Genomic DNA, 72,089 nt, shown 5'->3' with positions numbered 1-72,089 from the left:
AGAAGTCCTTCTGCTGAAGTCCCTCTAATGAACTGGGTCTGGGGTGTCATTTCATCTCCTTGCTCTGGAAGCCTGGAGAGGACATCGGCGTTGATGTTGTGGGCTCCTGGACGCTACTTGATGTTGAACTGTTAGTTTGCCAACTGTGCGGCCCAGCACTGCTTGACTGCCCCTAGGTTGGCTGTATGCAGATGGACAAGCGGGTTATTGTCAGTGTACACAGTGAAATTGGAGCCCCACAGGTATGGTTTAAACATCTCTGTTACCGCCCATTTCAGTCCCAGCAGTTCCAACTTGAAGGAGCTGAAGTTTTGGTAATTTCACTCAGTTGGGATCAGGCTTCGGCTGCCGTACGTGATGACCCTTTCCAGTCCATCCTGCACTTTAGACAACACAACCGCCAGCCCCCGGTAGCTTGCATCTACATAGAGCCGGAAAGGGAGAGAAAAGTCAGCATATTGCCATAACAAGGTGTCGCAAAAGGTTACTTTCAAGGTAACAAAAGCAGTCTGACACTCTAGTGACCACTGTACTGGGACCCTGGTTTTTCGTGAGCTGGACCCCTGGTCCTCCAATAGCCTATTGAGAGGTGCAGCAATCATTGAGAACTTCGGAATAAATCACTGATTATACCCCACAAAGACCAGAAACGTTTTTACTTGAGTCACTATGGTAGGGGTAACCCATTCCTTTACTGTACCCACAATGTGCCCAAGGTAAGTGACCTGCCTCTGGAACAGGTGACACTTCAATGGGTTGTAGTTTCAATCCATGGCCCCAGAGGTACTCAAACACTTCTTCCAAGTGGGTTTTTGAAGTCTGGGAAAGAGACAATAACATTGTCAAAGGTAGAAAAGGTAGCAATGGTAGCAATGATTCTCCTACCTGGTACCCCAGACACCTTTCCATCAGTCTCTGCAATGTGGGTGGCACATTACACAGCCCGAACGGCATCCACTCAATATTCAAACGGTGGTGAACGCAGTCCTTTCCAAGTCTCCGGGTTCCACCTCCACTTGCCAGTAGCAACTGGTGATGTCAAGAGTGAAGTACCAGGTAGCTTTTTTCAGGGTGGTTAAGGACTCCTCCTTAACACCTGGGCCAATTCTGCAGGTCTGAGAGTTGTTCAGCTTGAGCTGGGGTCAAGTCCTTCCCTTCCATGACATCTGCTGGCATGTCTGCTAACACAGCTACTTCTGGGGTAGCACTGGTCACTTCCACCTCTATGGTGTGGGGCCCTTTTGGGTTAAGGTTGATGTCCTTTTCCCCTCTGATATCCTCTGGATTGATGGTATGGATGATCTGCCATCCTCCATCCCTTCCACTAGGCCACAAAATGGTTGTATCACAGAGGGGCCACACACCTCAGTCCATACCACCATCTTGAGGACTAGTGATTGCGGCCAGTGGCGGACAGTGCGGCATACTCCCTCCCCTCGTTCTGCCACTTGGACTTTGTTGCAGAGAGTGAAGGCTTTGTCTCATAACGGTTTAAAACTGAACATGTTGAATGGGAGGCGCTCCAAAGAGCTCTCGCCAGCAGGCGGTTATCGCATTCATTCCTAGCACATTCATTCTTAGTCATCTTGTACCAGGATCACTCCCCGTTTGAGTATCTCCACCCCTCCTACCTCAAAATTCAAGACTGCATACCCCACATATGGTCAGCCCATTAGCAGCCTTCTAAGTCAACCAGTCGATGCCCTCGGTAATACCATTTCTGGTTTTGGATCCACTTCTGATTGAAAGATTCACTGAACAGTGGTACTTGAGATCCCGTGTCTGCTCATACTTTCTTCTCCCATTGGCCCATGTTAGTGGGCACGGGGGTTGCCCTTCTCTGGGTGGTATCCAACCGCAGCACACAGAGCCTCCCCATGGATGTCTGGCCACCTCCTTCCAAGGAATGGCCCTCCTGGGTGGCATCTGAAAATGACATATATGGTTATGACAAAGTTGGTTGTGAAGTTCTTGACTAACCGGATGTCTAAGGATCTAAGGTTTCCCTTGTCTTTTGCTCCACTCTTAATGCCAGCTCACTCAGGCGAAAGGTGTAGCCTCCATTTCTCCCAAAAACGTTCTACAGGTGAACCTGGTGTACGAGGAATGTAAAAACTAGTGACACATTATGCCTGTCAACAGCGGGCAAGATAAGTAAATTCTCTTTTTGCATCCCTTTTCAATGCACGCGTTAGACACTCCAGCTGTTGTTGTGGAGTCAGCATTAGTGTTTGGATCATAAACTGAATTTGGCCTTGCCATTCTTCATAAGAATCTTCATTATCTGACCCTTAGGAACCCATGGCGCTTCCATCATCGATGGCATTAACAGAGTGCTTGTTTGGGGGGCTGCATTATTTTGTTCACCTCGGTCGTTCATCCAAAAGGTATTGAGCATCCTGCCAACTACGCCACATGTCAGATATGGGAAAACTTTTTGTGCCTCAGTGCCATTCTGGAGAGGGTGAACAACAACCAGGCAAGAATAATTTTGGAAAATGTATCCGAGTCAGGTAGGTATCACAGTTTCCCCATACGAATTCCCTTTTACTTCTGTATCTTCATCACATTGTTAGCTCATATCCTGCATAATCATTACACCGGTGACTTTGATACGCAAATGATAACTCCGAGAGTGAGAGGAAAAGAGTACCTACACTTTGGTTTGATTTATTTGTGTTTGGAGCGAAGAGTGTTCAGAGACCGGAGTGAATGCGGTCTCTGTGGGGGTCCTAACCCGACAGCTGTATGTCCACACCGTTGGATACAGGGAGAGAGGCTCACTGGCTACACACTTTCGTCTTTTAGGGAGTCCTGTTCATTTCGTTCACCTGTGCACAATCGAGAGTAGAAAGAGAGGCACGGAGTAATGTCACCTCTCAATTTGGGTTAGAGTATATCATTGGTCGACGAGCTTAATAGATAGTACGTGTGAGAATTTAGCACATGCTTTATTGGTAGCATATGTGTCATGTTGGTATGAGTGATTCGGGAGACAGATGCAGGAATGCGTAATATGGGTTTTTATTTCACCCGAATTACGACGTACCGTGTAAAGGCACAGGGACGAAGAGCAAACAGACATGTAACAAAAACAGAGGGTAGTAACCCAAAACAAAAGAGTGAGCCGTACCTCAAATAAATAACACACGCGCACAATGATTAATGACACACGGGACGAGACCCGGAATCATCTGCGCAATCCACAATGACGTGAAAGCCAGAACACACAGCACAGGCACTCACACGCACCAACGGACATAGTAACAATAATCGACCGCACCATGGTGAACAAATGGCACATACAGTGGGGCAAAAAAGTATTTAGTCAGCCACCAATTGTGCAAGTTCTCCCACTTAAAAAGATGAGAGGCCTGTCATTTTCATCATAGCCACATTTCAACTATGACAGACAAAATGAGGGAAAAAAATCCAGAAAATCACATTGTAGGATTTTTAATGAATTTATTTGCGAATTATGGTGGAAAATAAGTATTTGGTCAATAACAAAAGTTTATCTCAATACTTTGTTATATACCCTTTGTTGGCAATGAGGTCAAACATTTTCTGTAAGTCTTCACACAAATACAATCAGTGGGAATAGGGGCCAGGTGTGCGTAACGAAAGTTCCCGAGGGATCTGTGACAATACGTGCGATTTCACACTCCAATTAGTTAAATAAAGGTTATATTTAAAAATATCTATTATTGAACACACGACTCTTGTGAATAGGTTGGCACAGCAGACGTATTTCAAAACGTGAACACGGCACATGCGGAAAGGGAAAAGGAAGCTGTTCATCCCTCGATGACATACAGTCTGTCTGCCTGGGTATGCTGGATCCATTTGCAGTGAGTCACTGTGAGGTTGGAAATCATTCTAATGTTAGCCCTGGTAGCTACTCTAGATATTGCGGAACTTATTTGCATTCCCGGCGACAGTGATAGCATAGTTTCCATTCTGTGATAAGAACAATCCAAAGTAGAAATCTTGGTCTGTGACGCTCAAAAGTCACAGTGCATTAAATATCCTGTTGATGTCATCATCTATCACAGCAGCCTATTAGCATCTGAATTTGAGAAGGGAAACAGGCAGGGACTGCCAACTACGCCACAGAAACGGCATCAACCAACCTCAGAATTGATTTTGCTCGGGAAGATCATTTGAATCTTCTTTTTCTCACTCTGTGCCTGCAGAATTTTGTTTGTTCTCTGAAAAACCATTTCCCTGCAACACCAGAAACACTGGGTCTCTCCCGATGTGAAGCGCAGGACATATATAAATCACAGATGATGAAAGTGTGCAGCATGTTATTGTGTTTGGTGTGATCATTGACTACGGTGCCTAAAGATACAATCTGTAGCCTACATACTGTTTGGCCTATGGGCCTGTAGAAGGGTTCAAGGGTATGTTCTGATCAATCAACAACCGAGCAGCCGACAGTGTCCAAGTCATTCACTTTACCCGCATTGATTTATGGTAATGATGCTTCAGCATTCAGTATCACTATAGATGCATCTTTTTCCTCAGATCGTTGTTATGCATCCAAACATCAGTGCAGATGATCAGTGAAACAAGGGGAGGAAGGACTTGAGCTATTCACCATGTTGCTGGCTCTGGGAACATTGAGTATGCTGACCTGGTCTTCGTCACTGTAGCTGTCCTAGATTGGGCAAATATTGTATTGGAATACCTTTTGGTGAATCTCATCTTTCAAGTTCTGCTTCTGTTTTATGGTCACTTGTCGTGATGCAAAACTAATGCATTAGCCTACACCAGGGGTCTCCAACTGGCGGGCCGATTCTGTTGGTGTTAGACCTAAAAACACAAGCAAATCATCTACAATAGATTTTAATTTTGGAAATGTGTTCCAAGGTATTCCCACGCATAATAGAGAGGTATATGTGATCGTATACAAATGTAAACATGGATTGAAGCGATTTATGTTTTAGTCAAATATTATTATGTCTGTTTGGGTTTCTTGCTGTCCCATTTTTGCAAATCTCCAAATTATTTATAATTATGTTCTACCCATTGACCATCCACTCAAGAACAAATTGTCCCATGGGCTGAATCTAGTTGATGATCCCTGGCCTGCACTAATGCATGCTGTTGTAACTTACATTATAGAAGCCGCAGGTACGATGAAGTTGTCTAAAGGTTGCTACATGCTTCACTCCGTTGATCGGCGTGCATGTGCAAGGGCTGAGTCCGTTTTTTGGGGGGCAGTGCGCACTTTTGTCCATATCGTTGTTGTATTTCCACCCAGAGAGGAAGTCCGCCTAGTGTAGTGTAAATCTTCTAGGGGCTCGGGCAGCCAGAGTAGCTGATCAAGCAAGATAGGCCTTGTGTAGTGGATATCCACTAGGGGCAGCCAGAGTAGCTGATCAAGCAAGATAGGCCTTGTGTAGTGGATATCCACTAGGGGCAGCCAGAGTAGCTGATCAAGCAAGATAGGCCTTGTGTAGTGGATATCCACTAGGGGCAGCCAGAGTAGCTGATCAAGCGAGATAGGCCTTGTGTAGTGGATATCCACTAGGGGCAGCCAGAGTAGCTGATCAAGCAAGATAGGCCTTGTGTAGTTGATATCCACTAGGGGCAGCCAGAGTAGCTGATCAAGCAAGATAGGCCTTGTGTAGTGGATATCCACTAGGGGCAGCCAGAGTAGCTGATCAAGCAAGATAGGCCTTGTGTAGTGGATATCCACTAGGGGGAGCTCTTACTACTCAGGAGGTGAAAAATAAATAAAACTGAGAAAATTCGCCCACAGAACACTGCAAGAGAGGACGATGGAGAATACATATGTAATCTCCATTATAAACACCAGCTCTGGGCTCCCCCCCATATTCACACCAATTGGTTTTTACTTTACTTTTCGCGTAATTTGCAGGCCATTTAATAGCACACCAATTACCATCCTCAATACATTTTCTGACTTCCAACTTGTCTACTTTCATAATGCTAGACAAATATCAGGCACTACTTTTCTGTTATCATTTGCTGCATTGTGAACGCAAACGTTTCGAGAAACTTCAATGAACAAAAGCAAACTCAGAAGCTACACGTGTTAATTTTGTACAGATAAGTCTTGTAGCATTACAATTTATGGCATATACCGTACAACTTCACATATAACCCAACGGTTACCACGAACGTTACCACAGGAATGTCCCTGTTGGGGATATGACTTACACATGAATGTCTGATACACTTTCTCTTGTCTGTTTGATGATTTCACTTGAAAGAGCATAGACTTTCTTGACTGGTATAAAGAGCGAGGCCCTAATGTGTGCAGAAGGGAGATGCGTGTATCTTCTCGCGAAACAAGTTCGACTCCCAACTCATTGCAGGCCAGCTGCCTCTACCAAGGCGAGTGCTTGCCGGGTACCCAAACATCGAGCCCACATGTCTTTGTGGGTAAACCTGATGCGACCATATCCAGGTAAGATAGCTAAATATTGTACATGTGACTATATCCACATGGTGTAAAAAGTATACCAATATAGATGTTGTAATTATATGCCTGACATAAAAGTGATCTGGCAGGATGGGGGCCTATGTCCAAAGCATAGGCTACACAAGTTGTTACAGTACACATTCGATAGCCTTCATGTTCCTGTTCAATACTAATGGAAACGCTTCTTTCATTCAAAAGTTTATTCTGGCCTTGAAGCCGCCAAGAAGATTTACAACTACCGCCATTCACGAGCCAGAATACTTTCAGAGAACTGCTTTGGGATCCTTGCTGCAAGATGGAGGAACCTGAGATGAGACCCAGAGGTTTCCCCCAGAGAAAGCTGAGACCACGGTGAAGGCCTGCGTGGCCCTCCAAAAATACCTTTGCATCACAGACACTGACAACACAGAGTCATCAACACGGTACATCCGCCCCACTATTTTTTGACCACTCCACATCCACTAGGGACCTGCGTCCAGGAGAGTGGAGACAGGTGGTACAATGGGACCGCCCTTTTGTGACAAGAAACAAAATTGTTACACGCTCCCGGAGGGTCCTTTTCTATAGAGTATAATTGGCCTTTGCTAGTCTGCGGAAATCATTTTTTGTGTGCTGATATTGGCGCTGGAAAATTCAGGACCATGGACAGCGATCAGCACGAAGTGAACCAAAGGACTGCTAGCCGATATCAGCGCCACAAGATTTTAATCAATCAACGACAACCTTTTGCCATATGCGAACTCCAGTGGAGGCTGCTGAGGGGAGGACGACTCGTAATAATGGCTGAAATGGAATCAATGGAATGGTATCAAACACCATTCCATTCACTCCATTCCAGCCATTATTATCAAGCATCCTCCTCTCAGCAGCCTCCACTGGACAACACCCCCCAGTGGCATGTGGGATGTTACCAGGACAAGGGCACAGGCAGACCAAAACAAGAGATTAAGACCTGGCATCACTGATCAATCTTCTCCGCTCTCACATGGCCAAAGTCATCCTGGGCCTAAGACTGTAATTGAAACGTTTGTTTTCCCGCTGATGATCTCAGAAAGCTCTCGGTGGTTTAGGTAGTGCCTGTGCAGAGGGACCGTCAGAGTGAGACTGCTGCTGCTGTCCGATGGCTGCTGTCCACAGCTGAGTGTGTAATGGCTTTATTGATCTCTGGGGCCTGTGTCGCTGCCTTACCTCTGTCATTCCAGGCCCACATTGCCTGGGTATCCTTCCGTACTCCCAGGGTCCTATCTGATCAGTGCACACTCACGCATCCCTGAGTCTCTCTCTCTCTCTCCCCCTCTCTCTCTCTCTCTCTCTCTCTCTCTCTCTCTCTCTATAATCTCTTGTTTTTATTTGCACGGAAGTTGCAGCCATTTGGGTTGTATTGGCTGTGTAATTGTGTGTGAAACCTGGTGTGATAACCAGTGCACGTTCCAGGTCAAATGCCATTTCAAGACACTTCCCACAAAGTCTATTGGACTTTGACCTGAAGTAGAACCAGAAGCAGCACTATGGTATTTCATGTTGTTGCCGGGTCATTTACGTGGAGATATAATAGAGAGTACAAGTGACATCATGTTGAATAAATGATAGGACGTACTGTATCATGGCACTAAAAGTGCTACGGCGGAGAGTAAGGTGTAACTGAATAGCACCATCGTTGTCCATTTGCTCTACACGTTATCGTGGCCGTTAGGTGGTGCAGAGCACAATTACGTTTACATCATTGCCACCATTCGGTTTAGATTTATTCTCTCCATTACACTCACCCTCTCCCCCAACACCCAAATGCTCCATCACTCCTCAATTTCCTTTGTAATATCAGCAGGCTCTCAAAGAGACATGTAATCTGTTGATTATAAATCAACAAGATGGAGGGTTTGGTGGAATTTTCTCACATATATTGAGCCAGGGGCAGCGTTATGACCTACCTAGCAGGTTTATATACAGTGCCTTGCAAAAGTATTCATCCCCCTTGGTGATTTTCCTATTTTGTTGCATTACAACCTGTAATTGAAATAGATTTTTATTTGGATTTCATGTAATGGACATACACAAAATAGTCAAAGTTGGTGAAGTGAAGCTTATAGAGACATACCCCAAGAGACTTGCATCTGTAATTGCTGCAAAAGGTGGCTCTACAAAGTCTTGACTTTAGGGGGGTGAGTAGTTATTCACGCTCAAATTTTCTGTGTTTTTGTCTTATTTCTTGTTTGTTTCACAATAAAAAATATTTTGCATCTTCAAAGTGGTAGGCATGTTGTGTAAATCAAATGACACAAACCCCCCCCCAAAAAATCCATTTTAATTCCAGGTTGTAAGGCAACAAAATAGGAAAAATGCCAAGGGGGGGTGAATACTTTCGCAAGCCACTGTAGTTACATCACACTGCTGATGTCATATATATGCTATTCTCTCTTGTGATATAGTTCATTGTACAATGGTTTGGAATGGTTATCTAAAAGTCTGTCATTGCATGCTCACGCGTGGATACAGAACACAAACCTAATACTTTCTAATCAGACTTAGCCATGATTGCTCACAATCACCATAGACATTTGTCCGGCATAAGAAGATAATTGATCAATCAAAACAGTGACTGGGGGGGGGGGGTTGGGATAGAGCTCTCATCTCATCCTCCTAAAATCCGTGTGTGTGTGCTTTGCTCTCTGCCAGAAGCTGCTTAACATTTTCAGATACTCGTGTACAAACCACTCTAAACCAGCGTAGACTAGAGAGAATGCAGGAAAGCTTCTGTGTACCCATGACAGCATAGCCATTTGTCGCAGTATGCCACACTGTGTTAGCATCTCGTGTCTCCACCCTCTTACAATTGAGAAGAGCTCGGTCTCTATTCCTTTTTCTCTCTTCACTCTTTTTGTCCTCCTCCCTAGATACCTGTCTTTAAAAAAAAAAACCAGTCAAACTAATAATCTAATAATAAGTCGGAGTTGACAGCATTGAAGAAGCAAAAGAGACCAGGGTTATTGATGTTAATGCGTCTGTCGTTGAAATCTCTTTGTTTACCGAAACTAGTCTTTCCTGCGTCAGACAAACAACGAGAGCCATGGAAAAGCCAAATCATGCGGGATTTATTTCTACAGGAATAAATTAGAGAACAGACCCATACATTATGAATGTCCAGACCCACAAGCCGTCGAGACGCAGAGATATTAATGAGGAAACGGCACCATGGGGAAGACAACTTAGCCACAGGCCAGGCTGAATCTTGTTTTGAGGACTAAAACCCACATCTCCCATTTCTAATTACAGGATTGTCTAATTCATCAAGTAATTCAATGAATCACTCTTGACTGGGTGTGGTTGGCTGGATTGCAGATGAACCAGAGATATGTATTTATGCTACTGAATAATCCCCAAGTGTGATGGATATTCGATGATAATTGTTAATATGGGTAATCAATCAGGGGTTTAGGATGGAGTCCTTCAAAGAGCGACAAAATGATTACTTTTTGTTGAACGGCAGCAATGCAATCTTTTCATGTTGAAGAATCCCCGCTGGCAGCACATTTGCATTCTTATTAAAGACAGATAATGTATTTAAACAGCAGAAACTGATAATGGTATGTCAGTGAGATACTGAATCTAAATTGGCCTGTTATTGTTTCTAGTGTGTGTGTGTGTGTGCGTGTGTGTGTGTGCACGTGTGCTTGAGTGTGCGTTTCAAAGCATTTCTAGAGCCCCTTGTTGCCTGTGTGCTTCATCTGCAGTGCCACAAGACAGCCATCCCTGTACAGGTAACGCCATCTGACTGGGGAAAATGAACACCACAGTGAATCAATGCTAACCCCCGCTCCCCGCACGTCACTCTTGTTTCCCATGAGGCTGAGCACATTGCTGGCACATATCCTCTCTCCTGTTGTCATTCGAAGGGTGCTCCATTCACCCCCGCAATGGGACTGGATCCATGTGGAGAGTCACCAGAACACGTGGGGCCTCCTTTCAATTAACATGATTCGGGTAGCAAAATGTGGTTAGTTGCAACTCAAGGTACACTACAACCCCAGACAGGTTCGTGTATTGATTATGCATGAGAACGGGAGACTGCAGCAGTGTAACTCTGCAGGGTTGGTGATAACGGGTGGGGAGGGGTAGGCCATGTCAAATCCCTTGATCCTTGATTAGCCTCGGATGACAAAATTGCACCTGCAATTTGGGGAGCAGGGGAGGAAGGGCTGACATCAACAGCGACGAAACAGGTAGATACTTGAGAAGAATGGGTGCATGGGGAGAGAAGGCTGGTGCTGGAGATAAATGAGGGGAGATTGGGAGGAGGGTGGGAGGGAGAGAGGGAGGGAGGGTGCAGAAAGGAGAGAGAGAGAGAGAGAGAGAGAGCAAAGAGCCAAAGAAGAGAGTGTGATGTGAAGAGCAGAGGAGCTGGCAGTGTTGACAACGCAGCGAGAGACAGAGAGGGGTTGGAGAAGGGCACCCGCCGCCGCCACCGTGACTACACTCCGTTCGACACCATGACAACCATAGCAAATGCACGGCGAGCCCCCGGCCCTGCTGCCCCACCAATCAGAGGGGAGAGAGTGGCGCGCGGCAAGCTGTGAGGGGAGAGACGCAGCACAGGATAGCAGAGCAGAGGTAGAACACCCCAGACCCTCCTACTTACACAGAGCGAAGATACCCAGTCATTTCTCTGCCTCTTACCTGAACACTGGATGCCAGAGAGAACCTCTTGGATAATCAGCTTTGCTCTTGTTCTTTTCCCCCACAGTGGGGAGGAGTGTAAGGATGGATATACTGATTCTAACAGGACCACACTACAACCTAGGAGTTACCAGACTAGTGGGGGGGAAAACGCAAAGAAAAAGACCATGTCAAAAATCTGCATCAGGTAAGTTTGCCATTATCTTTTCAACGTAAACATTGCATCTCCATAGTCAAACTAAGTAGGAGCCAGACTCCAGGGTGGACGGTGGGATTTGTGTGTGCCGTTCTCTCTCTGACACACTGGAGACGATGGCACAGTTGTACATATTTAGTCTGCAGGAGATAAGTCAGCTGTGTTTGAACTAAATGCACAATTCATGCAGAAAACACTCAAATGCAACGAGGGGGGGGGGTGCAATTGTAGTTGAAATGGAGTGTGTATCTCTGTGGAAATCATCAGCCCCTGTTTTACTGGAACATCGCATAATTGCTGAGATATACAGTAAAGGGGCGTCATCTATACTCATTTACCAGTAAGCCTTTCCTACCACAGACAAGAATCCTACTCACTGTAAAAACAGCACAATGTGTTGAGGGGTTTTGAAGCAAGCGTTCAGCCAGGCTTCGGCACATTGTGCTTATTTCAACAGGGACACGGTCCCTCCCAAGAACTTTAACATGGCTTGTCCTCCACCTTTTAAATGGACAGAAACACAATTCAACAGAGTGCTGGCCTGTGACACAGCGATTGGACCTGCTTGTTATGATTTGTTCAAGGCCACCGAGACACCGCGTAGATTTATGGACAGATGGAAGATATACACAGAGGGACAGACAGAAGAGCTGTGTTCCTAATTTCTAATGCACATAACCAAACTAGGAGGTGTGGTAGTGTGCCCTTAGCGAGCCCTAATCTAATATCGCTGCGCAGCACTGAAAAAACAAACAATCCCACATCATGTATTTTTCTTCCCCTCATCTCTTCCAGGATATTCAAAGTTCTCAGAACAGATGTAGAATTGTGAATGTATGAATCATTGCTGTTTATTTTAGGGCGGCTAGTAGCCTAGCAATTAGAGTGTTGGGACGGTCACCGAATGGTTGCTGGTTTGAATACCCGAGGAAACAAAGGGGCAAATCTGCCGACGTGCTCTTGAGCAAGGCACTTAACCCTCATTTTCTCCAGGGGTGCGGTACTACTTTGGCTGACCAGGTAAAACAACACATTTGACAGTACCTAGCTGATGTGACAATAAAACATAATTCATCACTATGTGTAAAATATAATATATATATATATATATCTTCATATGGTTTATTTTCTCAGATTTTTGTGTACCCAATTCCTTCCTGTGTATTTTTAGGACGATGTCTAAATTCGGCTTTAATGATCGCAATGCACGTATGCCATGGTATCTTCTGGATGATTCCACAGGAAATGCAGTCATGCACGCACGCCCTCACACCCAGCACGGAGAACAGGTCAGAAAGAGGAGCAGACTAAAAGTAAAATATCCACGTCTGTTACCCGTCAAAAGAGACATAACAGCAATGTGCTTCAGGGTTGTATCACGCAAATTGTACGATCCAATGCTGCAGTCTCCCTCCATCCATCTTTTTTTAAATTTTACCTTTATTTAACTAGGCAAGTCAGTTAAGAACAAATTATTATTTTCAATGACGTCCTAGGAACAGTGGGTTGAACTGCCTGTTAAGGGGCAGAACGACAGATTTGTACCTTGTCGGCTCGGGGGTTTGAACTTGCAACCTTCCGGTTACTAGACCAATGCGCTAACCACTAGGCTACCCTGCAGCCCCATCTGTGTGCCTTGGCTGCGCTTTGAAGTCACACATGTGGTTCCGCACCTGAGACCCACTTTGAATCCTACCCTCAAAACAAGACGCGTGTTAAAAACCAATGATTATGCCGCGTACTATAATTAGTTCCTCATTGTGTATACGGTAGGTGGTGCGGGAGGAATCAAATGTTCAGGCGTTAGTGTTTCAAAGAAACAATCCTCTGTCATAATTCGCTGTCGGGGTTGGATGCACCACACAGAGTTCTGGGTTTGTGGATGGCAAATGAACCCAACGGTGGGTGACTATTAGAGAAAGGAGTGTTTAGAATAACTCATGTCTGTCTGAGGAGGTGTATTAGCATTGTGGTAATAATAATTTGAGTCATTGTTGACAGCACAGAGGATATAATCTGGCTAAATAGCAGCTTTGTGTCTCTCACACAGTTGATGGGCTGGGAGACACAACATCCCAGGTGTAGGGAGTGTGGACGAGTCACATGTAGTCAAGTGGGAGATTACAATTTCTCACAGTGCTGCTGGTGGATTCCATCTTTCTCTCTCTCTCTCTCTCTCTCTCTCTCTCCCTTTCTCTCTCTCTCTCTCTCTCTCTGGGTTGTAGTAAACAATCACCTTCCCTCCAATTAGCATTTCCTCTAAGTGGATGTGTTTTCTGTGTCTGCTTCAGTATTAACAGCACAGTCAGTGTTGGTGCACATCTGCCTGCGAGACACAAACACACACACACAGAGAACTGATTGCTAGACTTCTGCACTGGCTCCCTATTGTGGAGGTTTACATGCTGTTGTCTAGTGTTGTTGCCTCTCTGACTCCGAGTCAAAGTACAAACACGCCTGTCTTTTGCTCAGCTTTCCAACTAATGGCCATTGAAGCTGCACATTCTGATGTATATGATAGGTCCGTATACCACTAGTGTTTTTTCTCATATTATTACTGATTTGATCATTTTATGAATGACATTAGGCTAACATCATGAGGATATTTTCATCGTATTGACTTGCTGAATTTAAAAGGAATGTCGTTTGGAGAGTAGTTGTCAACCTCACTGCCACTCGGGGCACAGACAACAGATCTCCTTCACTCCCAGATGTGTAGTTCTCACCATGGCGATATAGCCACAAGTCTCACTCTCCAACTGTCCAGTTGACCATCGATTGACAAACTTGAACACAATCGAAGGCAGTACCTGGAAAACAGGTTCACATTTTTTTTAACTGTTGTGATGTTCACGTCTTTGATTGGCTCGGCTCCCGTGACACATCCTGAATTGTATTTATAGTACTGAGGTTAGTGTTGCCGCACCAGACCTGTCCACACCCCCTGTGGACTTGCTTTTCTCACCAGCCTCTCCTCTTCAGGCTTCGGTCACCGTTTAAAATGACAGCTTGTGAAGAAATCCTTACATGCAAATAGAGTTGTAGGTGCGTTCTTTGAACAGAAAACTAAACCTCCCTAATTCTGTCACACTCTGCTGGATTTCCAATCAGCCTGAGCCTCCCTACAGCTCAACCGTACTGGTGCAGTGGAGGATGCTCCAGCCTTCAGCAGCTCCAAGGCCTTTGCTGTACGGCAACAGGTTGATGAAGCGCCAGGTATCCAGCCCCCCCGACGGAACGAGCTGAACCGGAGTATCTCTGCATTATTCATCCTGTGTGTGTGCACGGCCAGCGGGCTCCCTCCCTTCCTGCTCCCCCTCACCTTGCCTCGCAGAGGAAGACCAAGAGGAGACAGAGAAATAAAGAACTACCGTGGGGTCCAAGTGTTCATCTTAAGTATGGATGTTAGTTTGAATGTCAGGAGAAGGCTCTTATGCAAGCTAATCAATGAGTGCGAAGCTGCTTTTATCACTGGGCATAGCAATGAAGCATCGGCACGAAATATCCATGTCCTCTCCATGGGTTCCCTTCACCCCCCCCCTCATAGCAGTGGAAGTTTCATCGCTCCTCCATCTTCAAATGACTCCATGTTTAGTTCTTATATCACACAACACGAGTGCACTACCCACATACAGAGCCCCGAGCCGGAGCAGTGAGTGTACGGGCAGGCAGGGCCACTCTAGCAGCTCACAAGACTTCAGAAGCGCACTGAATCCGTGGTGTTAACCATTACATTACAGAGCACCCACAGGTTTGGACGCCCACAGCTTGTTCCATTACACTCCACCATCTCTTTCATCTCCCCCTGCTTCACACATCCTGCACAGCTAATATAATATCCTTTTGTTTTTTTAAACAATCAAGTCATTTTCATATGGAACTGCGGTGTATAGGTATATAGAGCTCTTAGTGATTAAATATATAGTTGACATGTTTGAAGCAGCATTCCCCTCAGTCTTGTTGTTGGTTGAAAAGCACGAGAGAGTTAAAAAACAAACAATACAAAACCAATACATTGTAGGCCTTTTGTCTTGCGGTGAATAGAATTTCTTGTGGTGCAGATGTGTGCAACAGTCAGCAGAGCAATGAGAAGCTGTGCAAATCAGTGACATGAGGTGAGGTCGTTGACTGGATAAGCACCGGCTATTATCAAAGCTCACAAATAAACGTTCACCAAATGTAAACACCAATGTAGCCAAGATAAACAAGTGATAACCTCTGATAGCGGCATATCTCATATCATCTGACAAAATGACACACTGCTAAACTCAGCTCAGCCATAGAACCAATGGTGCATCCATAGTTACGACTGATGTGGCACTAATTTAATCTAAATCATTCGCAATGCAAACGCCATAGCCTTTCACAACGGATTTACAATTCTTCCAAAGGGTGGCGCACAAACACACACACACACACACACATAATATTATTATGTGTAATATTATTACACACACATATACAATAAGGTTCTAACAGAATGTTCACGTTACAGAATTTCGTCTTTTTTTCATCCAACTTTTAACCTAAATCCAATGTCATGGTAACGTCTTTTGTTGATTTTCACGTTGCATTCGTGTTAGTTGACAACTCAACTCAACCAAATGTAAATCAAAAATAGACTTGTGCCCCAAGTCTGAGTAGAGAGTGTTGATTGGTGGTGACATTTTGGACGGGCGGACAGTCCAGTGCTGGCTGTTTGCCTGCCTGACGGCTGGCAGTGAGGGAGATGGTGGTTGCCTTGCCTGTCATGAATAAAGTCACATCTTGTATGCTGTGTGATGCCGCTGTCTGGTCTGGACTTTCATTGTGGTTGACCTTCCATTCTTCGAGCCCTCCAAACAGCTCCTTGCATGATAGTTCCAAGTTCCAGTTGTTTTCGTTTGGAGTATAGTGGTGTCCATTTCTCGGGTTGTTTTTGCTGGCTTGCTGCCTTTGTTCGGTCCAAGGGATGCGAGCCCCAATTTAGGAGGATACACCTTAATCATGTGGACCTTCCCCCAGGCGGTAGCCACACAACATGTTTAGTCAATACGCATGTACAAAATGTGAAATCGGCTCAGGCTACTTCAAGATAGGCAAAGCAGCGACGCCTATTCCGACCCTGCCGTTGACAGTGACTGGAGTCAGGAAAGGCTACATGCGGCAAGGATTTGAATGCATTCGAATGGATGGAAAGAAAGGAATGAGTACCCTTTATTTCATTTTTTGGGGGGTTACAGGTCCAATATCAATTTCAATTCAAATATGCAGTTATATAACATGTACACATGGGCTGCACTTCAAAAAGGAAAATAAAATATAAGAAATACATACAGAGAACTGATCATACTGATCAAAAAGGATTTTGTAAGAGTAAACTTGGTATGCAAAAGAAAAATAGATACTTGTGTACCTGTTTCCTCCAGCATCTTCACAAGGTCCTTTGCTGTTGTACTGGGATTGACTTGCACTTTTCGCTCCAAAGTTCTGCCAAAGTTCTGCCCACAACACCCTTCTCACCACTTATCCCCTATCCCCTTGTTCCTTGACTAGCACCATTCATTCTCGCTGTCGATAATTCTAATGTTACAACTTCTAATAGTAACTGTATCCCCTGGCGAATTGGGAGAGAGTTGGGCCACCTAAGAGCCAACGATTTCATCATAACATTTTTACTTTGTGTTAAATACAGTCTGTGAACAAACTTAAAATGGATCAATTGATTGCTCAGATTACAGGATGCCAAAGTAATAGCTAGCTCAGGATATGAGCTTTCCAAACGTTGTGTATATATTATAGAGCTCAGTCCTTTCCGGAGATAAAGCAGGGTCCAAGATGGCGTAGCAGTGAAGACGTGTTTGTTTTGTCCTCTCGTGTACTTTTGTATTTTTTGTATATATATATTTCAATTTATTTTCAATCTCTTCTCATTTTTTTATGCGATTATACCTTCCAGTAACCTGCCTCACCCAATGTGATAGGGAATCACTATTATTTTCAATTTTAGAACACATTCAAGAATCTCCAGAAGCTAACCAGCTAATTAGCTACAAGCTATTTAGTCATTGTTAGCCACTGCTAGCGGCTCTTAACTTCTGCACAGATACCAGCCCTGTTTTTAGCCTGGAAAATACTCGCCTGTCTACCAATATCGCTTGTCTATCAATATCGGACTGTCTCTCCACAACAACGCCGGATTCCTGCCATAATCCCTGGACCACTACTTCTGATCTTCACAGCTAGCTTTCACTCACCGTGGCACCTAGTACCGAAGCTATTCCCTGAGGCCCACCTCCCGGCCTACTCAGCTGTTCACCCGAACCCCACTCATACACGGCTAGAGCCCAAAACTCCACCGGATCCTTGCTGTAAACTCTGGACCTTGGCACCGGATCACCGCTGCTACCGATTGGATATAGTGGCTAACACCACTGCCACGAAGCTAGCACCAGTTAGCCGTAAGCCAGGCACATCTCCCGGCTTGCAAACTAAATTCCACAATACCTCTTTCGCCATCTGGCTTGGATCCTCTGTCGACACGGCTTCTCACTGCTTTAGCACACTCTGCCAACCCTGATGTCCTTGCTGTGTCTGAATCCTGGCTTAGGAAGGCCACCAAAAATTCTGAGATTTCCATACCCAACTATAACATTTTCCATCAAGATAGAACTGCGAAAGGGGGAGGAGTTGCAGTCTACTGCAGAGATAGCATGTCATACTTTTCAGGTCCATACCCAAACAGTTCGAACTTCTAATTTTAAAAATGAATCTCTCCAGAAATAAGTCTCTCACTGTTGCCGCCTGCTACCGACCCCCCTCAGCTCCCAGCTGTGCCCTGGACACCATTTGTGAATTGATCGCCCCCCATCTAGCTTCAGAGTTTGTTCTGTTAGGTGACCTAAACTGGGATATGCTTAACACCCCGGTAGTCCTACAATCTAAACTCGATGCCCTCAATCTCACACAAATCATCAAGGAACCCACCAGGTACAACCCTACATCTGTTAACAAGGGCACCCTCATAGACGTTATCCTGACCAACTGGCCCTCCAAATACACCTCCGCTGTCTTCAATCAGGATCTCAATGATCACCTCCTCATTGCCTGTATCCACTACGGGTACGCAGTCAAACGACCACCCCTAATCACTGTCAAACGCTCCCTGAAACACTTTTGTGAGCAGGCCTTTCTAATCGACCTGGCCCGGGTATCCTGGAAGGATATTGACCTCATCCTGTCAGTTGAGGATGCCTGGTCATTCTTTAAAAGTAACTTCCTCACCATCTTAGATAAACATGCTCCGTTCAAAAAATGCAGAACTAAGAACAGTTATAGCCCCTGGTTCACTCCAGACCTGACTGCCCTCGACCAGCACAAAAACATTCTGTGGCGGACTGCAATAGCATTGAATAGTCCCCGCGATATGCAAATGTTCAGGGAAGTCAGGAACCAATACACGCAGTCAGTCAGGAAAGCTTTTTCAAGCAGAAATTTGCCTCCTGTCCATGGAGAAGAAGAGCACCTCCTCCCAGCTGCCCACTGCACTGAGGCTAGGTAGCACGGTCACCACCACCACAGCATTTCTCAACGGCTGGCCATGCCTTCCTCCTGGCTACTCCAACCTCGGCCAACAGCTCCACCCACACTCTCCTTTACCCAAATCCAGATAGCAGATGTTCTGAAAGAGCTGCAAAACCTGGACCCGTACAAATCAGCTGGGCTTGACAATCTGGACCCTCTATTTCTGAAACTATCCGCCGCCTTTGTTGCAACCCCTATTACCAGCCTGTTCAACCTCTCTTTCATATCGTCTGAGATCCCCAAGGACTGGAAAGCCGCCGCGGTCATTCCCCTCTTCAAAGGGGGAGACACCCTGGACCCAAACTGTTACAGACCTATATCCATCCTGCCCTGCCTATCTAAGGTCTTCGAAAGCCAAGTCAACAAACAGATCACTGACCATCTCGAATCCCACTGTACCTTCTCTGCTGTGCAATCTGGTTTCCGAGCCGGTCACGGGTGCACCTCAGCCACGCTAAAGGTACTAAACGATATCATAACCGCCATCGATAAAAGACAGTACTGTGCAGCCGTCTTCATCAACCTGGCCAAGGCTTTCGACTCTGTCAATCACCATATTCTTATCGGCAGACTCAGTAGCCTCGGTTTTTCTAGTGACTGCCTTGCCTGGTTCTCCAACTACTTTGCAGACAGAGTTCAGTGTGTCAAATCGGAGCGCATGTTGTCTGGTCCTCTGGCAGTCTCTATGGGGGTGCCACAGGGTTCAATTCTCAGGCCGACTCTTTTCTCTGTATATATCAATGATGTTGCTCTTGCTGTGGGCGATTCTCTGAACCACCTCTACGCAGACGACACCATTCTGTATACTTCTGGCCCTTCCTTGGTCACTGTGCTATCTAACCTCCAAACAAGCTTCAATGCCATACAACACTCCTTCCGTGGCCTCCAACTGCTCTTAAACGCTAGTAAAACCAAATGCATGCTTTTCAACCGTTTGCTGCCTGCACCCGCACGCCCGACTAGCATCACCACCCTGGATAGTTCCGACCTAGAATATGTGGACATCTATAAGTACCTAGGTGTCTGGCTGGACCATAAACTCTCCTTCCATACTCATATCAAACATCTCCAATCCAAAATCAAATCTAGAATCGGCTTTCTATTTCGCAACAAAGCCTCCTTCACTCACGCCGCCAAACTTACCCTAGTAAAACTGACTATCCTACCGATCCTTGACTTCAGCGATGTCATCTACAAAATGGCTTCCAATACTCTACTCATCAAACTGGATGCAGTTTATCACAGTGCCATCCGCTTTGTTACTAAAGCACCTTATACCACTGCGACCTGTATGCTCTAGCCGGCTGGCCCTCGCTACATATTCGTCGCCAGACCCACTGGTTCAAGGTCATCTGCGCTCCAGCAGGTGTATCTCACTGATCATCCCTAAAGCCAAAACCTCATTTGGCCGCCTTTCCTTCCAGTTCTCTGCTGCCTCTGACTGGAACAAATTGCAAAAATCGATGAAGTTGGAGACTTTTATCTCCCTCACCAACTTTAAACATCTGCTATCTGAGCAGCTAACCGATCGCTGCAGCTGTACATAGTAAATAGCCCACCCAATTTACCTACCTCATCCCCAAACTGTTTTTATTCATTTACTTTTCTGCTCTTTTGCACACCAGTATCTCTACCTGCACATGACCATCTGATCATTTATCACTCCAGTGTTAATCTGCTAAATTGTAATTATTCGCCTACCTCCTCATGCCTTTTTTTCTACTGTGTTATTGACTTGTTTATTGTTTACTCCATGTCTAACTCTGTGTTGCTGTCTGTTCACACTGCTATGGTTTATCTTGGCCAGGTCGCAGTTGTAAATGAGAACTTGTTCTCAACTAGCCTACCTGGTTAAATAAAGGTGAAATATATATATATATATATATTTGTTAAGAAGATCATCTATTTTGAAATCCCATCGTTGGATTTGTTCGGCGGTTGGGTTTCCCAAGGGACTCCATAGGCCATCACATCTGAAACGAAGTACTAAATATAGAAGTATTTTAGATTTTAAACACGAAAAGCGCAAGAATCCTTGATTTAAAAAAACCCATTAGATAACAGAAACTTTTCTATATAATAACGTTTTTTATTTGGCTTTTCATAACAGCTTTAAAAAAAATCTGATTATTGCTGGATAAGCACTGCATACCCTGCCAACCCTGACTTGCATGTCACTGGTGCACATGGACAGGGAGGATCAATAACATACCTCAGTCTGTAGCCTAATATCACCCATTACTTTACCACCCTGGTCACAACACTAACCGCAGAGTTGAACATTTACTGTGGACACAATCATCCTTCAAGATGAATGTGGCAGAGTTATGCAAGGTCCACTATGCTATAAGATGACACACAATAGATGATGAGGAGTCATTTGCTTTCGTTTTTTTACGATGTCTAACACTTTTCTTTTGCCTTCAACACTACAATTGATGTAGAGGATAGATTATATAATGCAGACATCATCTAGATTCTTCCCAGGGACGAAAGCATCATGGGCTAAACACAAGGATGCTCACAGCGATGCTCAAGAGGCTCTAAACCAAAGACGATACCTGTATGGGCAACTTGAAAAGGTCCAAATCGTTTGTGTTTTTGTCAGCATGTTAACACAGAGCATGGTTTGGTCTCTCCTGGTTGATCTCGAGTGTACAGTGCCTTCGGAAATTATTCACACCCCTTGACTTTTCCCACATTTTGTTGTGTTACAGCCTGAGTCTTAAATGGTTTAAATTTAGATTTGTGTGTCACTGGCCTACACACCATAATCTCCAAGTGGAATTATGTTTTTGAACTCTTTACAAATGAATAAAAATTGAAAAGCTGAAATGTCTTGAGACAGTAAGCATTCAACTCCTTTGTTATGTCAAGTTTAAATAAGATCAGGAGTAAAAATGTTCCTAAATGTGCAGTCGATGTGCAATAATAGTGTTTAACATGATTGTCAAATGATTGCCTCATGTCTGTACCCCACACATACAATTATCTGTAAGGTCCCTCAGTGAATTTCAAACAGATTCAACCACAAAGCACAGGGAGGTTGCCTCGAAAAGGACACCTATTGGTAGGTGGGTACAAACAAATAAAGCAGCACTTGAATATCCCTTTGAGCATGGTGAAGTTATTAATTACACTTTGGATGGTGTTTGAATACACCCAGTCACTACAAATATATAGGTGTCCTTCCTAACTCAGCTGCCAGAGAGGAAGGAAACCACTCAGGGATTTCACGATAATGGCTGTGATAGGTAAAAGATGAGGATGGATCAACAGCATTGTAGTTACTCCACAATACTAACCTAAATGACAGAGTGGAAAGAATTAAGCATGAACAAAATAAAAATATTCCAAAACATGCATTCTGTTTGCAATAAGGCACTAAAGTAAAACTGCAAAACGTGGCATGGTGGTGGCTGCATCATGTTATCGGTACACTTGTCATCGGTAAGGACTAAGAAGTTTTTTATGATAAAAAGAAAAGGAATATAGCTAAGCACAAGTAAACATTTTTTAATCCCACCTTGTAACACAAGAAAATCTGGAAAAAGTCCAGGGTTGTGAATACCTTATGAAGGCACTGTATCTGTGTTTGAGTGTGTGCATGTGTGTGTGTGATTGTGTATTCTCTCTCCGACTCCTTCACTCACCATCACGGTAGTGGTGCGTGGGCAAAATCACTGTGGAAGCCCCCATGTTGGACTCATCATGGACCTGGGAACCCAGAAGTCCTTTCCAAGGCATAACTCTGTTAGTTATTCCAGAGCTTGCTGTTACAAATAAACATCTGTCAATGGGGGGGGGGGGGGGCAATAGACATCATGGACTAAGCAGTTCATATTTTATATGGGATGTTAACTGACATTGTAAAGGGGGCGATTGATGTAATTGTTTCGAGAGGCTTCAGTCCTCTCCGTTGGGACAGATTGGGGATATGTGCTAAAGATGGGCAGAAGGTTGTCTTTGGCTTGGTTTACTCGCATTTAATGCCAATTAGTACTCACATTGGAAAACTGTGCGGTCTGTGCACTGCAGCTGCCAGCTTGGTCCGATGAAGAGATGGAGACCAGCATGGGCGTTTCAGCACAGTAAACAGCCATGCTGGAATGGTGATATCAATTATTATCATGAAAGAACAGTGCTTTAGCATTATATTTGATAGCTGTTTTTATTACAATCTCCAGTTTGTGTAAATGGAGGTTGATGTCGGTATTCTGCGGCTTGTCTTTGCTAGGTGACACTATACACGTCCCTCCCCATTGACCGGTGACACAGGAACGCATTTCCAAGGTTCGCGAACAAGATCAAACTCTTGCGTGCCTCCTCAAGATGCCTTGACCAAGAACGTCTCTGTCCATGTGGAGTGGTCCGGTCCAATATGCTGGGAATGTAGTACTGGTGTAACGAGGACAGAGTCAACACCAGCAGGTCAAACACAGTTGTATTGATTAAGTCAATGGTTGGTACGATTACCACTTGAAGTGATCAGGGGGCTAACAAGCTTGGCTTCTGTGTGGACATATCCACCCTCTCTGGCTGACCAATCCCTTTGCTGCATTTGTCAAATCTAAGTGATTTGAGAAGGTCCCCAGGTATCAGAGGTAGTGACCATCTTGCCAAGGCCATCCCCAGGAGATTAAGCTCCCACCAGCAGCACTTAAACCCAGCCATCCACACACTGCAGAAAATACAGTGGGAGAGTGTTTTATCACCCGTGACTCAGCTTGGAGTGGACCCATATCTCCTGCAGAGCCCCTGAAGCAGAGGGCTCACTCGTTCAAGACAGGCTGAGGGAAAAGCAAGCACAGTCCTCATGTGCTCTAAATTCCCTTCCATCCATGGTGTTTCAGCGCAGTGCCTCCATTCCCTCCCCATGGTGCCATGAATATGGATGTGTCTCAGAAATGGCAGGCCCTGCAGGGCCGTGTGGGACCACAGCAATGGCTCTGGCTGGGTGGGTGGTTAATGAGAACCAGGGTGATGAGGTTTGGCAGAGGGGCTAAACTAGATCCACTAGATCCGCTACTTCCCCCTCGGCTGTCCGTTTCCTGAAGGGGAAGAAAAACACTGCTTGCAATGATCAAACAGAGAACCCCGTACAATGTTTATCATACTAATACATTCAGCTGTGTGGAGTGACATCAAAGGAGGAGGCTGAAGAAATGACAGAATTACTATGGGTCCAATAGCCTGCTTGGAACAGGAGTGGAACCCTCTATTGTCATGTTAATAGAATAGAAGTTCAACACAGGAATAAAAACATTGCTCACTGTGCTGTTAATTTGGCAATTCAACACCATTAGGCTATCAACACTAGATTCAGGTGTAATTTGTGGAGAACGAAACTATGCTGTTTTTCTTTCGCCCCAGATTCCAATTCCCCAGTAGGCCGTGAGTGACGCCGACCGTGTGCACATGATGAATCCCATGGCCCAGCTGTACTACAAGAAGGCGAGCTACTCGCCGTACCGCGACCGCATCCCGTTGCAGATCGTGCGGGCGGAAGCGGAGCTGTCAGCGGAGGAGCGGGCGTACCTGACGGCGGTGGAGAAGGGCGACTATGCCGGGGTGAAGCTGGCCCTGCAGGAGGCGGAGATCTACTATAACATCAACGTGAACTGCCTGGACCCGCTGGGGCGCAGCGCGCTGCTCATCGCCATCGAGAACGAGAACCTGGAGGTGATGGAGCTGCTGCTCAACCACGGCGTACACGTGGGCGACGCACTGCTCTACGCCATCCGCAAGGAGGTGGTGGGTGCCGTGGAGCTGCTGCTGTCCCATCGCAGGTCCAGCAGAGAGAAACAGGTATGTAAAGACATTAGGTATAGCACAGGCATATTTCAGCTAGTGGGCCTACACGGTCCTTATTGTAGCTCAATAAGCATGATTTGACAGACAGGCTATGGACATGTTATGTATAGGTTAGACCGGTTATGTACAGTGCCTTGCGAAAGTATTCGGCCCCCTTGAACTTTGCGACCTTTTGCCACATTTCAGGCTTCAAACATAAAGATATAAAACTGCATTTTTCTGTGAAGAATCAACAACAAGTGGGACACAATCATGAAGTGGAACGACATTTATTGGATATTTCAAACTTTTTTAATAAGTCAAAAACTGAAAATTGGGCGTGCAAAATTATTCAGCCCCTTTACTTTCAGTGCAGCAAACTCTCTCCAGAAGTTCAGTGAGGATCTCTGAATGATCCAATGTTGACCTAAATGACTAATGATGATAAATACAATCCACCTGTGTGTAATCAAGTCTCCGTATAAATGCACCTGCACTGTGATAGTCTCAGAGGTCCGTTAAAAGCGCAGAGAGCATCATGAAGAACAAGGCAGGTCCGAGAAACTGTTGTGAAGAAGTTTAAAGCCGGATTTGGATACAAAAAGATTTCCCAAGCTTTAAACATCCCAAGGAGCACTGTGCAAGCGATAATATTGAAATGGAAGGAGTATCAGACCACTGCAAAACTACCAAGACCTGGCCGTCCCTCTAAACTTTCAGCTCATACAAGGAGAAGACTGATCAGAGATGCAGCCAAGAGGCCCATGATCACTCTGGATGAACTGCAGATATCTAAAGCTGAGGTGGGAGACTCTTTCCATAGGATAACAATCAGTCGTATATTGCACAAATCTGGCCTTTATGGAAGAGTGGCAAGAAGAAAGCCATTTCTTAAAGATATCCATAAAAAGTGTCATTTAAAGTTTGCCACAAGCCACCTGGGAGACACACTAAACATGTGGAAGAAGGTGCTCTGGTCAGGCAACAATGCAAAACGTTATGTTTGGCGTAAAAGCAACACAGCTCATAACCCTGAACACACCATCCCCACTGTCAAACATGATGGTGGCAGCATCATGGTTTGGGCCTGCTTTTCTTCAGCAGGGGCAGGGAAGATGATTAAAATTGATGTGAAGATGGATGGAGCCAAATACAGGACCATTCTGGAAGAAAACCTGATGGAGTCTGCAAAAGACCTGAGACTGGGACGGAGATTTGTCTTCCAACAAGACAATGATCCAAAACATAAAGCAAAATCTACAATGGAATGGTTCAAAAATAAACATATCCAGGTGTTAGAATGGCCAAGTCAAAGTCCAGACCTGAATCCAATCGAGAATCTGTGGAAAGAACTGAAAACTGCTGTTCACAAATGCTCTCCATCCAACCTCACTGAGCTCGAGCTGTTTTGCAAGGAGGAATGGGAAAAAAATTCAGTCTCTCGATGTGCAAAACTGATACCCCAAGCGACTTACAGCTGTAATCGCAGCAAAAGGTGGCGCTAAAAAGTATTAACTTAAGGGGGCTGAATAATTTTGCACGCCCAATTTTTCAGTTTTTGATTTGTTAAAAAAGTTTGAAATATCCAATAAATGTCGTTCCACTTCATGATTGTGTCCCACTTGTTGTTGATTCTTCACAAAAAAATACAGTTTTATATCTTTATGTTTGAAGCCTGAAATGTGGCAAAAGGTCGCAAAGTTCAAGGGGGCCGAATACTTTCGCAAGGCACTGTACATGTGATGTAAGTTGTACAGGTTATGCTCTTCTCTGGGCCCACTCAGTAATCCCTCTCCTCCCCAACCCCCTGTTCTCTTCTCCAGGTGCCCAACCTGATGATGGATACCCAGTTCTCAGAGTTTACCCCTGACATCACACCCATCATGCTGGCAGCTCACACCAACAACTATGAGATCATCAAGCTGCTGGTCCAGCGCAAGGTGACCATCCCCCGGCCCCACCAGATCCGCTGCGACTGCGTGGCCTGTGTGTCCAGCTCCGAGGTGGACAGCCTACGTCACTCACGCTCCCGCCTCAACGTCTACAAGACCCTGGCCAGCCCGTCCCTCATCGCCCTGTCCAGCGAAGACCCCATCCTGACTGCCTTCCGCCTGGGCTGGGAGCTGAAGGAGCTAAGCAAGGTGGAGAACGAGTTCCGTCAGGAGTACCAGGAGCTGTCCCAGCAGGGTTTTTAAAGGGCTTATAACAAGTTTATTGCTCTTCCAGGTGGAGAACGAGTTCCGTCAGGAGTACGAGGAGCTGTCCCAGCAGTGTAAGCTGTTTGCCAAGGACCTGCTGGACCAGGCCAGGAGCTCTAGAGAGCTGGAGACCATCCTCAACCACCGCGATGACCTCAGTGAGGAGCTAGACCCACAGGACTGCCGTGACCTGGCCAAGCTCAAACTAGCTATCAAGTACCACCAGAAAGAGGTGAGCTGAGAGGGCCGAGCAGAAGGGGTCTAGTATAGTGAACACTGGTAAACCCCTAGCCCCCCCAGGCAGGTGGGCCCACGGGTCTCCAAAAATGAATAATAATAACATTTTACAGCTAATAACCTGTCATTCCCCCCACTCCCCAGATAGCATATGAACACGGAGGAAGCCATGGCTAAAGGTGACTTGTAGTTTTATCTACAAAAGGTATTGCACAACTAACTTAATTTGTTTTTATCACTTTACACGTTTATTTTTGGGATCCCATCCCTGTAAACGTAATTTGCCTCTCCTTGCCGCCTCTTCTCGATTTCCTTTGAGCTTTTTCAAAAGGAGGCGAGAGAGGATGGAGGAGAGAGGATGGAGGAGAGAGGATGGAGGAGAGAGGATGCAATTGAGAAAAGGCCCCCTGTCTTTCCCTCAATTTTCCAGAGCAGGAAATGCACAGCTCTTTTAAACTCCAGGTAGAGGCACACCTGAAACCAATCAAAGCAATGGACAATTAGCAACATAAATCACAGTTCAAACCAAAGATGGTGGATAAATGAAGATAGTTAATTCAGGACGTTTTTCGATTGAAAAAAATGGTCAGTTCTGGTCTTCTTAACGGGGTGGGTCTACCATAGACACCAATGAGATAGGCTTGGGTGATCAAGGCTGGGTTAAAGGCTTGGGTGATCAGGTGGTGTAACGGTTGTCGAATGAAGGAGAAGAGGAGGACCAATGCGCAGCATGGTAAGTGTCCATATTTAATAGAACAAACTGAACATGACAAAATACAAAAATAACAAAGTGAAATAACAAACCGAAACAGTTCCGTGAACACACAGACACAGAAAATAATCACCCACAACTCAAAAGCATGGTTCTCAATCAGGGACAACGATATAAACCTGCCTCTGATTGAGAACCATACCAGGCCAAACACAGAAATCCCAAATCATAGAAAAAAGAACATAGACAACCCACCCAACTCACGCCCTGACCATACTAAAACAAAGACATAACAAAAGAACTAAGGTCAGAACGTGACAGGTGGCTTGTGTTCTCTCTCATTGTCACCTAAATGGGGTTAATTCACAGTCTACTGTCCTACTGAGATTTCTTCCATTGCTCCTTTTCGCTCATATAAAATACATGTTTCTTGCTGTTTTTCTTTATTCTCTCCTTGTTCTCCCTCTGGAGAGGTCTGACGCATGCATGCACACTCTCATAAACACATACTCTGTACGTGTGCTCACGCACAATAGCACACAACACACACGCACCTTTCATCTTCGTCTTGATTTGAACACTGGCATTCTGCTGCTCCTTTGTTGCGAGCTGAAAACTCCATATTTTCCTGCACTGTAATTAACTCAGTCTTCTTGAGCTCTGCGGGGCTGTTCAGACAACCTAACCAACCGAACTGGGGAAAAGGCCAGGTAGAATACTCATGGCTCGGTCAGCAAGTATAGACCTTTCATCCTTCATCCTCAGACCACTACAGTCAACAATCAGTTCAGTCAGCCTTCTGACATTTTATGATTGGCTAAAGTAACCTTGTTCAAAACAGCAATCGTTCCAGAGATAGTAGGTTTGTAGAGATGCATAAAGATTCTGTGCAGAACAGGACAGCACAGTCACGTGGGAGTTGAGGGCCTGGACATGGCGGGCTGGGGACATGGCGGACGGGGACAAGGGGGAGAGGACTGTAGGTTTAAATTAGTCTAATTCAGCATATGCATCAAATATTCACACATCAGGAAGGAGGGGGAACTACTGTTGGGGCTTTTATAATCAGCTTTTCAGCTGGGACTGATTACCTAATTGCATGCTACAGTAGGTAAAGTAATTAAAAGCCTGTTCGTGGTCCCTCATCCGTATGCATCCACAATCGCACAGGCATTTATGCATAGAACCACCTTTTAATTTATTTATTTTCCGGAAAGTAAGAATAGGGCTCATGTAATTTATTCATACCCTTTACCTTCAGAAATGGCAGGGGGGAAGCACTCTTCACAAAGAGTTCCCATGTTATCTTTTCAGTGGTCCCTCAGGATCCCCTCTCCGGGGATTTCAATGTCTATGTCAACCCTTTTTTTTTGGTGGTGGTCTGACAGGTAATATTTGATTATTTCATCCCAAGTGACATTCAATAATAATAATATTGGTGGAAAGATGGAAAGAGGAACACAGAACAATGGAACAATGGAACAATAGGAGGAGTTAAACAAAACATAATTCTTATTTTGTCAATAGGGATATTTTCATACTTTCGAAGTAAGTGGAGGTTCTTCAATCTTAAATCTGACAGACAGAGGGGTTATAGGTCATAGATGGGTTATTAATGAGTTATATATGAGTTTATAGATGGTTTATGTAGATGGGTAATATTTTAGTTTATAGATGGGTTATAGATGAGTTAATGTAGATGGGTTATAGATGAGTTTATATATGGGTTATATATGAGTTTAGGAGGGGGTTATATATTAGTTATAGATGGGTTATAGATGAGGTATAGATGGGTTATAGATTAGTTTATAGATGGGGTTATAGATGAGCCAATGTAGATGGGTTATAGATTAGTTATAGCTGGGTTATAGATGAGGTATAGATGGGTTATAGGTGAGTTTATATATGGGGTTATAGATTATATATGGGGTTATAGATTAGTTATAGATGAGTTAATAGATGAATTTATAGATGGGATATAGATGGGTTGTAGATGAGTTATAGATAAGTTATAGATGTGTTTATAGAGGGGTTATTGATGAGTTTATAGACGGTATAGGTGAGTTTATGGATGGTTATAGATGATTTTATAGATGGGTTTATAGAGGGGTTATAGATGGTTATAGATGGGCTATATATAAGTTTGTAGATGGTTATAGATGAGTTTATAGTTGTTATATATGAGTTTAGAGTTTATAGAGGGGTTATAGAGGGGTTATAGATGGTTATAGATGGGCTATATATAAGTTTGTAGATGGTTATAGATGAGTTTATAGTTGTTATATATGAGTTATCGTAGATGGGTTATAGATGAGTTAATAGATGGGTTATAAATGGGTTATAGATGAGTTATAGATAAGTTATAGAGGGGTTATTGATGAGTTTATAGACATTATAGATTAGGTTATAGATGGGTTATAGATGAGTTATAGATGGGGTTATAGATGAGTTAATGTAGATGGGTTATATGAGTTTATAGATGGGTTATAAATGGGTTATAGATGAGTTATAGATAAGTTATAGATGGGTTTATAGAAGGGTTATAGATGAGATAATAGATGAGTTTATAGAGGGGTTATTGATGAGTTTATAGACGTTATAGATGAGTTTATAGTTATAGATGGTTTATAGATGAGTTTATAGATGGTTATAGATGTTTATAGATGTTATATATGAGTTATTATGGGTTATAGGGTTATAGATGAGTTTATAGATGATATAGATGAGTTTATATTATGGGTTATAGATGGGTTATATGGGATGATAGTTTATAGATGGGTTATGAGATAAGTTATATAGATGGGTTATAGATGAGTTTATAGATGGGTTATAGATGAGTTTATAGATATAGATGAGTTTATATAAGATAGATGGGCTATATATGAGTTATAGATGGGTTATAGATGGTTTATAGATTATAAGGATGGGTTATAGATATATTAGTTTATAGATGGTTATAGATGAGTTTGTAGATGGTTATAGATGAGTTATAGATAAGTTATAGATGGGTTATAGATGAGTTTATAGATGGGATATAGATGGGTTATAGATGAGTTTATAGATAGATGGGTTATAGATGAGTTATAGATTTATAGATGGTTATAGATGAGATGAGTTTATAGATAGATGGTTATAGATGAGTTTATGTTATTAGATGAGTTTATAGTTATAGGTTTATAGATGGGTTTAGATGGGTTATAGATGGTTATAGATGAGTTTATAGATGGTTATAGATGAGTTTATAGATGGTTATAGATGAGTTTATAGATGGTTATAGATGATAAGTTTATAGATGGTTATAGATGATAGATGGGTTATAGATGAGTTTATAGATTATAGGGTTTATATAGATGAGTTTATAGATGAGTTTATAGATGGGTTATAGATGGGTTATAGAGTTTATAGATGGGTTATAGATGGGTTATAGATGATGGTTATAGATGAGTTATAGATGGGTTATAGATGAGTTTATAGATGGGTTATAGATGAGTTTATAGATGATAGTTATAGATGGGTTATTTTATAGATGAGTTTAGATAACTTATAGTTATAGATGAGTTTATAGATGATGTTATATGTAGATGGGTTATAGATGAGTTTATAGATGAGATGAGTTATAGGTGAGTTATAGATGGTTATAGATATAGTTTATAGATGGGATATAGATGAGTTTATAGATGTTATATATGAGTTTATTGTAGTTTATAGATGTTATAGATGAGTTTATAGATAGGAGTTATAGATGAGTTTATAGATGGGTTAAAGATAAGTTATAGGTGGGTTATAGTTGGGTTATAGATGGGGTTATAGATGAGTTTATAGATGCGATATAGATGGGTTATAGATGGGTTATAGATGGGTTATAGATGAGTTATAGATGAGTTATAGATAAGTTATAGAGGGGTTATAGATGAGTTTATAGACGTTATAGGTGAGTTTATGGATGGTTATAGAGGGGTTATATATGAGTTTATAGATGGTTATAGATTTGTTTATAGATGGTTATAGATATGTTTGTAGATGGTTATATATGAGTTATTGTAGATGGGTTATAGATGGGTTATAGATGAGTTTATAGATGCGGTTTGTTGGGGATAAATCATAATTAGTTGGGTAACATGGATAATATGTTTTATTTTCATTATATGCGTGTGAGTTACTTCTCATCAGAATGTATCTTGTTGTACTATAGTGGTGGCCATTTGCAGTTCTCTGTTCTCTGTCGGGGTTCAGTTACTTGGGCCGCAGAGAGGGGAGAGGTCAAGCTTGTCATCATGTGTAAACGTATATTTTAAACCATGTACCAAGAACGAGATAAGAGCTTTTTTTAGGAGACCAAACTGAATGATAATTTATAGCCAATGCTGTCTGGCTATGGGATACTCCTCTCTGAAGTAAAGTCTTTCTTTGTGTAAGTTCCTAAGACCTGTGGTTTGTCATGTCGACTAGGGGGGGGGGGGGGGGTGGATCTTTGCTATAAAAGATCTCAGTTGCCATTATGTTGACCACTCTCAACTTTTCATTAGAGATACTGAAATGTTGAAAGTCAAAATGCTATTGCAAAGCTTAATTATTATTAAAGGTGAAGATTAAGCATAACTCTGACTGGTGTGTAATTTGCTCTCTCATCATTTGGTAATTAAGGAAATTTCCATGACAGGTTATAGATGAGTTAATGTAGATGGGTTATATGAGTTTATAGATGGGTTATAGCTGAGTTTATAGATGGGCTATATATGAGTTTATAGATGGTTATAGATGAGGTATAGATGGGTTATAGATTAGTTATAGCTGGGTTATAGATGGGTTATAGATGAGTTTATAGATGGGGTTATAGATGAGTCATTGTAGATGGGTTATAGATGAGTTATAGATGGGTTATAGATGAGTTATAGATGGGTTATAGTTGAGGTATAGATGGGTTATAGATGAGTTTATAGACAGTTATAGATTAGTTTATAGACGGTTATAGATTAGTTTATAGATGGTTATAGATGAGTTTATAGATGGTATAGATGGGTTATATATGAGTTTGTAGATGGTAATATATGAGTTAATGTAGATGGGTTATAGATGAGTTTATAGATGGGCTACATATGAGTTTATAGATGGTTATAGATAAGTTAATGTAGATGGCTTTTAAATGAGTTTATCAATGTTATATATGAGTTAAGGTAGATGGGTTATGGATGAGTTTATAGATGGGCTATATATGAGTTTATAGATGGGTTATAGATGGGTCATAGATGAGTTTATAGATGGGATTATAGAAGGTTTATGTATATGGGTTATAGATTAGTTTATAGATGGGTTATAGATTCATCTTGTCCTGATGAATTTGTGATACAGTACACTATCCGAAAGAAGCCTGTTTCCAGTACTACTGAATGAGCAAGCCAATGCTGCTTATAACATATCAGATATCAAAAATACGAACTACAGCATGCAGTTCTGCACACGGCTGCTTTCCATGTGCAACTGGCAGGGCTGTTTGTTTGGGTATTGTTCATTGTTATTCCATGTGCAGCTTGCAGGGATGTTTGTTTGGGTATTTTGGGGGATATAAGCTGCAGTGCCAACCTCAGGGGTCATCAGTGGGAGGATAGCGCCGGGGACTAACACTGGGAAGTTTGTTTTACTGCACGGAAGCTGGCAAGAGCCAGGAACTTTATGATCTGTAGCACACATCAACTTTATATCTGAAGCACTGGAAGAAGCCTATTTGAGATGTGTCCAATATCCGTTGTGGTATTCTTACCCCAGGCACCTCTATTCTATTTGTTGACCTAATCATTTGACCCGTGTTGGCTGGCGTTTAACTGTTATCTATTACCAAAGAAGGAGAGTTGTGACATAGGTTGAGTCTCACCCTGTATAGCACTTGCCAAGGGTGATACTGCCGTTTCGATTTGCCTTACCGATGTTCTTCCCTCCATCTCTGATACTCTCTTCCTCTCCAGTTTGTGTCCCAGCCAAACTGTCAGCAGCTTCTGGCCACCCTGTGGTACGACGGTTTTCCCGGGTGGCGCAGACGCCACTGGGCGGTCAAGCTGGTCACCTGCTTCACCATCGGCCTGCTCTTCCCCATCTTCTCCCTGGTCTACCTGCTGGCCCCTAGGAGTGCCCTGGGCCTCTTCATCAAGAAGCCCTTCATCAAGTTCATCTGCCACACAGCCTCCTACCTGACTTTTCTTTTCCTCCTCCTCCTGGCCTCCCAGCACATCGTGAGAACAGACCTGCACGTCCAGGGCCCGCCACCCACCGTGGTGGAGTGGATGATCCTTCCCTGGGTGCTGGGTGAGCAGGGGGTGGGGTGGCAGCCAGTGATGGGGGAGGTTTTATAGCGTCCAGCACTGTAAAGAGGAGTAGGGCCCGAGAGATATCCTTAACGGTCAGTGTCGTACCTTTTTACATGATCACACACAGGCCTTATCATTATAATCCATCTCGAACAGGATCTAACTGGTAACTGGGTGGATATTGAGAAATAGGATGCTGCATTTGCTGCCATTAATCTGTTTCTGATTTGGACTAGTTGTGCTGATAGGAAAAAAAATATCATGGCAGATGACATTAATTGTAGTGTGCAGTGCCATGTGTCTTACTGACTTGACACCTGTCTGCCCTTCAGGCTTCATCTGGGCTGAGATAAAGGAGATGTGGGACGGCGGCTTCACTGAGTACGTCCATGACTGGTGGAACCTAATGGACTTTGCCATGAACTCTCTCTACTTGGCCACCATCTCACTCAAAATAGTAGCTTACTTCAAGGTAAGTCGCACGTTTATCTTTTCAAGATGAGGGCTACGGAATCCCTGTCTGTTTCTTTTTTGCCCGCTTTACACGTTGCAATACGATAACCGTGGCTTTCTGGCAGGTAGCTAACAGCCTCTCTCCGTTTCAACAACAGTACAACAGCTCTCGGCCGCGGGAGGAGTGGGAGATGTGGCACCCGACGCTGATCGCCGAGGGCCTGTTTGCTATCGCCAACATCTTCAGCTCCCTGCGCCTCATCTCCCTGTTCACAGCCAACTCCCACCTGGGGCCTCTGCAGATCTCCCTGGGACGCATGTTGCTGGACATCCTCAAGTTCCTCTTCATCTACTGCCTGGTGCTGCTGGCCTTCGCCAACGGGCTCAACCAGCTGTACTTCTACTACGAGACCAAGGCCTCGGACGAGCCCAACAACTGCAAGGGCATCCGCTGTGAGAAGCAGAACAACGCCTTCTCTACGTGAGTCGTCTGAGGGCCCTCGTCCTAGAAAGAGTGTGTCATGACAAAAGGAGGGGTTTGGATAGACAGAGAAAGAAGAGCACATGTAGAAATGAATGAGACGAGCACTTTCTGAGACAATGAGGGGAGTGAAGAGGTAGAGGGCAGGGTAAAGGAAGGAGCTTGAAAGATATTGGGAGGGGAGCAAAGACGGAACATGAGGAGATACGAATTGTTCGGGAAGAAGGTGGCAGGTTTGGAATAGGTGTCAGGTTCCACACAGGGTCTGATACTCCAATGCCTATTGTAATTGAAAAGCTCTTTTTCAAGTGTTCCCCGAGGTTTCACACAGAGACCAGCAGTATGCATATAATCCTCTCCCTGTCCCGTAATGAATAAAAGATACTGCTGTGTACTAAATCTCACCTGCTTCCTCCAGCCCCTGAGTCATTTTGGAGATTGAGTAGTTTGCATCGCTTGCCTCCATCTGTTTTCTAGGTTTTAATATTACATTGAGTAACTGCAATGCAAAACATCTGTTTAGGATTCAAAGGCTTCTGCTTTTTGGCTTTAAAAAAAGAAATACATTGGTTTATCTTGTTCTTTCCCAGGCTGTTTGAGACGTTACAGTCCCTGTTCTGGTCGATATTCGGCCTGCTCAACCTGTACGTGACCAACGTGAAGGCACGCCATGAGTTCACAGAGTTTGTGGGAGCCACCATGTTCGGTACCTACAACGTTATCTCCCTGGTGGTGCTGCTCAACATGCTCATCGCCATGATGAACAACTCCTATCAGCTCATCGCTGTGAGTCACGTGGCGTCATTTCTCTCTGTCCAGCTCTCTCTCAGCTGTCTGCTAGCTCCTTTATCAGGGGAAGTCACATGGCCCTTCCATCTTTTTCGTGGAGCTCTTGCTGGTGCTTAATGATCAAGCGGCGCTTGCAGTTGATCTCAAGAAGTTATGCAAAGTGTCTCTCAATCTCAGCAGGAATAAGAACCAGAATGAGTCATTGCGATAAAATGTATTGTAAGATCATGAAAGGCAGGTCACACATCTCTGAGAGTTTGTAGTTATGGGGCTGCAGGCATCACACAGAGACGTATTTATATCCATTTATTTTCCACCAACTAACCTTTCTGGGAGAGCTTATTTAAGCCGATGGTAGAGGGCCTCCCGCCCATGTTTCACTCTCCCTGGGAGCTGTGTGAAAATGCACAGCTCCCAGGGACAAAACACACACACACAGATCCTACAATCCACCAACCAAACCCCATCGCTTCCATCAGAGAACAGTGCATTGCCCAAGGCACATCTAGGGAAAGGGAAGACAGGATGTAACTACATGTTAAAGAAACAATTTATTTCAAGCAGATCAAATGTTAATTTAGCCCTGCTATTAAGTGGGTTTTTCATCACACTCAGTGATAGTAAATGTGATCGCATAGGATGTAAGAGAGATTTAATTCTGATGGTGCAGCCCTCCTTTAATATCTAAATACCCTTGCACAGGACCATGCGGACATTGAATGGAAGTTTGCCCGCACCAAGCTGTGGATGAGTTATTTTGACGAAGGAGGAACTCTCCCTCCGCCCTTCAACATCGTCCCCAGCCCCAAGTCAGTGTGGTACCTGTGTGTGTGGACGCACAACCGCCTGTGTGGACGGGACCATCCCAGTCCTGACAACCCGAGGAAACACGAGAACTTAAAGGAGTTCACGGTACAACATTTACAAACCTGTACAGTCAATATGGTATACAGTGTACACACACTCACTAAATTCTCACCTGGCAGTTTCCTTTTTGCTGTGTCAGATCAGTGAAAGACATGAGATTGCTTTACTACAATCATCGCCTTGCTTCCTCTATTTCTATATAATAACACAACCGTTTACGTTTTATGGGATCCTTGCCCTGTAAATGTTATGGAGAGCTTGAGAATAGTGTTAGGGCTATCAGTTTCCCCCAGCTGTGAAGTTACTTACAAGGGGCTGTATATCCTGGTTGTCCAGCTGCAGTGGGCAGGCACATGTTGCCAAGCAACCCTTCCTCAGGCTCCAAATTCACTGGATGTCTCCCAGTCAGCTAAACTTCTCTCCTCTACCAGCTGCAATCGCCTGTTCTACCGTTCTACTGTTCTACTCCACACTCCTGCTTTACACAGAGGCTTTTCGCCTTACCTTCACCCACTCACCAAACACAACAGACATATGTTTTGGGACATAACGTTGGATAATAATGGATATGCACACTTTTGAATCAGAAGTTTGTTTTGAAGAGGAGAAAATATAGTGGAACAAAGTCTGAAATTATTGTTATATGGGTGCGATATTTTTGCCTCTAACTTTCTCACTCATCATTATTCAAGATTCATACATGACTATCTGTGATCATGGTACCATCCACATTACTGCGGAAGTGTTTATAGACATATTCTATTCTTATTTACAATAAAAGGGACTGCAGAATGACACAATACATTATTTATCATTCACTTCAATTGGTCACAAAATCATCTCAAACACGACCAAAACAAACAGCCAATGCATCCAACATGTTCGTCACCAACTTGATGTAGTCATTGCGCGCTAGGAATATGGGACCAAATACTACACTTTTGACTACTTTAATCCACATAAGAGAATTTGTCCAAATACTTTTGGTTCCCTAAAATGAGGGGGACTATATACAAAAAGTGCAGCAATGTCTAAACGGTTCACCCATTATGGATGAAAACATCCTCAAATTAAAGCTAACAGTCTGCACTTCAACCCCAGAGTTATTGTATCATTTCAAATCCAAAGTACTGGAGGACAGATCCAAAACAAAAACGTTACTTTCCAAATACTTCTGGACCTTAATACACTCTTTAACCACTGTTTAGAACATGTGCGTTGCGTCACTCTCACAGTACAAATGTAACAGGCATCAGCAGAGACACCACAAGAGTGATACCAATACATTTGTGCGGCTAATATAAATGCAGCGCACGAACAAAAGTAGTTCCATTCTTCTGCTTTTTCATTTTGTTCTAGGAGCGGCATGCTGACAACCTGATTCAGAACCAGCATTATCAGGTAAAAAAGCTGCTATCATTAAAAACTATGGACAAGAGTGTATGCATGTCTACACACACAGACACACACACACACACACGCACAAACACACCCTCTTGACGCCTCATTGTTGAGCTGCATGAAGGACATTTGCACTGCACACTGTGTATTAAAATCTATTACTACGCTGTTGACATTTGAGCAAAGTGGGGAACAGGTGTCAGTTACTGGATGTGTCGTCCTTATGGTGGTGGTGAGCTTGGCGGTAGGTTGCATTTTGATTCCAGGCATGTCCCAATTGGAATACGCTAGTTGAATCAATGATGTTTTAACATAATTTCTCAACCAATTGACATGGAAAAACACATTTTGATTTGAAAAAAAAGTAATCAACCAGTACTGTTTTCATCTCATTTAAACATTGAAATTAGGGTCAAATTTCAACACAATAACTTTGCATGACTAACAGGTTGTGACAATCAAATTTCAACATAATCACAGAACTATGTACAGTATACGCTTAAATTTAAATTAAATTAAAATTCCACACAGAAATGTTTAAAATCTTTTTCATCCCATATTCAATATACAGTAGTTGGTTGAAATTGTTGTATTTTATATTTCATTAGATATTGTTTCAATGTTGATAGTAAATGTAATGTTTGAATCAACATTGTTGTTTCAATGGCATGCCTTCAACCTAAATAAAGAGGTATATTGAAATAAAATACGAAGCCACAGTCCAACGATTCCTGCCTGAACAGTGACTCCTGCTGGTTTATGAGGGGTAATGCACATCAGTGAGAACAAGTCTACCATCCAGATACCTACCTCTATGTACCCTGCTGAGCTACGACGTCAACACATTTAACCACTTATCAGCTTCCATACTCATTTGCGTAGACACCCTAAGTAACAGAATAGTTGAAAGTAAATCACTTTTTTATTTTTTTACTTTACACATGCTGTATGTGAGTGTACATTTGGAGTGAGGTTGGGTTTATGTAAGCTACATTGACATCTGATTTGCCCAAAGGACACCATAATTTCAACATATATGTTATACTATATATGGTATTCATACATGGTTAAATTAGATCTTTGGAAGTTTATAAGTATCATTAGGCCTATAAAAAGAATGCCAAGTTCATTATATTAATAATACACTTTTACCTTTGGATATTGTCTTCTATATGAAGGATGATCGGTTGATTTCAAATGTCTAAGTTAATAATTAATATGTTGGATTCACGTCTCCATCTCAGCCAAACATCTAAGTTGAAGAATAGGACTAAATCAAATCATTTGAAGTATGAAGTATGTATTTGAAGTGCATTTAAAGTTTGATTCTATATAGTGCTATTCTTTAACTTAGATTGTTGTTTGAGACTGAGACGTGAATCCAACATATCAATAACTAATTTGTAGACAAACTGGATATTTAATTGTGAACGCAACCAAAAGATCAAAATTTTGAAGGAGAGGTATCTTCTGTTTGGATAGTATATACAGTAGATATTATGAATAACACATATAGAAGACAATATCCAAAAGGTAAAAGTGTATTTAGCGTAACATTTAAAAGGCTAATGTTCACAACTTCTAAACTTCAAAAGATCCCAATCAGCAATGGAGGAAAGATAATATTCCTAGCTTCACGTTGAAATTATGGTGTCCTTTGGGCAAATCAGATGTCAAAGTAGCCTACTTAAACCCAACCTCACTCTGAATTTACTTTCACATACAGCATGTTGTTGAAACAATGACGGCAATTCGAACGTACCATTGTACTATCGACATTGAAATAAAAAAAATATGTCTAATCAAAAATGATTTTCAACAATTTCAACCACCCAACAATATATATATTGAATGTTTAAAAATATATATATTTTTACAAATGTATTTAACCTTTATCTAACTAGGCAATGATGATAGAAACTTTCAAATCTTTTTTCATCCTATGCAGAATTTAACACAATTTCAACGTTTTAAACAGTTCTGATAATCATGTTAAAATAAGATTGATGTAACAACTTGTTAGTCAGGTTAAGTCATCGTCTTTAAGATGAAGATTCCACGTTACAATAGGTTGACAGATTATGTTTTTATTCAACCAGTGTGTGCCCAGTGGGATGTTCATTTTGTTTATTAGTCCGTGCTCACCATAGTAATTGCAATTAGCTCAACCTTTTGGCGGCCCTCCTCTCTCCCCTCCATTTCCCCCAGTTAAGACCTTGTGCTAGTGGGGCTCCTCAGCTGACTTGTAAAACCGAATGCATTGACTGGAGCCTGTGCTGTCTAATGAAACTGCTGTATCAAAGAATACAGCTGCCGCTCCAAATGAAGGAGTTGGGGGAATAGGGCAGAAAGGGATGCACTGAAAGGGATGCACTGAGACAACTCTTAGTGCATGTGGTGGGGTGAGTGGTATGCCTACATATATTACATGATCCAAAGTATGTGGACACCTGCTCGTCAAACATCTTATTCCAAAATCATGGGCATTAATGTGGAGTTGGTCCCCAATTTGCTGCTACAACAGCCTCCACTCTGCTGGGAAGGCTTTCCGCTAGATGTTGGAACATTGCTGCAAGGACGAGCTTCCATTCAGCCACGAGTATTAGTGAGGTCAGGCACCGATGTTGGGCGATTAGGCCTGGCTCGCAGTCGGCGTTCCAATTCATCTTAAATGTGTTTGATGGGGTTGAGGTCAGGGCTCTGTGCAGCCCAGTCAAGTTGTTCCACACCAATCTCGACAAACCATTTCTGTATGGACCTCGCTTTGTGCACAGAGGCATTGTCACGCTGAAACAGGAAAGGGCCTTCCCATATCTGTTGCCACAAAGTTGGAAGCACAGAATTGTCTACAATGTCATTGTATCCTGTAGCGTTAAGATTTCCCTTCACTGGAACTAAGGGGCCTAGCCCGAACCATGAACAATAGTCCCAGACCATTATTCCTCATCCACCAAACTTTACAGTTGGCACTATGCATTGGGGCAGGTAGCGTTCTCCTGGCATCCGCTAAACCCAGATGATGAAGCATGATTCATCCCCCCAGAGAATGCGTTTCCACTGAGTCCAATGGCGGCAAACTTTACACCACTCCGGCCGACATTTGGCATTGCACATGGTGATCTTAGGCTTGTGTGCGGCTGCTCGGCCATGGAAAAACATTTCATGAAGCTCCTGAACAACAGTTATTGTGCGGATGTTGCTTCCAGAGACAGTTTGGAAATTGGCAGTAAGTGTTGCAACTGAGGACATACAATTGTTTACGTGCTTCAGCACTCGGCGGTCCCGTTTTGTGAGCTTGTGTGGCCTACCACTTCGCAGCTGAGCCATTGTTGCTCCTAGACATTTCCACTTCACAATAACAGCACTTACAGTTGACCGGGGCAGCTCTAGCAGGGCAGAAATTTGACGAACTGACTTGTTGGAAAGCTGGCATCCTATAACGGTGCCACGTTGAAAGTCACTGAACTCCTCAGTAAGACCATTCTACTGCCTTTGTCTACGGAGATTGCACTGGCTGTGTTCTCGATTTTATACACCTGTCAGCAACGGGTGTGGCCGAAGTAGCTGAACCCACTAATCTGAAGGGGTGTCCACATACACTATACAAAAGTAACTCTTACCCTTCCAGTGCACACTATTAGATGCGATCTACAAACACCTCCACAATTCATTAAATTGTTATTTTTACACCAAATTATTGTTCTGTAAAAGAAAAAGTCTGGTTTGATTTCAACCATTGGTCCATTGTGTCCTAAACATGCAAATTAATGCAAAGTTATGTACGTCCAGATTTTCAACTCAAGCGAATACAAATGTCATGAATATGCCTAAACAGTTTTTCCTTATTAAACACAACATGCAAATGTGTGCGTGCGTGGAAGGAAGAGCCTTTTCCCCCAAATATCAGATCATTTCCTACTTAAGGAGGTACAGGTATACAAAAATAGCTTACCAAGAAAAAATATGCTTGTTTCTAGAATGTGCTCAGGACTTCAGCACTCATTTCATACTGTAGTGGTGTATCTCATGTGATTGTTTCTCTGTTGTGTGTCTTTGTGTATAGGAGGTGATCAGGAACCTGGTGAAGAGGTATGTAGCAGCCATGATCCGCAGTGCTAAGACAGACGAGGGTCTGACAGAGGAGAATTTTAAGGTAGGTATCTCAGAGGTTGTGCACTTAAGCTATCATCCCCAAAATGTGCCTGTATGTATGCATGCATGTATGTGTATATATATATCATAGTCATTGAGCAATATCTAACTTTCCCTTGTTGTGGATCTGTCCTTCGCCTCTATCCCTCTCTTAACTGATCCATAGGAGCTCAAGCAGGACATCTCCAGTTTCCGCTACGAGGTGTTAGACCTGTTGGGGGACAGGAAGCCTCCGCGGAGGACCTACTCATCCAGCAGTGAGGCTACCCAGCAGGACGAGGCCAACGAGGAAGAAGGGGCTGGACAGACCCAGGGTCAGTCCAGGGACCAAGGGGCTAAGGGGGTATCCTTCAGCACGTCTATCGCTGAGAGGAAGAACAAGGACTCTGGGTTCAGCGTCTCCGCCCTCTTTAAGTCCATGTCAGGGGCAGAGGGGGCAGTGGACAACAAACCAAAGTGCAACGGGCTCAAGTTCTCCTCCTCCCCCCCGCCCTCTGCTGCGTTAACCTGCAGTAGTGGCCGGCTGCAACGCTTCTCCAAGTCCAAAAGAGACTCCATCAGGCGGCTGGGCCTGCTCTTCTCCCGCATGAACGGACACGTCCCAGAGCCCAGGTCCCCTCCTCCCAGGATGCACCAGCCCACCTACAGCATCTCAGGCGGTCTGCTTCGGCAGCCCACAACCTGGCCGGACATCCAGATCCCCCCCAATCCCCCGGTTACACACAGCTTGTTCCACCTGGGGGTGAACCTGAACGAGCTACCACATGCCCCTCCCCAGGCCCTGCCATTGGGGTCACCCCAGCAGGCTAACGGAAGTGACGGTCTGCTCTTGCGACCCGCGGGCCACTCCCTGCCATCCCTGCACTGTGCTTCCAGCATCACGGCCTCCAGCTCCCGGGCTGTCCTCCTGGGCTCTAGTGAGGACATGTTTGAGGGCTGGATAGGACCTTGTGATGAGCTGGACTCCTCTGAGGGTGGGGCTGAGCAGGAGGACTCCATCACAACACAGCTTTAGAGATCCCCCCCCCCAGGAATAATGACAGAATACTACTATGTTCAGGTCACTCTGCTGAAAGGACAGAAAGAATAAGTGGCTGACCCAAGTATACAAAACCCAGGACTCAGTTTCACAAAGATATCATAGCAAAGTAGGAAGATTCTAAACATATAATGAAAAAAAGCTTTTATCTATTGCAATATAACTACGTTTGCATACTGCCACCTACCTGTGATCCTTATATCATTGGGTCTGTAAGCTCACCATCCTCTCTTAACATTTGTTTTCATACAGTTTAGACCCAGTTATTTATATTTTACTCATCAAAATATCACTGAGATTAAAATGGGTTCATATACACAGCCGAGGTATCACCGTTGTCCAAACTTCTACTCTCTTACACATATGTTTAATCTCGTTGCAAGTTTGTCTTTTACCAGACTGTTTTGCAGTGTTCCATATGCACATGTTTTCCTCATGTGCCAAATTCCCCCTACAGGGTGTTCTGTTTGGTATGTCATATAACCTAAACATTAACGGTTATCATCATGGTAGACAAGGTCATTTATTTCAGGCTTGCAGGTTGAATCTTTACAAGTTGTTTTTGGACAATTAACTAATAATACTGTTCTCTGTTTTTCTATGAAAGTTGTATTTTTCTATATTTTCTTGGAAATAAGACACTACCAGTTTTGGGCTATTGAGACAGGTAATGCACGATATTAGCAGAGTAACATTTATCCATGGTTTTATGTTTACTCTTAATCAAATTTATTTTTCAAGATGGCTGTGAATTATAATACTCAAGATCAAGTTGAGAGAACCTACGAAAACAATGTTTAATTGCTGTCAAAAACAAGCTTGTATACAAATACATTTATTTGATCATGAGAATTATCTAAAATACATTACATTCGACTGATTCTTAGAACTAGGATTCCAAGATTGGGCCATCTAATATGATGGCGTCTTAACGGTGGTCACCACCTCAAGCTGAACCTCGGCAAGACGGAGCTGCTCTTCCTCCCGGGGAAGGACTGCCCGTTCCATGATCTCGCCATTACGGTTGACAACTCCATTGTGTCCTCCTCCCAGAGCGCTAAGAACCTTGGCGTGATCCTGGACAACACCCTGTCGTTCTCAACTAACATCAAGGCGGTGGCCCGTTCCTGTAGGTTCATGCTCTACAACATCCGCAGAGTACGACCCTGCCTCACAGGAAGCGGCGCAGGTCCTAATCCAGGCACTTGTCATCTCCCGTCTGGATTACTGCAACTCGCTGTTGGCTGGGCTCCCTGCCTGTGCCATTAAACCCCTACAACTCATCCAGAACGCCGCAGCCCGTCTGGTGTTCAACCTTCCCAAGTTCTCTCACGTCACCCCGCTCCTCCGCTCTCTCCACTGGCTTCCAGTTGAAGCTCGCATCCGCTACAAGACCATGGTGCTTGCCTACGGAGCTGTGAGGGGAACGGCACCACAGTACCTCCAGGCTCTACGCCCAAACAAGGGCACTGCGTTCATCCACCTCTGGCCTGCTCGCCTCCCTACCACTGAGGAAGTACAGTTCCCGCTCAGCCCAGTCAAAACTGTTCGCTGCTCTGGCCCCCCAATGGTGGAACTAACTCCCTCACGACGCCAGGACAGCGGAGTCAATCACCACCTTCCGGAGACACCTGAAACCCCACCTCTTTAAGGAATACCTAGGATAGGATAAAGTAATCCTTCTCTCCCCCCCCCTTAAATGATTTAGATGCACTATTGTAAAGTGGCTGTTCCACTGGATGTCATAAGGTGAATTCACAAGTCGCTCTGGATAAGAGCGTCTGCCAAATGACTTAAATGTAAATGTGGTCACACAAAAAACGAACGGAACGGTTTTGTGCGTTTTTTTCCTGGGAGTGGAAAAAAATGCTTGGAACGTAAAATAACGTTAACCTGTTCCCATGCTTTTATTAAATACTATGAGGGTGGTTGAATAAGCCATGGAGTTCAGGTGGGTAACAGCGCTAAATCTATAGACGGCTCTAGTTCCTTGCTGATATGCCGCAATACGATATAGGTGTCTGTGCCCAGAGTTCAAGCTCCAATATGAAGTTCCTATTCCAAGGCTGCATTACAATGCAGAAAAGACCATTCCTATACAGTACAATGAAGTTCATGCTGTGGATAAGACGAGTCCTTTGAAGCTTAAAAGATGACTGCCATTAAAGTGTAAATAGGATAAAGTCAATCGTCCCAAAATTGATATTTGTGAAATGATAGGAAAATATTGTATGTAACGGAATTAAATGTACCGCAACAGTTTTCCTTGGGTTGTGTTTTCACGCCTGCCCACAGCACCAAAGTAACCATCAATTCGGAGCGCAGCTGCACAAGACCCAATCGTAATGCCCATGATCAATTTGATTTGACATTGGATATCCCTATGGGGCTTGTTAGGGACAATCAGTAAATTACAAAGTACACAGGACAATATTTTAAAATGTCAATCGCTCCACAAGTCAATGACTTAAGCCTCAAACTAAAAATTGTAGAAATACATAAAAGTAGCTCCATTTACATTGTGTAATATACTGACTGGTCCCTAACTAGCACCAGACTGGATAGCCTATGTCAAACCAAATCTGCCAAGTGAAGCTAATTGGCGAAATAAATTGGCTCGCCTGGGCAACTTTAAATTATCTAGGATAGAGTAGGTGACACTATACTGCAGAGGTGTCTAACTCAATCCCCGGAAGTTCGAGTGTCGAGGTTTAGTTTTTCCCTTCCAATTAAGAGCTAGACAACCAAGTGAGGGAAGTTAATTACTACTTCCTGAACATTATTCGATCAAACGCAAAGGTGGAGTGAACTGTCTATTAACTAATATCTGGTAATATCACCAGGCAGGCCAAAACTACATACCACCAAAACAGGCTGAAATTTCATGCGGTCTTTTCCAACAGCTCTTACACTAAATTATTATTACACTAAGCACATAATGTTCACAATATTCCAACCTTAGTGATTTTCCTGTGTTATATTTTCACACTGACTGCGCTGGGCCTTTAATGACAAAGCTGAAAAAAAAGGCACTCAGTTCAGCCCTGCCAGCTCTCCTCCCGAAACTGAGTTATACACTACACATTTTAACACTACCTGGGTACCAGTGAGCGCTTTCCATGGTGCTGATCATGACAAAGGGTAGCAACAGCAGCCTTGTGCTGGCCAGGGTCCTGGAACCTCAGATACCACCATCATACCAAATTACTTCTCTAAAGCAGGGCTCTCCAACCCTAATCTAGCACACATGATTCTAATAACCAGCTCATAGATAAGATGAAATCAGGTTAGTTATAACAGGGGTTGGAGCAAAAACCTAGATTGAGTGTAGCTCTCTAGGAACAAATTGGGGAGCCCTGCTCTAAAAAAGGTACAGTTCAAATGACAAATTGTTAGAACTTCTGGGAAACAACTTTTTATTTAAGCAAAAAACAAAAACAAACATTAATATTAACATAAACATCCCTGAACAATGTGGGGATGGAACCGCAGCTGTGTCTGAAATTACACCCCATTCCCAACGTAGTGCACTACTTTTGACCAGCCGTATGGATGCCATTTCAGACACAGCCACTGACTAGCAAAGTGCAACGGAATAAACTTGACACAAATTAACATTTACAGGCATAGGGTGAATGTGAGTGGGTGAATAGTAGAGGGACCCTGCCTCCCTCCCCGCATCCCCAGTGCTTGGTTACATGCTGGGAGGGATAAAGTGCCCTTGGTGTGTGGGTGCAGTGACATAGTTGACTGGGTGATTGGAGGGGCAGTAGGATGCAAGCACACGGGGTTGGGCAGGACCTGAGTTCCAGGGTGTGAGGTAGTGGTAGGTGGCAGAAAGCATCGGAACATAAGGCTCGTAGGTGTGGAGGGGGGGTTGGCTGCACTGGTCCTGAACCAAGGGGTAGAACACTATGCCTGGGGCTCCTGCTGAGGGAGGGTCCATGACCAGGGGGTTGCCTGGTAGGGAGGAAAAGATTGGGGGTGAGGACAAATGTGAGATTAAGAAAAATAAAAAATAATTTATGGATCAGTCACGTTTGATACTTGAGGTCTTAACATCCTCGTGACAAAATCTGACACTGAAGTCAGATCTTATTCAATGCAGATGTGCCATTTCATAATGCAGAGGTTTGAGGCAGAGGGGTGGCACTGACCGTTGGCAGGAATGTCTCCCTGGCCATCAGGCCCAGTTCTCCCAGGCTCTGGGTAGGACTGGGGGACTGTGTGATCAGAGGGAGGGGAGGCAGCGGGCTGCTGATACACCTGCTGCATCTGCACCATGGATTGCCAGTAGCTCTGCTGGTACCACTGTTTCAACACAGAAATATAGGCACACTGTTTTCATTCAAAAGACATGTCGTCTCATGACTAGTTACCCATACTACACTGAAAAATATAAAAATGCAACAACGGTGTAGGTACCATGTTTCATGACCTGAAATAAAAGATCCCAGAAGTTTTCCATACGCACAAAAAGCTTATTTTGTTTTCATGCCGTTCAGTGATAATTTATCCATGATATGCCACACCTGTCAGGAAGCGGATTAAGCAGCATGGTCATTACACAGGTGTACCTTGTGCTGGGGGAAAAAGGCCACTAAAATGTGTCACAACACAATTCCACAGATGTCTAAAGTTGAGGGAGCGTGCAATTGGCATGCTGACTGCAGGAATGTGTATGGTGTATGGTCTAGAGTGGGCTAGCGGTTTTCTGATGTCAACATAGTGGGGAAAAAAAGTAGCCCATGGTGGTGGTGGGGTTATGGTATGGGCAGGCATAAGCTACGGACAACGAACCCAATTGCATTTTATCGATGGCAATTTCAATGCACAGAAATAGTGACGAGATCCTGAGGCCCATTTTATGTGTGACCAACATACACATATCAGTATTCCCAGTCATGTGAAAATCATAGATTTGGGCATAATGAGTTTATTTCAATTGACCAATTTCCTCAAGTGAACTGTAACTCAGTAAAAATCAATGAAATTGTTGCATGTTGAGTTTATATTTTGTTAAGTAAATGATACAGGGCCCACCAACCCTGTTCCTGGAGAGCTACCCTCCTGTAGGTTCACTCCAACCTGATACAGTTTACTAACCAGATAATTATTAGAGTCAGGTGTGCTAGATTAGGGTTGGAGGAAAAAAAAACATGACTTTAGGACCAGGGTTGGAGAACCCTGCTATCTATTCGGCCGTCATTGTGAATAAGAATTTGTTAACCGACTTGCCTAGTTAAATAAATATTAATTTGATCCTCTTTACTTACTTGGACTCCTAAATTAAAGTAATATTGGATGACCTTGCAATCTATAAAAAGAAATACATTTAGTTACAATTACTGTCACATTTTCAAATTCAACCATTAGAAGTTTACAACTTGAACACAAAAGTTATGGGGCAGCGTTTCTCTGACCTCGTGGAAGGTCATTGCCGTTGGGGTCATAGGAGTATGGTGGAGGGGGTGAGGCGCTGACTGCTTCCCCCATGTCATTCACAAACCAGGGAGAGGAAGGAGGAAACTGCATGGATAAAACTAAAAACAAGCGAAATAGATATCCGTTAGACAACTCATAACCAACTCATTATGTCCAACCATAACTTATATAGAGCGGGTACCTGGTCTGCCCATAGTGTGTGGAGGCATGGGAGCCCCCTCTGGATGGCTTGAGGGTGGAGCCATTGGTGCTGGGGGGATCTGAGAGCTGCTAGCTGAAGAGGAGTTGGTGGTAAAGATAGCTGCTGGAGCTGTGCTTACAGCCTGTGAAGAGGTGATAACTGCGGACTTCACCACCACCTGAGGAAACAAAACATTAAATAACCCTCAGACTACAACAGACAATTAATGCTTAAATTCAATGTCATGTTTAAAAAATAATAATTTAAGAATAGTTTTGCCTAATCCAAAGACGTACAGTTTATAAAAATGTTTTAAAGCAGCTGCGTATAAATTAAACATCTGTTCTCCCGCCAAAATGTGACAACAGTTCTGTAAAGCGGATGGTGAGAGATCCAGTACCTGCTGTGAGTAGCTGTAGGTAGCTACGCCCTCTTGTGGCGAGCCAGCACGAGATCCTCCCTCTTCAATGGTCTAGTAAGGCAGGCAAAGAAATAATTAAATAAATGTAAAGACAGGAACGCAGTCAAAACAGATCAGCCCCAATAAGCACATTAATTGGAAATGACACAATACATATAATCATCCCACGTGTGAAATGAACTTTTATTAACCTTAGTTTCAACCCCCACAAAAAAGTGAAGGGCAATTTGAGAAGATATATATGGACATAGAGTACAATGGATATTTTGAGTACCAGGTTGGCAGTGGACTCTGCCGCAGCATACATAGACGGGCTCTGGAACCCTGGGTCTGCAAGATGAAGAGACTTCAAAAGATAATTGTGCACTTTTATCCACATTGTACGAGGGGTCTCCATATCATGAGCCTTTACTGCTGCCAAATTGCATCAGTTGGGAAATGGAATAGCCTAATCTGTCTCTACATAAACCAGTTAAAATAATGCATCTACAGATCATAATGAAAATGGTGAACAAGGACTGTCCTACCAATTCTTCGTAAGGGCTCTCCAAGTACTTCATGGAAATCTCCACAGCAGGTGAAGTCACTCACCTTGAGCAGTATAGATGTACTCCTCCGAATATTCACCTGAGACAGATAAACATAGATTTTCTCCATTTACATTCAAATCCGGTTTCAAGTTGAACAAATACATTTGATCAAGACAGCGTCACCGGACAGGCCTACCCTGGTCGCCACCATTGCTCCTCTCATCAGCGTCCTCCTCTGATGAGTTCATGGCCTGTTTGCCAGACATGGGAATGGGACTCAGCCCCCGCTGCATCCAGTAGGTAGGGGGTGCTGGAACCATAGGGTTTGCTACAGCCTGTCCCTAAAGAGAAGGTTACAAAGCAGACAGCAGGTTGACTGTGGAATACGCATGCTCCCAACTATCGAAGTCCGAAACCTGAGGGCATATGTGCTACTTCGTTACCGGCAAGGGAGGGAAAGGGGTCTCATCTCCGTCCTCAATCTCGTAGAAGGTGATTGTTCCTTCCATGTCCTGTGCCTCCTCGTCAGCCTCGGGGACATAGCTGAACTGGCACTCTTTGTTGACAGCATGCATCTGGCGCCTGCTTCGGCTGCAAGAGCTCAAGTGAATACACATACATTTAACCACAAACACTCAGCCACTGCTCAGCATTGCTTAGGAGATGATTAAAAGAAGTCTATTACCGTGACCTGAATGAGTAGTTGTCGAAGCTCTGGTAGCAGCGTTTTCCTGGGTGAGGGTAGTATGCCGCCTCTGGCCCAATAAAGTGATGCCTGTTCAAGAAAGACTAAACTTTTGAACAGAACCCAGATTGGCAACATCATTCAGTAGATACCAAAATTAGATGAATCAATGGTAAGGAACATGGCCTTATTTCCCAAAAAGCGTATTTGGAATCAAAACAAGTAATGGTACACTACAGGAACTTTCAATTGTGTATAACAGCAGCCGTGTGAATGAGTTCTCAAACCTGCTGTTTTACTATTTAAGTAGCAAGCACACAGACCTGGGTGGGCCATATCCTCGCGGGGGCCTAGGTGGATGATGTGGGTGATACTGTTCATAGGGCAGTGTCCCTGGTGGTGGTGCGGGGGCATACATGCCAGGGGCGCGCCCAGGGGGTATGCTGCCAGGGCCTGGCCGAAAGCGGGGAGGCTGGGATCGATTGTAAGTCACCATCAGCATCTCCTTCCCTCTGGGCTTCTTAAAGAAGCGCCGCCGGCCTCTCACCTCGGAGTCTGGGGGAGGGGAGAAGAGGTAACAGACAAAGTTGTAAAAGTCAACTTTAATGGTCTGAAGCCAATACATGTCACTGCTATTAGAAGTTTACTAGCTAAAACCATCTAAAAAGGTTAAAGGGTATACAGACCCATCTCTCCAGGATACTGCTCAAGCCTGCTGTATGATGGTCCCTTGCGGCTTGGGGTGATGTTCCAGGCAGGGACAGGGTTCACTGGCTTCAAGTTAGTCAGAGACACAAGATGTCTGAAAGTGGTGGGGTAGAGAGAAGTCTCAAATCAAACATTAAAAACAGCACTGTGTAGAAGGTAATTCACCATATATACACTATACTGTATGACTGACAATAGGATGATGCAAGGCCATTGGCAATCATTCATGTACCAGAATACTAAAATAAGCACACATTGATGAGTGCTGTGCAGTAGTGCCTGTTTGTAAGTCAATTTGGGGTGTTTTAAAAGAGAGACAGGTATCTCACTTTTCTCCAAGCTCTTCGATGAACACTGTCACAGCGCTGGGGTGAGTGCCCACCTCCTGAATGAAGGCATTATAATACTTCCCTTTGGGGTCGAGACGAACCTGCATAGGAGACATGGGCTAACCTTACGGTCATGGGGTATGTTCGGAGTACGGTCTGCACAACAAAATAAACTCACTAAGAATCTTAAATGAGTGGATAAATTAGATTACCTGACACTTATCTCCCAAGAAGTACTGTCTTCCAGCAAACACCATGTAATCAGTCTTCTGCATTTCTGTTTCAGAGACAAGAAATTATATGCCATTCCAGAATGCCCAATTATACGTGAAAAAAAACATGTGGTATGAGCATATCAACCCCATGTGAATATTCAGCACAGATAAGTTCTGCACTGCATGGATCTTGAAACATGTTCTTTATAACTGAAGTCTCAGTCACCTTAACAGTTCCACTTTATCACAAGAATTCCAACTCAAGTTATCCCAAAAGGGGCAACATGGCATACCTTTGCGACTGTCATGCCATACATCAAACTCTACATTTCTGTACATCTCAGAATCCAGTGCTTTGAGCACCTTATACGGGAGAGAAAGTTTTGCTGGTCCATCTGGAGTCTTGGGAAGAGAAAGAGAGGAGAGACTGTATGTGCTCCTATAATCTAGTCTGTCTATCTCAGTAATGTTATAAACTACAACACCTCAGAGGTGGTAACCAGAAAACGTTGTCACCTTTGCTTCCTCTGCTCCAGGCCTGGCTTTGTCCTCTGTGCGATTGTACCCATTGAGCTCCCAATCGTCCCTACAAGAGTAAACAAATTATACTTGACAAAAATTTCAAGTAAAAATAAAAATTCACAATGACTATTCCAATATATAGATGCAGGGGAAATTTATACATACTGTAGGTAACTGGAAGACCATAAGGCACGTTTAGTCAGGAGGACTTAATGTAATTCAAAAGGATTGTGCAGAACAAGACTTCACCTCTGAGTCTGAACCCTGTCCTCAGGGGTGTCATAGCCTGCGTCCTCACTGCACACTGATAGGCTGTTCCTATAGCGACGACCTCCTCCACGGAACCCCTCCAAAGCTCCCTGCAACTCCCCCTCCTCAACACCAAGGACTTGCGTGTACAGCAGTTCATACAACAGAGCTGGATTCAATTGAAAAAAAGTACAGTTCTTTTAGACCACACATGGAACTATTGCTCATTACAATTTTGACTAACTACAATCAATGAGTAGCTAGTTATAAGACTTAAGAGTGAAGACATCCACTGGTTCCTCAGAATTCTGATGGACTGTGAGAGTACTGACCCTGACACAGCGCTGCATCGATTGGGTAGTTCCTGGGATACACAATGTCATAGTGGCCATTGTTGGAGCAACACAGCAAAATCTGTAATACAGTCAAGAAGAGCAGAGTCCAGGAGTGTAATGCATTTTATCCCCATCACTCGTTTAACCATTCAATGGTGAAAATGATTGACAAATTGTCTACATAGAGATGGAAGCAAGAAAAGATAGAAGCTGGTAAACTGAAAATGTAGAAGTATTGGACTTTTTGAAATGACTGTAGTTTTCTCAAAGGATAAAATGAGAGCAGCACCCTCTAGCGGACAAACCAAAGTCTCACATGGCATCTCACCTTTCCACACACCTGCTTTAATTAGCAATGTGATTCAGTTTTTCCTGGTAATTACTTCACTAGTCAGGCATTTGAGATGCTTCGGGGCCTGGGTTCAAGTGGGCTGTGCTGAACCACACACATTCTTACCTTCTCCACGTACTCTTTCTCAGTTATCTCAGTTGGTGGCTTCCCAGGGTACCTGTATATGAGGAAGCACCGCCTTCCACACAGTGAAAATGTGAGAACACACTCATTTCAGGTTCCATTAAAAGCAACAAAAAAAATGCAATTCACAAATCTCATTTTACAATGTCCTGTCAGCCAACAAAGGTAGTACAACATGGGGGTGTAAAACTCAATACATTGTGGAGCATGTACCTGTACAACAACGACAATGCCTTTATCTCAACTTGTCCAGCAGTTTCCTTTAGAAAAATATATTTAGAAAAATATATTTAAAGGGTAAAGGGTTTTCATACAGTCCATGGTCTGAATCTGACCCATGTATTGGGCAATGAACTTGTATAGTAGCTTTAAACATACCGTGGGGTCCTCCAGACGTTCCAGATACTTCTCAAATGACCCTTCAACAAACTGAGAGAAAGCATGTAATTTAGCAGAAGCCCTTATCCAGCACGACTTGAGTGCATACATTTTCGCACTGGTCTCCCGTGGGAATCGAACCCACAACCCTGGCTTTGCAAGTACTATGTGCTACCAACTAAGCCACAGCCCAGGCCTACTGATAAAGCATGTCACGATAATGTAATTAAATACAGATTTGTTTAACTAGACTTGCTCTGTACTGTGATTACATTGTGCTTGCAACTTACAGGTTCAAAATCGCATCGGTTTGCCCTCATGAAGGTGACACAATCTTTCCTTATCTTTTGTTGAAAATTCTGTGAGTAATAAAGCTTGAGAAAAGGAAAGAAATACCGGTACATTATTACCACATGTGTTTGTATTTAGTCACTTCGCGCCCTGTGAAGCATTACTGTGTGCATTCCATGTTTCAACTCTGGCCACTTCATCAGTATCAATAATTTAGCGGTCAACCAAATGAACCCATGAGTTCCCAAACGACACATTCCAACAACAAAAAAGACAACTTTTCTATTTTCACACCATAAATTCAGTCGAAGAACAGTAATATTTTCTCTTTATTTTCAAAACGTGGGACGTGAAATGCAATGCATTTGTTTTGTTTTTTAAAGTGTACAGTAACGTTTGCGAAATTGGCTTTAGCCTACCTGCTCAGAGACAGCTCGAAATAGACAGGACGCGTCTCTTGCCATCATTTTCCGGTAGAGACCGATGCTGGCTAGATACTCGTCCATGTTGACAAAATACTTCTTCAGAGCTTTCTGCATCTTTTTAAAGAGATTGCAAATAAAAAACGATAGCTATGCAAAGCTTCATAACTTCACGCGTAGACGACAAAGAACACGACGGTCGAAAGTTTCCTTTCGAATCGCAATAAGGAAACAGCTGCTACAAATGAGCCTGATTGCCGAGGTCATTTCGCCGTCACTCGGCCAAACCGTTGAAAATCGTATTGAACATTCTTGTATTTGATTGGTTACACTAAACTTTATATATATATATAAAACAATTCAATCCATATATATATATATGCTTTATCCTCGAAATAGTACCCTACATTCAATTATGATTGCCCGTTGTGTCTATATACTTGTAGTCTCCCATGAGTAAAAAAAAAAAAGGCTACTCCACAGTAGGAAGAGAATTATGAACCTGATTTAGAGGAAACACAATTGTAGACGATTTCTACATGTTGTCAAACTGGCAACATGTGGCTGCGGTACAACATAGTAAAGCAAAGTTTTCTTGATTTAATCACTAGTCAAGGTACATTTGAAGAACAACAGTTTACAGTCTGAAAACAATATGCTGTCACATTAGACAGTGTCTTGCCTCAAATGTATTTCCCTTCCTTCTCCCCCCCTCTCTAATTCCTATTTTTCCCTGCCTTGGATTGGAACCTACAGCACCCATCTGGAGTAGAGACAGATTATAGGCTACATCAATATTGTGAGTTAAAATGTTGTTGCCTACTGTTAATAATACAGTGCATTCGGAAAGTATTCAGACCCCTTGAATTTTTCCACATTTGTTATGTTACAGCCTTATTCTAAAATGGATTGAATTGTTTTCCCCCTCATCAATCTACACACAATAATGACAAAGCAAAAACAGGTGTTTGGACATTTGTTCAAATGTATACAACCCCCCCCCCCCATACTCAGTACTTTGTTGAAGCACCTTTGGCAGAGATTACAGCCTTGAGTCTTCTTGGGTATCTCACACCTGTATTTAGGGTGGTTCTCCCATTCTTCGCTACAGATCCTTTCAAGCTCTGTCAGGTTGGATGGGGAGTGTCGCTTAACAGCTATTTCCAGGTCTCTCCAGGGACGTTCGATCGGGTTCAAGTCCATGCTCTGGCTGGGCCACTCAAGGACATTCAGAGACTTGTCCCAAAGCCACTTCTGCGTGTTCTTGGCTGTGTGCTTAAGGGTCGTTGTCCTGTTGGAAGGTGATATCAGGAAGTGGTTTGGGACCACTGTCGCTGGGAGACTAGAATTGTTGAAGACGCATGTGGTGCATAGATGCATATGGAGTGGTGTGCGTGTGAATAACTAGGTATAGTTATATAGGGAAAATGATGGGTAACCCAACCAGTTCTTTGTGAGCTGAGTTTTTCCATCTATTACGTTATCTAGGATTCTTTCCACCACAGCCCATCGGTCTACAGGTAGTGAGCACTGACAGGAAAAGACATTGAAAAGTTTCAAAGGGTAACAGCTGAGATGGATAAGGTCTGAGATGCCCCCGGACACTGAGACTTCCTTAAGAGCATGATATGTGTACCTCTCGGGCTGCTGCGCTGTGATCGTTGCTGCGGTGTGGAGGTGAAAACCTAAAGATGTATAATGTTATAAAGGGATTCTGTATGGAGATATGAAAAAAGAGAGTATTATTCCCGAATATGCTGTTAAATAGAACATTAGCTTGAATATTCAAACCCCTGTATGAATAGAACACTGGTGTAGGGGGAGGAATTTGTGATGTAACACAAGTGTATAATGGGTTACTAGAGATAAAGTACCATAATATGGAGTATAAAGTGTTATTATGGCGATCTGATGAAGTAAGACGAGAAAATTAATAATAATACCACGAGTGGTGACAAAGTATTCTGAGGATTGTCCAGAGTGGTCCTTTTACGGATAATTTCTATGATAACGTTAAAGCATTGTACGGGACTTGACTTACCCCTAACCAATAAAACTATAAATAGAACCAATGAATGTTGAACATGGTTTTCTGTTAACTAAACTTAAAGCTACAATTTATTGTACTCCTGATGTAGTTTTTATTGATATCCCAAACGATGAGATATTAAACCAATGAGTAAGCAGGCAAATTGAACCACTCCCCCAGGAGGAGTGGGGGTCTGACACTGCCTCCCAGTTTATTTTGTCTCAGGCGCCAGAAATATTATGGATAGAACATTCCAATGACAGTGGACTGATAGGCAGTGCTTGCCCAGTTATAATAACTGTTTATCTCTCCCCCTCTGAATTGACCAATGAATTTGATAAATTTGGCACGTTACATATTCATCTTTTAATTATTATTATTTGTTTTTACATTTAATAATTGTGAAGCAGAAAGTGAATATCCAACAGAAATTTGAAATAAATATATTGAGTAACATTGTGTAACGGATCTCGTCCTCCTCTTCTGAGGAGTAGCGAGAAGGATCGGAGGACCAAAACGCAACGTGGTAAGTGTTCATGATGAAATATTTAATGAATCACACTGAAAATACAAAAACAATAAAGTGAACGAACGAAAATCGAAACAGTCCTGTCTGGCGACATACACAAAGACAGAAAATAAACACCCACGAAACCCAGGTGGAAAAAAGGCTACCTAAGTATGATTCTCAATCAGAGACAACTAACGACACCTGCCTCTGATTGAGAACCATACTAGGCCGAACACAAAAACCAACATAGACTGCCCACCCCAACTCACGCCCTGACCACACCAAAACAAAGGAACTAAGGTCAGAACGTGACACGTAATATTTGTGTTGTGGAGAAATGACCAGGCAGGAGACGGTACAGATAGTTTAAGTTCAGTCCAAACCCCTCGTGCTCTACAGTTCTCGGCACCCTAGTGCGCATGTGCCTTTCCTATTAGGTGTAGTAACGTAACACTGCCGTAATACATTACTGCTTAGTAACAGCATAGTAACTAAGATAAACAGACGTAGATCCCAGATTCTACAACACATTGTTGGAGTAGGCAAAATTTTTAACAATGCCTTCCAATATGGAGCAAGCTGTCATGTTTGTTTTGCTTTGTTTTAAACCTAGCAATAGGGGTAAAGCAGAACATTGTTTGAGAGTGATCCGTGTGTATTAGGAGTAGGGATTGAGAATGTTTTTTTTTTCTACTGGAAAGAGTAGAAGGGTCTTAGTTGAAGGAAACTAGTGACTAGTGAAAGTAACAAAGTGAATGGTTATTGGCTTTCAGATAGCATTCTAATAATGCAATACTTTAGTAATTTGACGAAGATTGAGCATTCTACAGTTGAAGTTGGATGTTTACATGCACTTAGGTTGGAGTCATTAAAACTCTTTTTTCAACCACTCCACAAATTTCTTGTTACCAATCTAATGTTTTGGCAAGTCAGTTAGGACATCTACTTTGTGCGTGACACAAGTCATTTTTCCAACAATTGTTTACAGACAGATTATTTCACTTATAATTCACTGTATCACAATTCCAGTGGGTCAGAAGTTTACATACACTAAGTTGACTGTACCTTTAAACAGCTTGGAAAATTCCAGAAAATTATGTCATGGCTTTATAAGCTTCTGATAGGCTAATTGACATAATTTGAGTCAATTGGAGGTGTACCTGTGAATCAATTTCCAGGCCTACCTTCAAACTCAGTGCCTCTTTGTTTGACACCATGGGAAAATCAAAATAAATCAGCCAAGACCTCAGAAAATAATTGTAGACGTCCACAAGTCTGGTTCATCCTTGGGAGCAATTTCCAAACGCCTGAAGGTACCACATTCATCTGTAAAAACAATAGTACGCAAATATAAACACCATGGACCACGCAGCCGTCATACCCCTCAGGAAGGAGACGCGTTCTGTCTCCTAGAGATGAACGTACTTTGGTGCAAAAAGTGCAAATCAATCTCAGAACAACAGCAAAGGACCTTGTGAAGATGCTGGAGGAAACCGGTACAAAAGTATCTATATCCACAGTAAAATGAGTCCTATATCGACATAACCGCTCAGCAAGGAAGATGCCACTGCTCCCAAAATCGCCATAAAAAAGCCAGACTACGGTTTGCAACTGCACATGGGGACAAAGAGTGTACTTTTTGGAGAAATGTCCTCTGGTCTGCTGAAACAAAAATAGAACTGTTTGGCCATAATGACCATTGTTATGTTTAGAGGAAAAAGGGGGAGTCTTGCAAGTCGAAGAACACCATCCCAACCGTGAAGCAAGGGGGTGGCAGCATCATGTTGTGGGGATGCTTTGCTGCAGGAGGGCCTGGTGCACTTCACAAAATAAATGGCATCATGAGGAAGGAAAATGATGTGGATATATTGAAGCAACATCTCAAGACATCAGTCAGAAAGTTAAAGCTTGGTTGCAAATGGGTCGTCAAAATGGACAATGACCCCAAGCATACTTCCAAAGTTGTGGCAAAATAGCTTAAGGACAACAAAGTCAAGGCATTGGAGTGGGAGATCATTGAACATTTAAAAGAAAGCAGTGTCTCTACAACACCGTCTAGAGACGATTAAGGCAATTTAAGGCCTACAAATTTAGCCAACAAACATTAACATGCATCTAAAAGGGACTTACTAAAAGTTTTTGGAATTAGCTTATAACATAGGCTTTTATTTTTGTAAGGGGCTACCTTAGGGGACGGAAGCTGCATTAGATAAGAACAGAGAACGAATACAGGCAAAGAGAATGAGAGAGTAAGATGATCTGCAGAATATTTAGGTTGGTGCCTGTAGTTAAAAGCAGAGCCATTAATTAAACTTGTTTGTGTACCATATATCAAGTACTAATTTGTGTGCTTCATCATACTTAGCAATATTAAAAGGGAGCTGAGAAGGCTCATTAAAGATCAAACATTTTTATTTTAAAGGTTCTTACAAAATATAGTTTGTAATTATTGTGTTTATTATGGGACCTACATTGCAGACCAATTTACTGTGCTGCATGAATTTGTTTTACATGAGTTAAAGGGCTCAAAATATGGCTTATTAACAACTGCTAGCTAATTAAAGGCAACAAGCTGATGAGAATGAAAGGCAAAATATTGTGTTTTGTACAGTCCTTTGAACTGCAACTTCTGAATACCTCACAAACTTGATGTGGCCTCCATACACATAAATTCAGCTTAAAAATGTTCAGGCCTAAATCCTGTTTTGCGCAAGTGATTTTTTTAGAACATGGCTCCCTTTTATCAAAACCAAAATACTTTGGATATACATTATGTTTGAACTTTCATAAAAAATAATCACTTTTTAAACAATGTTATAATGTCTGCCGTGGCCAGTGTGACAGTTTTGTCTTTGCTGGGTCATTGGGTCCATCCAAAGCATAGTGGATTGCTGTGTGAAAATTGTGTCGCCAGTAAATATAGTTTGATGTTCATTTAACAGAACATTAGAATCGCTGTCAATATGTTTTATTTTGAGTTGAACTAGCGCTTTCTGTAAGTTTGTGTTAAATAATGTGTTTTTAGAAAGAGACCGTGAAGATTAGAATAATAATATGTGGTAGTTGCTTGAAATTTCCACACGGTGGCGGGAAAGCTCAAGACAACCTCGAGTGCGTCTCGTGAGGGTTCAGCATCCTTTTCGCGGGCTCGTCCGTTTTTTTTTCTTAGGGAAGGCCATACGGTTTTAAAAAACGGACATTTTGAAAAAGGTGCAACATTTTGCACTCGTGAAAATGTAACCCAGAAATCAATTGTTACTCAAATCCAGTGAAAAACTCATCTAAATGTACAACTTAAGTATGTTTTACATGTGTGTGTATAGCCCTAATTATACACAATGGAGGCCTATTGCCAGAGAACTGATTTGTTTGGCCTACTGCTGTACAAACCGTTGAGGAAATTAATGTATAGCCTACATTTTTTGAAAAAATACATTATTAGTGCTATACTTTATATTCAAATGTAGCAGTCATTGGTGACTATTCCCCCCCCCCAAAAAAAAACAACAACAACAACAACAACAACTGTGAGGACACTAATAACACAAATCTTGTAGCCTAGCCTACTGGTCAAAGGAGCATGTGTTCCAAGAAGTTGGCTTAATGGTAGTTTTCTGTACTTCCACGACGTATTTCTTTCATAAATGTGGTCTCTTATTAAGCATTAGGTTAGGCATTGGGCTATGCATACATTCGTCTCTCGATTCCAAAAAAACAGGCCTTGTTGAGAGTGAATTGCCTAATCTTTTTTCTTCTTCTTCTGTGGCATGATAATGAACATCTGGCAACAAGGTGCTCAAATTGAAAGAGAAAAGAAAATGAGGGAGGGAAAAAAAGCTCAATAAAACTTATGCCCCTTATTTTTTATGACTTTAATATTGAGCCGTTCTATTTGAATATAGCCTATAGCGCTTCATATTCATAAAAAAAATGGATCTCATGATGAAGTACAGTTAAACTGTGGTATAGACCGGTGCGTTTCCTTTTATCAAATAATTATTTTTGCTTAATTAAAACTCATGCTTTGATGTCGAGGTAAAAGGCTTAATCAGTCTGATTATGAGGTTAAATGGTTTGTTTGTGAATTCAATTGTAGGAGTATCAAGATGGTTTGGTTCCCTTATGCACATAGTATGCATACTTGGTAAATATAATAAAGAGCAAAATAATTGTTGGAAAATATTTTACCATCTGAAAGAGGTTGATTAAAAACCATTCACAAATTAAAGCTTTTTCCTGCCCTTTATCTGGTACTGCAATGAGAGGTGCTTGTGACTGTATTTATTAAAACTACTTAATCGTAGACTATGTTAATGGGGCCGGCTGTTCTCTATTGAAGACGTTTCAAATCAAAGCTTTTCAGATGCAACTGTGTTTCTGATATATTTTAGGTGAACAGCAGCCTTCCAGTGCATTTCCTTGTAGGACGATCATTCGGATAGCCACGCTAGCTTCACCCTCGTGAGTGTTAGCAAGCAGGCTAGGTAGGTAGTGCTAGGTATCAACAGCCAATCCAGTAGGGGATGGAAGCTATAGTGAGCTTCCATTGGTCAATAGCGTCGCAAATAGGGGATTTGAATAAAGTTCTGCTTTCCCCAACTTTGGTCCCACCCTGTTCTGCTCCATCGTCCATGCTCTCATCGCCCAACGGTCTCTCCATCCACTTCACTTTCATCCATTGGAAATGAATGGGGCTCCGTTGTTTCAGTGCCCTCATTGAGTTGTGCACTGATAGTTTTGGAGAAGTTGGGAGGGGTACGACCCAGTACATCACCGGGGCCATGCTTCCTGCCAACCAGGACGTCTATGCCAGGCGGTGTCAGAGGAAGGTCCTAAAAAGTGTCAAAGACTACGGCCACCCTAGTCATAGACTGTTCTCTCTGTTACCGCACGGCAAGTGGTACCGGAGCGCCAAGTCTAGGTCCAAGAGGCTTCTAAACAGCTACTGCCAAGCCATAAGACTCCTGAACATCTAATCAAATGGCTACCCAGACTATTTGCATTTCCCCCTCCCCCTTTCTGTTATTATCTCTGTATATCCCTCTCGCTGTTGTTATTTTACTGCTGCCCTTTAATTATTTTTAACTTTTATAACTTTGTTTTTAAAGGTATTTTTCTTAAAACTGCATTGTTGGTTAAGTGCTTGTAAGTAAGCATTTCACTGTAAGGTGACACCTGTTGTATTCGGCTACCTGTGCCCCTTGAAAAGTAGCTCACTTTGACAACAAAATAAAATCCAAATTGAGGTTGCAATATTCCCAAAATTGTATCCTGAACTGTAGCCTAGATAAAAACTTAGCGTAGAATCTTCCATAAAATATGTCTACATTATACGGTTGTTTCTTTTTCCTGTGGCAAACTTACAGATTACATTAATCTTACTGTATTTGTGAACTCAAGTCAATTGTAGCATATTAGTTGGATAACTGAATTATTCTTTCGGCAGCTCCAACACTTTTCCCCAGATTCCCACATTGGTATGCAGCTTCACCATCCCCTCGGCGAGGGAAGTGTGATTGAATTGCACGGGGCCGCGGTGTGATGCTGTGTATTTGCCTAAAAGCCGTACCCGACACAAGCATCATGGTACTTTCTCGTGTTCCCCTACCCCCTTATCTAATGGATAGTGAAACACTCCAAGACTCAATTCTTTTAATGAAAATACTGCATTAATTTTATTTTGTGGCGATTCATTGTAATTCAAGAGATGTTTTTAATCTTCAGATTGCCTCCGTACAACAAGCCATCTAAAAAATGTTTGGCAACCGCCCATCTTTTTCTCTCAGTCAACTGCTCCCTTTATTGAATAGGCCTACAGTAAAGTACACTGTTTAAAATAGGAAGGAGAGTATTTGAAGATACATCATTAAGTTGTCTTTAGTCACAATATAGTTTTTCTAGTTTATCTTTAATTATAGTATACATTTTAGGCTGGTAGGCCTACACTCCAACCTTGTTAAACATTATGATACACCGCCTGTAAAAGGAAAAAATATTGAGCACACTTGATTTGAAGGAATGAACGTCTCTTGGCTATATAGGCAGTGCATCTCCCACAGTGAAAAAGAAACACCTCAAAATCACTGCATCATTGGAGCCCCGTGTCTGATCATTGATCCCTGACAATGACAATATTTTAACTTATACTGTAGGCAGAGCATGGACGTTCAGTAGTGCTCCTATTCTCAGTCCAGAGGTCTCGTATTCCTATAGAAGCTCAGAGTACATTTTACAGGTGATATGTGAGATTGTTACACAAATTATTCTATTGGATATGATAGGCCTAATTGAACCACAGTGATGTATGCTGGTTGACTTGAGCCTAAAGGGTGCTGTGGAGAGAGCGCAGCCTGACCGGCAATCCAACACTCTCTCTGCTCAGAATCACTCTAGACAGTGGTCTTTCAAGCACTCTGCGTTTATTTCCCCTTTTGACATCAGACACACTAGAACCACTCCATGCTCTCCAATGGAGGGGAATTAATAATTTAGAGAACAAACATCTCTTAGCCGAAGTGAAAACCTTTATTTCCTCCTCAGAAGTAAATAAAATGACAGTGAGGGGTTGTATTGTATTTGAAATAGTTTTCATTGCATAAAAGAAAAGGGGAATATTGCTGAAAGAAAAAAAGTGTGGCATAAAAAGAACACTCGGTTTTTGATGGGCAGTTTTAATCAGCATGAAATATTCACATTCGGTGAAGTACGGCAGGAAGTTTTTTAAAAACTTTTTCAAACAGGTTTTCCCACGCATGCATAGTTCTGGGGGTGGCACCGAGTGTGCCGGTTTGTTGGTTTTAGATGGTGTCACAAGGCAGTGAAGAGAATAAATTGTACATATATTAAAAATACATTCTTGACAAAACAAAAGGATGTTTTTAGCTAGCTTTTTTTGAATTATTCACATCCATAAACACACACACACACACACAACACACACACACAACACACACACACACACACACACACACACACACACACACACACACACACACACACACACACACACACACACACACACACACACACACACACACACACACACACACACACACACACACACACACACACACACACACACACACACACACACACACTATAATCCCAGGCACAGTTCACTGAGCTGACATTCTCACAGCTATCCCCTCCCTCTCTCTTCTCTTCTCACACACATACCCACTGAGTGTTCTGTATTTATATCACACTCAATGTGTTCATTCTTTTTACAATAATAGCTCTAACTTGCAGTATCCATGTTTGTCCATTTCGGGAAATGTTGTTCGCTTGGCATTTTCTCACAGACTGTACAAAACTTATTTAAGGCAAATTCATCATTGCCAACACAATTTAGCAGCCTATCCGGTCCCCAACTCTTTGCTGAACAGACACGTTCCCTTTCTGGCTAGTGAATTTTTTAACAGACGCCGGTTGCGTTCTCCTTTACAAACGTGTGGTTTAACAGAATTGTATTGGTATTTACACAGCCACTGAATGATTCTTAGACTTTTCACTTTAAATGTATGTCGAGCAACAACCAATGATTGCAAAGTTAAACAAGGACTACTTTTAACAATTTCCACAGAAAATGTTACTAAGATAAATTTACTTGAAGAACAGTGCAGTGCAAAGTTTGGTAACAGAATGATGGTTCATGCTGTTGCTGCCGTCATTCTGTTACCAAACGTTGCATCCGCACTGTTCTTCAAGTAAATGTGTTTTTGTAAAATGTTCAATGGAAATTGTTAAAAGTTGTCCTTGTGCATAGAGTTGTATGGTGTGTTTGACTTCGCAATCATTGTTTTCCATTTGACATATACATTTTAAAGTGAAAAATTTGAGTCTCAACATCCTTCTATTTCCGTGGAATTGCCCATGTACAAAAGGAATGAGCTGAAGCACTAAGGCCAGAGAAATGAACAATTAAACTGAAGCCACATTGATTTTAGAGAAAGAAGTATGACATAGACAGACATAGAGATGCAAGCTTCAATAGTACCGTAAAAAGATACATTCACATTTGTTCTGAGATGAAAAGAAAACAAGGACTTCATCATGTGTTTCACATTGCATTTATTTTCATTTCAAATACACGCTGCACTTGCCCTACATAAAATAACCATTATACTATGCAAGCAGATGGTGTTGACAATGTTGAAAGACATTATTACACAGAAAATACATGTAATATACTGTACATATAATGAAAACACAAATGTACGTGTTCTATATCCACTCAAGAGGAAGATCAGCATGGTGAGGATGTCAGCATTTCCAGAGCTAAGCCAGAGCCTGTGGAGTAGGCTGTGGAGAGCAGGTCATCGTGGGTAATTAGCAGAGATAACAAAGGAGCAGGTCAGTGAGACATGGTGTAATATATTGTTGGGCCTGGGACAGGCATGTGCCCCACAGTCCTATCCCATTATTAATGGATGACCTTTGCAGATATTTAGTGGTCGCCGAGCAAAATTAACATCTCCCTTTGTTGGTGTCATTTCCCCAAAAATGATTGAGCTGGTTGATAAAGTTGGAATATTCATTTTTTTCACGAGAGCCTTTATCGAAAGGAAAGAAAAGTAGAACAAAATGTGTTGTTTTACTTCCTGGATTTGCCACTTGTGCTGGCACTGTCCTATAGGACAATAGTGTAGCCTACAGGTGAAGGCAATGGCAAAATAAACTCCAGTTCGTTGGCCCTGCCTAGCGACTCCTCTGTTATTGTTGTTGTTGTGTTGTTTATGGAGAGTAAATTATTCTGGCTGTATAAACAAAATGTTCATAGCTACGGATTGTCTCCAGAACTGGCCAGACACCATTTGCTCACATCCACTTCAAAAGGCTGAAAAAAAAGCTCTTTCCACGTGGTTTACTACAGAGTCTTGTTAAGGGAATGTGTACAGTAAAATGGCACTTCAAAGGTGCACCACTGCTGACTGTCTTGAAAGCGGCAGGATTGTTTTGAGTTTTACTGCCCTGTTGTAGGTTATTAATCCTCAGCGCACCTCACTAAATCTTAATTAGTCTGATGATAAAAAAAGAAGGAAAAGCTAAACAAGATCACAAGGGGCACTCTCGTCAAGAAACCTGCCAAATTATTCCCTGTTAAACGCTCATGCAGTGTAGTTTAGCACTCCGTTCCTTTACTTACTGGCTACACTTGGACTTCTGTGGTTCAGCTCTACTATAGAGGCTGCTGAGGGGAGGACGGGCTCATAATAATGGCTGGAATGGAGTCAATGGAATCAAATCCCAAAAATCTAATCAAATGTATTTATATAGCCCATCGTACATCAGCTGATATCTCAAAGTGCTGTACAGAAACCCAGGCTAAAACCCCAAACCGCAAGCAATGCAGGTGTTGAAGCACGTTGGCTAGGAAAAACTCCCTAGAAAGGCCAAAACCTAGGAAGAAACCTAGAGAGGAACCAGGCTATGAGGGGTGGCCAGTCCTCTTCTGGCTGTGCCGGGTGGAGATTATAACAAAATATGGCTAAGATGTTCAAATGTTCATAAATGACCAGCATGGTCAAATAATAATCACAGTGAACAGGTCAGGGTTCCATAGCCGCAGGCAGAACAGTTGAAACTGGAGCAGCAGCACGGCCAGGTGGACTGGGGACAACAAGGAGTCATCATACCAGGTAGTCCTGAGGCATGGTCCTAGGGCTCAGGTCCTCCGAGAGAATGGTATCAAACACATGAAAACCAGATGTTTTATGAGTTCGATACCATTCCATTGATTCCATTCCAGCCATTACTATGAGCCCGTCCTCCCCAATTAAGGTGCCACCAACCTCCTGTGATGAAAATAGACTCACCTTGGTTCCCACTCTCCAACTGGGACAGAATATGTCAAATCCCTGCTTTTTGACTTATGATCATGTATAACGCTAAAACTTACATCTGAGACACTTTTTCGTACTACTGGCATGCCCTTTTAAATCCACTTCCTTCTTCTGTTATCTAGAAGAAGGAAGTCATCTGAATAAACTAAGGACAATATTTTGTCATGGGTTTGGCACCGTGCTAAAAATAGGAGACAGAGGCACTTATTGGAGGCACATCGTCTGCTCCTCGTTTTGACATCAAACGCTTGTTTTGGAAAGCCCCACCCCATCCACTCCCATACTCCAGTCAAACGGATGGTGTGGACGTAGTCAAAGCAGAAACTGAGCATCCAAGAACAATAGCCTGGAATATGTACACCTCCTCAAATGGCCCTAAAGATAACATGTCATTGCATTGGGTGCCCTGCACTGTTTTCTTGAGCACCGGTCACAAAGATGATGACTGAGTTGTAACATCTTCCAAGTTGTAATATCGCCCAAGAATCAGAAATAGAGGTGGATGTGCCATTCAACCATCATCATCCTTCCATACTCATGGCCCATATGAGAAAGGTGAGAGTATGATGCAGATATTAGTAGTAGTGGTGTTACCTTGGACAGAACACAAACTGTCCCCTGCAACTTTGCTGCTGGTACTCTCAAGGGACAGCTGTCACATGTCCTTCTCTCAGACATCACGTTGTTGACTGAAGATTTCCCCCCCCCCTCAAATAGCCTCCTCTCCAAAAATATTTTTATATATATGGAATGGCTGCACATGAAATCATCTCGTGTGCCTCCGGAGAGGAAGTGTTCTTGGGCCAAATCAGTGCGCTCAGCATCGTCCTCCTCCCCGTCTCTGTAACGTGTATTTTTATACATCTCGTGAGAAAGCTGCTTGAGAGCTCTTAATGCATTTTCCATGATTAGTTTGAGGGCGGGAAAGTCTTTGGAAACAGTCCTGCGTTGGAGTCGATCGGGAAGGTGGAGTGGAGTTCATGGAAATGTGACGGTGGGCTAATGCGTTGTCTGTGTCATTAGCAAGCCAAATACATGGCTCCAGAACTATTATCAAGGAACCATATTGTTTCTTATCATTGTGTTGTTTCGTAAAACCCCAAATGTAGATGAACTGGGGTGAGAAAGCATCACCTTCCGGTCTGATAGACCTTACGGCAGATCAACGGTGCAAAGCAGAGTATGGGAAATGATTTGGGAACATCTTTGTTCGTTTCTAAAGTCCCTTGGCGTTAAACAAGTAATATTTGAACTGTACAGCTCATCATAGTTAGGGGACCTGGAGGCGTCCTCAGCCAAGTTGTGGTGGGGGCGACGGCCGGGCGGGGCAGACGCTGTCCACCGCTCCTCAGGGACAGATGGCAGATAGGCGTTAATGCGCTGCTGAAACACTGCCTGACAGCCCTGGCATATGCCACCCGCTAATTATGGGGGTTCCCACCCCCACATGCTGTTTACTCATCACTCATTGACTTCTGTATGTTCTGTGGACATGCCATTGCATGTTTTCATCTCCGAGATCACAGGACAGAGCAATGAGATCAGAACCTTGCTCATACCCCTGTCCTCCGTTCATTCAACTCTGAGGGGACGGAGGAAGAGGGAGAGAGAGGGAGGTTGTGGTTAGGTAGTCCATATTAGGTTGTCTCCTCTGTATTGTACTCATTGTAGTTGATGGCCGCTCTCTCTTGGTCCTGCAAACTGAGTCTCAATGAGCGATGAGTAAGGAGGAGGCGAGGGTGAGTTCCAATAGCAGGGATGAGGAGCGGACATGGGCCTCTGTGGCCATTCTAGTTGGGACCTGTTCCACTGGGCAAGCAGCCTCCTCAGGAGCTGATCAATAATAGATGAAGTCTGCCAGACACACAGCATCAGCAGATGGGGGGGGAGCACAATGCTGGGTTGTCGGGGAGACATATGTGCAGACGCCAACCCCCATTCCACATCCAGAGTGGGACCCACCGTCAAGCTGCTGCCCCATGTAGCTCCCTCACTAAGTAGGTACAGACTGCAATTCCACCACTGATGAAATAGGAGCCCATGTATTCCAATGCATGATCCAAGTGGTCCTATTTCATCATCATCCCTCAATAACTTCAAGCGAAGACTGGGGCTCAGCCTGATGAACCAAACTACTCAGTAATCTCCTCCATATGGACTAACTCTCACACACACATTTAAACAAAACAAATATATGTATTTTTGTGATTGCTGATCAATTCATGTATACATTTATAATTAGTAGGTGTTGTTATCTGTTTTAACAAACCTTTTTTAATTTGTGCACTTATGTATCGTATATCGTTTTTTTGTGGTGTGGTTTTCATTTAAGCCCTTTGGCTTCAAACCACACTTTAAAAAAATATTTTTTATATATTTTCTTTTCTTCTGTGCAATAAATTGAACTTAAACAAAAACTGTGTTTCAATTGATCTCGCGCAGCCTCCCTAAAGGTATGGACACTAATCAGTATTGATACAAAAATGTAAAAAGTCTGTGATGTGGATAGGTGATGAGTTTATTACATAGACATGAGGAGGAAGGTAACACTGCAAGGCTATGTGGGCTTTGCTTGTGAAAGTGTCAGCTATCTCATTATTGTCCGCTGTTTAATCTCCCGAACCAACCAGTTCGTCTCCACAGTGAATGCAAACCAAGACCATCCGTCAATATTGTCAGGACTGAATCAGTCCTGGAAAAACGTGTGGACTGGGCAGGATTAGTGTCCTCCTTGACACCATATTTCGACTGACGCTACGTCTCATAGTTGATTGGGATTTCGTCTGATGATGCGGTCATGCAAATCAGTTTCGATTTGAAAAAATATCTTTGGGTTCTCGTGCATGCCGGAGGGCGAAAGTCACTGTCTCCCACTGACCTGACTGACAGACAGACTGACAGAAAGACAGACAGATCTCTCCTCGTAATGATCATACTTCCTGCCAAAAAAGCCTCGCCTGGAAGAAAAAGTTGCAGGATGTCTGGAAAGATGTTTAGATAAAGCAGGAAAGGTCCACAGAGACAAAAGATAGACAAAATGTGGTGAACCGGTTAACATCATTTTGAATACACACACTTACAGTAGCTATGTACCTGAACCGTATAGCATGGTGGTCAATGTTGAATCCTCATCAGTTACCCACTCTGAGGTATACAATATGCTGATGATATCAAGAAAGCAAGTGTAGTCCATAACCAAGGTGTTTAGGTGTGACAGCTAAATAGTTGGCCATCTGAAGAAGAGTCCCTCACTGGCTAAATCTCAAGGGTCTAACGCTGCCTCTCTCCCAGTAAAAACACTCCAGGCAGGATATCCAGCCAGGCCTTAGAGGAGTGAACAGAGCGGAGAGAGGAAAGCCCTCTCTTCTCCAGAGCTGCTGACCAGAGCGTTATCGCCTGCAGACATCTCCGCCGGGCCAGCAGGCTTGTTCAAACCATTCCCATCTACTGAGTGGGAGAGCAGGAATAAACACGTGTTAATATGGTGGGAAGGCTGGTTGGAGAGTGTTGGTGCTGTTTGGTTTTGTGGTGATGATGTCATTTATCACAGGGTGACAGCCGCATACAACGCACTGGGAACCAGGGGCCGTTCCAACCCACTGTCCCGCCATATCAGCTCTTTGTGAGAATGTATAACGGAGAAGTGCAGGCCAAGTCGTTCTTCACGCTCCCAGATCGCTCCGGTGTACAGAGACCTGCACGCACGTACACACACCTGCACGTACACACACTATAGAACACGAATAAAATGTGCAACATAAACTTGTGAAAATAAATATTTTACTTGGACACTTCACACATGCACCCGTGCACGCACGCACGCATGCACGCACACACACACAGAGACTAAAACAAGAGGGCAACATCATACATACTGTAGATGTACTGTCATAGGCCCATGTCTGGAGTGTATAATCTCTTTCTTTTGCAAGCAAAGGTTTTTTTTTTTTTTTACAAAAAACATAGAAAGGTCAAACTCTTCTCCCCTGTCCCTTTTCCAACTCGGTGTGTAAAGGTGTGTGTGCGTGTGTGTTCTCTGGGAAATAGTAGGCCTACAGTGTGTGATTCATGCTTCTGAGAGCAGCGGGATGCGACTTGACATTTTCCTGCTGTGGTGTAGCCCAATTCTGGCTCCATGCTTCATTACATGGCGTTCCCCATACGAGGGCCGACCCAGTAAAAATAGCCTGGACTGGTTCAAGTGAGAGAAAAATAAAGTGAACATTAGCACACTTCAGGTGCCCTTTGCCATCCTCGACCTCACCTCTCATAACTGAAACTTGAATTCAGTCATTCTCAACACACAGCGTGTACAGGCAAAGACACACACACAAAGGAATGACCTAAACACGTTGTTCTTTTGCAAATTCCCATCCAACCATTTTGGCAGTCTCTAATGTGGAAGAGACATTTCTATCAACAGCTTTATTATAATGCAGTCACCCTCCCGTTTGTAGTTGAGATCTAATCTGTAAATCATTAACGTGGGGATGTTTGTCTGCTCCAAATGGATAAACAAACTACAGTAAACAGCTCCTCCATTACCTCATCTACTCACTTATTGGGGGGGGGGTAACTAGAGAGGAAACATTTCTAGACTGCTTTCTCTTCAAAATCCACACACCTATTATTCACTATTCCGTCTAGTAATGAAATTTACTGGCTGTTTTTTAATGGGGCCTGAAGGTAATCATTAGTTCCAAAGACACCCTGTAGACAGGCCCTTCAGTGGGCTGCTTTTCAAAGCTTTATCTGCTTGTGTTTATTTAAAGTTAAATGGCCTCAATTTAGTGCTAAAAAATGTTTTCAATGGCATGACAAAAACAACGGGTGGTTTGGTATTGTTTTACCTTTATGTCTATAGTGTGTGTGTGTGTGTGTGTGTGTGTGTGTGTGTGTGTGTGTGTGTGTGTGTGTGTGTGTGTGTGTGTGTGTGTGTGTGTGTGTGTGTGTGTGTGTGTGTGTGTGTGTGTGTGTGTGTGTGTGTGTGTGTGTGTGTACATGTCCGTTGGTTTGTGTGTGTGTGTGTGAGAAGAAAATATAAGGAACACATGACATTATAGGTGTGGGGAAACAATCTGCCCACTGTAAATATCGCACCACAAACCAGCCACAGACACTTGTGCTGAATTGTTGTACAGTCTCTGAATGGTGATGTCTCATGGGACTTATTTCTCCCCAAGCAATGACTGAAGACAATCTGATCCCTCCTC

The 72,089-nt window shown here is 43.1% G+C and overlaps 2 protein-coding genes across 10 annotated transcripts; one reads left to right on the top strand and one right to left on the bottom strand.

Moving 5' to 3' along the window:
• Nucleotides 1–24,308: 24,308 nt before the first annotated feature.
• LOC135550261 (short transient receptor potential channel 5-like) lies at nt 24,309–44,249 on the top strand. 6 transcript variants are annotated; one of them, XM_064980906.1, is made up of 12 exons: nt 24,318–24,695; nt 26,504–26,821; nt 26,907–27,110; nt 33,788–34,124; nt 34,459–34,598; nt 34,738–35,060; nt 35,651–35,846; nt 36,552–36,677; nt 37,307–37,354; nt 38,076–38,117; nt 42,181–42,270; nt 42,436–44,249. In XM_064980906.1, exons 1-12 carry the CDS (start codon nt 24,318–24,320, stop codon nt 43,282–43,284), a joined length of 3,051 nt encoding a protein of 1,016 aa, XP_064836978.1. In that variant the 3' UTR covers nt 43,285–44,249. The 6 variants fall into 6 exon arrangements, with proteins under 6 accessions (XP_064836975.1, XP_064836978.1, XP_064836977.1 ...); XM_064980903.1 differs by lacking the exon at nt 37,307–37,354 and having other exon boundaries at nt 24,309–24,695; nt 36,552–36,761; XM_064980905.1 differs by lacking the exon at nt 37,307–37,354 and having other exon boundaries at nt 36,552–36,761; nt 38,079–38,117.
• A 2,062-nt stretch (nt 44,250–46,311) lies between these two features.
• On the bottom strand, nt 46,312–54,700 carry alg13 (ALG13 UDP-N-acetylglucosaminyltransferase subunit). Of its 4 annotated transcripts, none has more exons than XM_064980897.1 (24): nt 54,492–54,700; nt 54,072–54,155; nt 53,782–53,832; nt 53,617–53,663; nt 53,386–53,458; nt 52,926–53,007; nt 52,594–52,762; nt 52,339–52,408; nt 52,116–52,224; nt 51,820–51,884; nt 51,608–51,708; nt 51,257–51,372; nt 50,894–51,125; nt 50,571–50,660; nt 50,329–50,485; nt 50,082–50,226; nt 49,947–49,982; nt 49,630–49,685; nt 49,335–49,406; nt 48,935–49,112; nt 48,732–48,851; nt 48,585–48,625; nt 47,466–47,619; nt 46,312–47,268 (listed from the first exon to the last, which is right to left on the bottom strand). In XM_064980897.1, exons 1-24 carry the CDS (start codon nt 54,609–54,611, stop codon nt 47,003–47,005), a joined length of 2,634 nt encoding a protein of 877 aa, XP_064836969.1. In that variant the 5' UTR covers nt 54,612–54,700; the 3' UTR covers nt 46,312–47,002. The 4 variants fall into 4 exon arrangements, with proteins under 4 accessions (XP_064836969.1, XP_064836970.1, XP_064836971.1 ...); XM_064980898.1 differs by having other exon boundaries at nt 50,329–50,476; XM_064980899.1 differs by having other exon boundaries at nt 50,329–50,476; nt 50,577–50,660.
• Between the last annotated feature and the right edge of the window lie 17,389 nt (nt 54,701–72,089).

The sequence above is a fragment of the Oncorhynchus masou genome, chromosome 12 (genome assembly GCF_036934945.1).
Source record: "Oncorhynchus masou masou isolate Uvic2021 chromosome 12, UVic_Omas_1.1, whole genome shotgun sequence".
In the NCBI taxonomy this organism is placed as follows: Eukaryota; Metazoa; Chordata; class Actinopteri; order Salmoniformes; family Salmonidae; genus Oncorhynchus; species Oncorhynchus masou.
Note: the sequence above shows the minus strand (reverse complement) of the source record. Positions and strands in the feature narration are given on the sequence as shown.

Bases quoted from the DNA above. Each gene is read 5' to 3' on its own strand.
- LOC135550261 (XM_064980902.1), top strand. From the start codon at position 24,318: ATGGCCCAGCTGTACTACAAGAAGGCGAGCTACTCGCCGTACCGCGAC. The intron at 27,111-33,787 runs GTGAGCTGAGAG...CTTCCTCTCCAG, and splicing joins TCAAGTACCACCAGAAAGAG to TTTGTGTCCCAGCCAAACTG. The intron at 35,061-35,650 runs GTGAGTCGTCTG...GTTCTTTCCCAG, and splicing joins CAGAACAACGCCTTCTCTAC to GCTGTTTGAGACGTTACAGT.
- alg13 (XM_064980897.1), bottom strand. From the start codon at position 54,611: ATGCAGAAAGCTCTGAAGAAGTATTTTGTCAACATGGACGAGTATCTA. The intron at 53,833-54,071 runs GTAAGTTGCAAG...GCTTTCTCTCAG, and splicing joins ACCGATGCGATTTTGAACCT to TTTGTTGAAGGGTCATTTGA. The intron at 49,686-49,946 runs GTGAGTGACTTC...TTCATCTTGCAG, and splicing joins GTACATCTATACTGCTCAAG to ACCCAGGGTTCCAGAGCCCG.